A 71,083-nucleotide genomic window follows, 5' to 3' on the forward strand; every position below is an offset into this window, starting at 1 on the left:
TTATTATCTAAAAAGAATATTTTCTTTAAATAAACAAAATTGAGCAAGAGAGAGAGAGAGGGGTTATTTTTTATATTTATATTTTTCTAATTGTTATATGCATATGAAAATTTTGTATTTTTAGAAATATATTAATTTTCGACTTTATTAGACATATTAATGTATAGCTATTACTAAGGAATAAGTATTGCACGTAAAAGATTCTCAAAGAAAAAAAACTATTATTTGTAATAAAGATCCAACCAAATAAGAGAATAGTTATTCTACATGAATAGTCATTGTATTACAATTAGTAAACCTCAAGGACCATACCTCTAAAATACAACATGATAATCGTCATAACATAATAGGAAATCCTTAATTATGATATATGTATAATATGACATTAATCATATTTATTATTACATCAATTTGTAAATTTATTTAAATTTTTAATAATAAAATTTGTCATAATTTTAACATTTTTCAATAGATATTACCGACCTACCAAAACAATAAATTATTAAATGCATTTTGTATCACAAATAGCAATAACATTGATTTTTATTTATTTTTAATGAAAGCAATAGCTTTTTTTTTTTTTTGAGGAAATAGTAATATTTATTAGAACACACAAACACGAAAGTAGTATATAAAGTTTTTTAAACAATTTTATAATATATTACATAATTAGAGTACTACTACAAAAGGGTTTAACCTTTGTAGTAGTAGCTTGAGGTTATAAGCAATAACATTGATTCTACTTACTAAAACATTAAATTATTAAATGCATTCTGTATCACAATTCACAAATAGCAATAACATTAATTTTTATTTATTTTTAATGAAAGCAATAAGCCAATAACATTGATTCTTAGTTTCTTACTACACTGGGACAGGCTTTGATTGATCAAATTCAAATATAGACAAGAATATAAATATGCATTCTTATTACAAACTAATCTGACAAGTGGCAACCATTCGAATTATATTGGTGGACTATCTCCATAGGGCTTACTTGGGGCTATAAAAGCCTAATAATTTTCAATGAACTTGGTGGTGGCCCAAAATTTCTTAATTGAAATCAAAACGTTTTATTTTCTTTAATAAATGTGATCATGATCCAAATCAATACGCTAAGCAAGCTTTTTTTTTTTTTTTTTTTTTTTTTGAGAAATAATTACAACATGCTGCTAACTCCGTAGCTCGAACCCTTTCCCCCCTAAACCCCCAAGCACTTTGTGCATGGGGAGATGCCAATTCAGCTACAAAGCCTTTGGCTACGCTAAGCAAGCTTAGTTGTGGAGTTAGTGTATGTGAGTGAGACGATCGATGTTACAATTATTACCGAATTTACTGTATAAGTTTTTACAAGTTGGTGCATCAACATTAGTTGATATGCTCTTTGTAATAAAATTTGTAAGAATAATTAACATTTTCCTAGATATATTAATTACTTACTATGTCTCTTCTCCAAGAAAAAAAGAAAATGGTAGTGTTAACAGGCATTGTAAAGTGTCTGTTAAAAAACTACTTTATGTCACATTATTATACTTTATATTAGATTTTTGACAAATTTACCAATAAAACTAACTTTTTTAGTTTCACTTGTCACTTTAGTATTTTTATTAATTTATACCAATTTTTTATTAAGTGGACCCCATAATAAACAATCCTTAATGGGCACCTCACGGTGCTCGTTAACATTTCCTTAAAAAGAATGAATAATATTATAGTCACAAATTATTTTACAGCATTTTTATAAAATGTTGATGTGGCCAACCTCTTATTAGTTTTTATTTAAACCCACCATTAATATCACTTTTTCATTTACCAATAATTGGGTCATTCTACTGTACCTTCTCTATTTTTTGGGGAGTACGATACCCATACAAATCTTGACCATCAAATCTAATGGGTTTTAATCTTGACTATTTATTCAATTTTAGTGGGATACCAGTTACTGGTATAGCAAGGTAGCACATAAAACCAAAAACAATAGAACCAAATCCTTCTCTCCCCATGTTTCTCAACCAAAAAAAAATCCTTCCCTCCTTGTTCTCGGATTTTTTTTTCAAAATAATACTGATTTTCAAACAATTTTGTTAGTTAGTACGTTTTTAAAACTATTTAGGAAACTAACATCTCGAGTGCAATAAACTCGATTTCAGTGTTTTAAATCGAGCACAATGAAGTCGATTTCAACGTAGAACTCAAGCCTATTGGACTCAATTTCGTTGTTCAGTTCTCACCCTCAACAAACTCAAGCAAAACTCAACTCTAGCAAAACTCAGGTCCAATCCGATCCGAGCAAAACCCAGGTGAGCTTCGGTGGGGAACGAGAGATATGGAACAAGACAAAGTGAGAGAGAACCACCAATCTGATCCAATCAACTCCAGGAACTCCGATCCGATCCTAGCAACTCCAGCAAAACTTATGCGATTCGATCCGAGCGAAACCCCAGTTGGGTCTTGGGTTTGTTGATTTCATTGTTTCTCTTTGGTTGTTGTGTTTGATCGTTGGAGAAGAAGAGTTTTTGGAGAAGAAGATTGTTTGATTGTTTCTCTTTTCTCTTTGGTTGTTGTGTTTCTCTTTCATTGTTTCTCTTCATTGTTTTCGTTTTTGATTGTTTAAATAGGGATTTTGGATATGAAGGTTTAGTAAAGGGGAAACAAACATGGGGGATTGATGTTAATTAGCTTTCTTTTACTGACCAGTGTTTGGTTGCTGGGAAACCTGCTCAATAGAAAAGAATGTTGGTTTTTTTTTACTTGATTCCGATTGAGAAGATCGCCTCGATTGAGTTAAATAGTTGCATTGAGAGTGAAGTTTAATCTTTTGCGGGATAAAGAAGGAGGGGGTTCAAATCTAAGTTGCTTTTGGAAAATTTATGTTTTTTCTTGGTTAAAAAATTGGGTATTTAAGGGATGAAATGTTTTGAGTTTTTTAATTACCTTGTTTCAGTGTTGTTTTCATCTAGAGTTACTTCATTCAAATCAAAGAAGTTGTCAAGTAGCCACAAGCCAAAAGCTACAACCAGCAACTACATCAAAGTAACAATAGAAAAAAACCTGAACAAACAAGTCAAGTGCAAACCAAAGCCAAAACTCAAAGAACACAACTAGGTGCAAGTTTGCATGGTACAATCTATTTATAAAAAAAAAAAAAAAAAAAAAAAAAAAAAAAAAAAAAAATTACAAACATACTTCACAGCTAACTAGGACTAATCTACCAACAAGTAATAAAGAGCTAGCCAAAATTTTGTGTTTCCAATCAAATCCTTAGACTTGAATACAACATCAGAAATACCCCACCTGATACATATTTTGGTGTTGATACTAGACCTAGGATATGGTCCTCTACTTTCAATCCTTGCCTTCACCTATTTCCTTATAAGACTAGCAATTTGATCCTCTGTTTTAATAGTTCCCAAATTCTTTATAGCATTTCTTTGTACTCATATGTGGTATATACACGCATTAAAACCCAATATGCTGCAGTCATCACTTAGCCTTTTACCTTTTCCAATTTGTTGCAGCACAATTGATAAGATTATGCCAGTCTTCATCAAGCCTACCTTGATAAGACCATTTCCTAATTTTCCTCCAAAGTCTTCTAGAAAAGGGGCAATTAAAGAAAAAGGTGATCTCTACTCCCAGAGCTTCCTTTGCATAACAAACATAAAAGATCATATGTTATTCCCCAACTAGCAATCATATCATTGGTAGAGAGACTATCCCTAATAGCCAGCCAAATGATGAAAGCATGCCTTGGGATGGCTTTGGTGAACCATACAATCTTCCACCAACTAACACTAGGTTTCTTTTTTCTAATTTGATCCCAACCACTTGAGATAGAGAACAATATAGACACTAAACTACTTGGACTTGTGCAATAACTGGTTTTGTTGAAATATCTGTATGAAATATGCCCATGTTATTTTCTTTGAATGGTTATGCAATTAGTTTTGTATGCGGCACTTATTTCAAGATTTGCCTCCTGTATGCCTTTGGTTTCATCTTTTAAAATAAGGAATTATTTCAAGATTTGGCACCTTCCTTGCAGAATTCGTTTTGTACTATTGCTGCACTTATACAGGTATGCCTAATAAATTTATGTTTGTTTCTTTTATCAATTTTAGAAGAGAGAATTATATTAAGATTTGGTTCCATTGTTGTGGAATACTTTATAATTACACATCTAATTATTTTGTAGGAGGACTTGTTGGAACTTTGTCAATACAAGTTGGCAGCAGAGCTAGTGCTTTCAAAGGATAATAAACAACAACATTTTAAATTGTTTAAAGTGCTAAAAAATAGAGCTATCGGATTTTTTAATTACACTATGTAATGATGCAAGAGTTATCAGTAGATTATTGTATTAGTTTCTTATATTAGTTCCCCAAGAATCATGTCAAATCTATAGCATTTTTTGTAAACATTTAAGCACATATTGAAGGTTTATGGGTGGTTTCACCAAAGCTCGTTGAGCTCAAAACTGTGCTAGGTCATGAATCATCTTTTATATCCTTTTGATTTAATTTCTTATGTTTACTTAAGGATTTTTTTGGGCATAGAATGATGAAACATATTTTGACCCATTTGTGCTTTAATTTTATTATAAAAAATAAATAATATAAAGCATTTCTATAATCCTAAGATCACAATGCTAATATGTTGGAACTTATACAAAATCACAGTCATTGGTTTTATTAAAATTGATAAACAATGACAATTTGAGCCATCCATGCCAAAGAGTTACTTGGAAAGGTAGAGAGAGTGAGAGACAAATAGACACTAAGACTCCTCATACAATCCAATATATTTTTATTATCAAAATACGAAATATAGAATTTCAAAACATTTTAAAATATCTCAAATGCAAAGAGGGCAAAAAGGATACGAAGACTTGTTGAGAGAGAGAGAGAGCTTACCAAATAAAATAAAATAAAATAATCAAATCAGCATTTTTTTTTTTCATAAAAAGAAGTTTAGGTTACATGGCAGATTGGCAGTAAATGTGGCATCCTAAGTGTCATAAATTTTTATTTTATTTTGACTATTAGCCACATCAATTTTTAGTCACATTGGATGGTACTAGACAATATTCTCTTGGTACCATTAAATGTGACTAAAAAAATAAATGAACCACCGAATGTGACAAAAGTATGGTCATTTTTTAGGTTTTAAGGGTATTTTAGTCATTTTTTAGGTTCTAAGCACATATCAATAATTTTTTAAAGTTTTGGGGGTATTTTGGTCATTTTTAAGTTTTAGGAGGTATTTTGGTAATTTTATTATATAAGAGTATTTCGGCGATTTTAGAGGTTTTAGAGGTATTTTATATATATATATATATATATATATATATATATATATATATATATATATATTTGATTATTAGATAATTTAGTGGAGTTGGGTTGGGTTGAGTTGGCTACGACCATATGTGATGTTAGTATTATTTAATGTGACGATGGAATTGTCAAATGTGAGAAAAAAAAATAAGGGTACCATCGTATGTGGCGAAAGTACGGTTAGATGTGATGTTGTTACTGCCTAATGTGAACATGGAACTGTCATATATGAGGAAAAAAATAAGGGTACAATCTAGTGTGATAAAAGTTCGGTTAGACATAATGTTAGTATTGCCTAATATGACAATAGAACTGTTAAATGTGCAAAAAAAAAAAATGGAACCACCAAATATGACAAAAGTACAGCCACATGCGATGCTGGTACTGCTCAATATGATGATGGAATTGTCAAGTGTGAGAAAAAATAAGGGAATCACCGAATGTGACAAAAGTACAGTCACATGTGATGTTGGTACTGCACAATGTGAGAATGGTACCATCAAATATCAGAAAAAAAAAAAAAAGGAAATCACCGAATGTAACAAAAATACAATCACATGTGATGTTGGTATTGTATAATGTAAGGATGGTACCATCAAATGTGAGAAAAAAATAAGAGATCCGCCAAATTCACATGTGATGTTGGTACTGCACAATATCAGGATAGTACTATCAAATATGAGAAAAAAAAATAAAGGAACTACCGAATGTAACAAAAGTACAGTCACATTTGATGTTGGTGATGTTGGTATTGCACAATGTGAGGATGGTATCATCAAATGTGAGAAAAAAATAAAGAAACCACCAAATGTGACAAAAATACAGTTACATGTGATGTTGGTACTGCATAATGTGAGGATGGTACCATCAAATGTGGAAAAAAAAAAAAAAAGGAACCACTAAATATGACAAAAGTACAGTCATATGTGAAGTTGGTATCGCACAATGTAAAGATGATACCATCAAATGTGAGAAAAAAATAAAGGAACCATTGAATGTGACAAAAATACAGTCACATCTGATGTTGGTACTGCACAATATAAGAATGGTACTATCAAATGTGAGAAAAAAAAAAAAAAAAAAAAAAAAAAAAAAAAAAAAAAAAAAAAAAAAAAAAAAGGGAACCACCGAATGTGACAAAAGTACAGTCATATGTAATGTTGGTACTGCACAATGTGAAGATGGTACCAAATGTGAAAAAAATAAGGGAACCACCGAATGTGACAAAAGTACAGTCACATGTGATATTGATATTACACAATATGGGAATAATACCATCAAATGTGAGAAAAAATAAGGAAACTACCGAATGTGACAAAAGTACAGTTACATGTTATGCTAGTACTGCACAATGTGAGGATGGTACCATTAAATGTAAGAAAAAATAAGAAAACTACCAAATGTGACAAAAGTACAATCATATGTGATGTTGGTACTGCATAATGTGAGGATGATACCAAATGTGAAAAAAATAAGGGAAATACCAAATGTGACAAAAGTACAGTCACGTGTGATTTTTTTTTTTTTTTTTTTATGGGCACATGTGATGTTGGTATTGCACATTGTGGGAATAATACCATCAAATGTGAGAAAAAAATAAGGGAACTATCGAATGTGACAAAAGTACAGTTACATGTGATGCTGGTACTGCACAATGTGAGGATGGTACCATTAAATGTAAGAAAAAATAAGAAAACCTTCAAATGTGATAAAAGTACAGTTACATGTGATGTTGGTACTGCCCAATGTGAAGATGGTACCATCAAATGTGAGAAAAAAATAAGGGAACCATCGAATGTGACAAACGTACAATCACATATGATGTTGGTACTGCACAATGTGAATATGATACCATCGAATGTGAGAAAAAAAAAAAAAAAAAAGAGAACCACCGAATGTGATAAAAGTACAGTCACATGTGATGTTAGTACTATACAATATGAGGATGATACCATCAAATGTGATGTTTTAGTAACCTGGTATAGCAGATTGTCTATTAGTGGGAACTGTACCCAAAAAAAAAAAAAATACGGAAGAATTACCTCTAATAATCACTTATTACATCAAAAATTTGTAATTTTTTTTTTGTAAAATAGTTTATATCTCTAGCATTATTAAAAAAATTACTTTTATATCACTTACTGAAAATATAAATTATTTTTTCAAATGAAAAAATATAAAAATTATTAAATTCTTTCACACAAATATCAATAACTTTGATCTAATTGGTAAAGTTCTTTGTCCTAACTAAGGAGAGATTATTATAGAAGGGACGTTATTGGTTCCAATCTTATTATTTCTATTATAAAATAAAAATAAGAATAGGTTCTAGCTCAACGAAAGATAGAGAACCAAAGAAAAGGAAAGAATAATTAATAGATCAATTCAAACGTGGCATAGATCAATTCAGCAATTCAAACAAGGAAATAAGTAATAAGTAATAATTGACTATTCAGCAAAAAAATAATAACAATTACCCAAATGAGGAGTTCGAAAGACTCTAGCTCTACGGTAGATAGAGAACCAAAGAAAATGAAAGAATATTAACATATACTGATAAACGTCGCTATTTAGCTCCCCAGGTTCCAAACATTGATCTTGTCAGTGTCACCAAAGCAAATAGCATCCTATTCTATTCCTTGGAAGAAACTAGTGGGTTACAGACATTAACCTTTCTTTCATATTGAGTTGATTTGTCTTCAACCAACTGTGCATTATTTAAAACAATCACTTCAACATCTTTGCTGATTCTGCTAAGCACAATCAGTCTCCACTCCAATGGACTTCACTTTGGATTGATTATGTTAGCAATTCTCTCTAGTCCGAAACATGTATGCTCAAATTTTAAGTAATAGGGTTCTAAAGATACCTATGAGTTTTACAAAGCACCATGCTTTTCTTAGACAAATGCCATTAGGCCTTAGGAGCAAAGGTGGAGGCAATGGAGGAACCTTGCTATTGTAGCTTGAGTTAATTCAAGCCAATGTGGAGATTTATTATGTGACATGTGTGGCGTGGCTTGAATGCCACACGCTTTTTTGTTGGTCAATTTGACCAACTTGATTGAGTTCATCTCTTATAAGGAATTCCAAAATGTTCACCTTTATAAACCCAAGCGTGAGTTCAGTTTCTTTAAACCTAATTGTGCCACAATATAAATTTATAGAGAGGTGCCGCACATTAGTGTCTATTCTTGAGAGAGGGATCTAGGGTATATTTGGAGTTTCGGTTTCTTGAGTGTTCTTGTGCCAATGTCGAATCTTCTTATTTTTATAGTGAAAATTTATCCATGTTGCCGCTAGTGGATGGAGGTTGTTTTCCGAACCACGTAATTTCTAATGTTTTTTGTGTGTGTTTGTTATTTATTTTTTGTCTTTGCTATTATTAATTTGAATCATGTGGGTGTTATTTGCACAATATGAATAAATATTTTTTAAAAATACCTGATAAAAATTCTAATTTTGAATCAATCTCAATGCAATTTTCTTTAATGAGTTTTCAAACACTAATGTCTTCTTTGTCTCACTAATTTGACTATTAGAAATGTAATTAGTGGGGTGGTTTCTATCAATGGTAAGATTAATGGCCTCCTTACCAAGAGTTTGCCATTTGTCAATTGTCTTGTTCGATGTACCGTAAGTAGACTGAACTTGATGGTAAGTTTTGAACTTTTGGTTGTGGATGAATCGAGGTCAATCAACCTTGTACTCAAGGCAACACAATTATTCATATACTCCTCAAATGATTTTGATTTCAGTGACATACTATTATCGTGCCATGGCCAAGTAGGATATGTCAAATCCTTAAGTTTTGAAGTTTTGATTGTGGATGAACCGAGGTCAATCAACCTTGTACTCAAGACAACACAATTATTCATATACTCCTCAAATGATTTTGATTTGAGTGACGTACTATTATCGTGCCATGGCCAAGTAGGATATGTCAAATCCTTAAGTTTTGAACTTTTAGTTGTGGGTGAAGCAAGGTCAATCAAGCTTGTACTCGAGGCAACACAATTATTCATATACTCATCAAATGATTTTGATTTGAGTGACATACTATTATCGTGACGTGGCCAAGTAGTATATGTAAAATCCTTAAATTTTGAACTTTTGGTTGTGGATGAACCGAGGTCAATCAACCTTGTACTCGAGGCAACATAATTATTCATATACTCCTCAAATGATTTTAATTTGAGTGACATACTATTATCGAGCCATAGCTAAGTAGAAAATGTAAATTCCTTAAGTTTTGAACTTATGGTTGTGGATGAAACGAGGTCAATCAACCTTGTACTTGAGGCAACACAATTATTTAGATACTCTTCAAATGATTTTGATTTGAGTGACATACTATTATCGTGCCATGGCCAAGTAGGATATGTAAATTCCTTTAGGTGTTAAGGATGAAAAATGAACTTTGCTTGACGAGAATAATATTTTATCCTTTAAAAATTTTGTATTTAATAAAAGTGAGATTTCGAAATGAAATGTCAAGTGGACACTCAGTGAGTTGAACCTCTCTCTAACTTTTCACAAAAGGCCGGCCCATGTCTGTAGAATTAAGAACAATTTTTGTTTCATATCCGCTGCTTTCTGTCTTATTAGATGTGGAGGCCGAAACTTATAAACCATCATTGAATTAGGCCTACAAGATTTTAAAAGCTCAGACCAAACCAAACATATAACCAACAAGGCTCTTAAAGAGGCCTTTGACGTTTTTCTGCAAGCCCAACAAAACTAAAAAAGTGCAGGACACCGATACTGTAGCTTGATGCTTTTGCAAGAGTAGTAGAAGGAAAAACATGAGAGGAAAGTTAGCTTAGCATTAGCATTAAAGAATGCTAATGCCATATCTAAGGCATTTTTGACATTTCATAACTTAAAAACATTTGCATCAAAAAATGGTATACCTCATTATTGCAAAATTTTTTGCAATAGTGTTACAATACAATTCTAAACTTAGAATTGTACTGTAGCACTATGGTAAAAAAATATATATATATATATATTTTTTTTTATTTCACCCCTTAGCTGAAAAAAAGTGATGATGTGAAAGAAATAATAAAAAAAGATTAAAAAATAATATTTTAATGAAAAAGTAAAATAATAGAGTTTTTGGATGTAGGGTGTATTGTAAAATGGTATGGTATAATTGATAAAGTAGCTTTTTGGGATGGTAAAATAAGATAGAGTAACATTCTTCAATGCTGATGCTAATAGACTTATTGATGTGGCTTGGACTTTTTTTGAAAGCTTTTTTTTTTAATGAATTTCTTGTTCATATAATTTTTTTATAAAATTTTTTTTATTCATTTTTGAGATTTTGTTGCTTTTTTTTTATATTTATTTTATTGAGTTTATTACTAGTAACAAATTATCTAGAGAACCCTTTTGAGACTTGATTAATTTTTTCAATTTTTTTTTTTTTGTTAACAACTTAGAGATATATATATATATATATATATATATATATAACTGCATTCATTAAATTTTTTTTTTTTTTTTAAAAGAGTGGACAATGTGGTCCACTTACACTTTGCTAATTCCCCCCCCCCCCCCTTTTTTTGTCTTTGGTAAACAATATCTTACGTGGTAATTTGTTGTTGTTTCTTATATAGGTTACCACTGACATCACTTTTTTATTTATCAATAATAGATTATCACCTACAATTTTGTTGTGAAAATGTTGTGAATGTAACACTACTTTTAACAATTTCTTTTCAATAATACTATAATATACTAATTTTGCAACATTCCTAATTAAATTAAAAATTATGGTGAGATCAAGTATAAGTTGGCATGTTAATTTAGAAATGTCGTGAAATTATTGTAACAATTTGATGTGTACATTCCATTATTATTATTATTATTATTATTTATCTATTAGCTAATATTAGAGGTCTTATTGCGGAAATGTAAACTCATTATCTTTTCTTTACCACTCATGTCAACTTGTGACAAAAGTTGTGTAAAATATTGTAGTGGTAGCATTCCTCTAAAATTTGGGACCTTAACTAATTGGCCCCAATATTAGTAGGGCTAGTCACTTTTATATAAAACAATTTTTTTTTATAGCTACCCAGCCTACCTTACCCTACCCTCTCCCACCTCCCTAATCATGCAGCAACAAGAAATGGCATTGAGTACTGTAACCTTGCATTCACAAATACATTTGCAAATAGAGATGAGCTAGATAGTGACTACCAAACTCTGCATTCAATTTGTGCCGTGAGAATACGTTTTCCACCACAAATGGCATCCTAAGTCACAATCACAATCGAGCCAAACACAAAAAGTTGAATTAAATTTTGAGTGTGTAATCTATCTTCATTTAGGGTAACTGATTTTCCTTCACTTCTCACCTCCCTTTTCATGTATCTAGTCCATAGATTCCATACCATATGCTATCACTGTGACAAAACCTTTTCGCCTATCCAAGGCTGGGTCAACACATTTTGGGGTTGAAGACGGCAATTTAGAGGCATTTTACGAAAAGTTATTAGTTTATTCCAATATCCAATAGTGATACTTGTTGAATACTTCTTTGCAAAAAACAATAAATTTGATATTTGTTTAAACAACTTTAGTCTCGATTGAATTGGTTTTTTTGTACTAATATTAACCATGTTATTTTTATCTCTCTTTTTTTTTTCTCTCTATTAAAAAAATCATGTTATTGGCATGCTAAATAATTTTCATGCAAAATATGCCCACATTTCTTTGAAAATTTTTATATGTTTAGAGTATTTTAATTATAAAATAGTTTTTTTTTTTTTTAATTTGCAAATTTTATACAATGTTATTTCTATTGAATACCTCAATTCAGTTTCAAACATATTCTTTTCAAATCTAGCTCAAATTCATGGTTTGCAAAAATAAGGCCTAGTCTAGGGCTGACTAAATGCAATTTGGAACCCAATGCAAATATAAAATATATTGTCACTTAATATTTTATAAGAAATGCATGAATTAGGAAAAAAAAAAACATTTTTATATAATTTAATATATCAATCGGATTATTTTCATATATTTATAAAACGTAATGTTAAAACTTTTAATTCTAACAAGGGCAAGAGGATGAATTAAAATTCAAGTTTTTCTCTAGGGAAGAATCAAGCAATATTTTCAAATCACAAAACTTAACGGTATGGCTTGAACTTTTATTTTATGCTTCATAGGGATATTGAAGGAAAAAAGAAAAACCCTTATATTGTAAAGCGATGGATTGTCTACCCACAGCCATCACATTGGAACAACCTTGTGGAACATGCCACCCATGGATGCAGCATGACCCCATCCTTTCAAACGGTTGGCTAAATTGGTATAGGCACAGCTGAGTCATTTGCAACGGGCATTCCAATAAATGGACGTATATTCATTCAAGAATACCAATCTTAATAGTAAGTCTTTTTTTTTTTTTGCTATAAGTAATTTGATAGTTAAAACAGGAATGAAAAATTTAAACCTTAATTATTATGAAAATACTAGGAGATGCCAACCAATTGAATTACAAAAAGTATTTGTTAGGGAATAAATAATAATGGTTATTTAGGGAAAAACAACTTCTTATCGCTTTTAACTCAACATTTTCCATGACAATTGTATAGCAGTTACGAAAAACTTGTTTTAAGGCGATCTATGCGAGAAACTTTTCATCTCAATGAAATGAATGGGAGGAGATTTTGGTTGAAATCAATACTAGAATAATAAACGTCATGTTGCTATTAAATTTCTAGCAAAGCATCACAATCAAAAAGTTGGTATTGGTCCCAGAACAGGTTATTGTGGGACGAAGTTTGTCAACTTTGTTGCATTTGACAACAACTTTTTTATTCGCTGAATTATGCAAAAATTAGCTTGCTTTCTATATTGACACAACAGTGATCTGGCATACACCAACTTGAGGTCCACTTAGGTTAATTATGTTCCTGTTCCAAGCCACACACTTCAACCTAACCAAAGAAACTATATATATTTTTATATATATTACAATGTTCTAGTATTCTATATTGACTTTTTGATCCCTGTGTCTTTGGTGCTGCATAATCAGGATTTATCAGTCTTTTTCTCGGTGGAAAAGCTTTTTGAAGGTCAACCTTTTGAAATGGGCCATGGCTAAAAATTCACATTAGACTGGACAGATAGGATTTGCAAAAGAGTTGAATTTACCATAGAAGACCCATTTGGACATGAAGTACCCCCCACAAGCCCTTAACATATATAACGGCTACTTTTCATTCAAAAAATAAGAAAATTCCAAACTTTTCTCTGCAGTCTCTGTCTCTATGTCTAGTCACATTTTAATATTGAAAATCATTAAAAAATGAATTTAAAAAAGAGAGAGAGAAAGAAAGAAAACCAAAAACCAGCTCAAAAGAAATAGTATTATAAAAGAAGAGGCTAATAAATGAGAGGAAGAAGATGAGGAAGAGAGGCCCTCTTTCTCTCTCTTTTTCTGTGTGTATGTGCAAGAGGAGCATTAATGGTGAAGACAGGACCATTAAATATTTCTGAGGGTAACTTAATTGCTTGCGTTTATCGCTGAAATTGTCTGTTCGTCCTCTTCAGACTGCCTTCATTGATACCCCCATCTGCCCCCTAACTCTTTCTCTTACTTTTTCTCTTCCTTACTTAATCTTCTGCAACCCACTCCCCTAGATCTCATTTATTGCACTCACTCTCTCTCTGGGTCTATTTTGAGCAGTAAAATTGTAAATACATGTCAAAGGTGAAAATTATATTTAATTATATCATCTTTTACAAAATTTCTCCATAGACCCAAGAGACAAAAACTATGGTTCTCAAGGGTCAATAGTAAAAGTTTTAAGAGAACACAACCCATGATGTTAAAACTGGTAGAAAATGCTAAACTTAGGTTGTATAATAAGATTATAATGTTGTTTTTTACCTCATAATAATTGTAGCTTGTTGAACTCAGAACTGAGTTGAGTTGAGGTTGAGGATAACTGTGGCTTGTTGTTGAACTTTGAGCTAGCTGATGAGACCTCTTCTCCAAATGAAGTAGAAGGAGAAGGAATTAAAGTTGATGATGAAGTAGTTTCTTTCATTGTTGGAGAGTTTGAGGGTTGTTGGGGTCTCATTGGTGGTGGTGCTGCACACACTGGGATCACTGATCTGATTTGAACTGCTGGGGCTATCCTGTGAGGATTGAACCCTCCAGTGTACATGGTTCTAGCCATGTGGGCATTTGTAGGTGCCTTGTCTTGAGCTGAACCAAAAGGCCCAGTTCTGATTTGGCTTTGTTCATGTTGAATGGTGCTATCAAGCATTGAAGAGGTCACCTTCCCAGTATTGGACATAGGAAATTGCCTATATATTGAGCTAGCCCCATAGACAAAATTTGAACTTGAATTGCTTGGACCTTCCTTTTCAATAGGCTTCTTGCTTGAATCTGATTTCCCACCAAGCCACTCTTCCTCATCTCTTTTATGCTCTTCCAATGGAGGTGTTATAATTTGTGATCTGCCCCTGACTTGTACTGGAATGGACCTATTTGATGAGTATGGAGAGGGAGTGTCTCTAGGTGAAGTTGGTGGCAAGATCTTTGAAGCTGTTCTAGGAGGGGGAGGAGGCAGAAGAGACACAAAGGAGTTTTTAATTTGTGATGAACCTTCTGAAGCAGAGTCAAGTAACAGATCCAAAAGCCTCCACTGCTGATGCTGTATTTGATGATTACTAGATGTGGATGAAGAACCACAACTAAAGTCTCTATGGGACCTCACCATTCTTCGTTTTGCTTGGTTCTGATCCCTCCTCCTTGCTTGTTTGAAATCATCTTTTGGTCTAAAATTTGAAAGAAACCTTGTCACAACTGCCTGATCCTGTTCTTCACGAGTGACTGCCTCTTTATTTGTCCATGCACCCATGTTTGGCACTGCACAGAAATGTACATTGATTACGCTAAAATACAAATACTAGAAGATGAAAAACAATCTACTAATGGAAATAAATCAAAATATATTTACATTTTTTCAGGGCAGACCAAGCTGCTATTGCAGCATTCTTCTCAGCTTGTTTCTTTGTCTTGGCTGGCTCACCAGTGAAATTCATGCCTGCGAGCTCTACAGTACAAGTGAAAATTGGAACATGGCCAGGACCTGATCTTATTGTGGTATATACAGGGAGGTTCAGTCCAGCTCTATGAGCAGTTTCTTGAAGGAGGTTCTTGTATATTCCAGTTTCATCCTTCATTGTAATCCACAATAGAGGAAATGAGTAAAAATAAATTAAGAGATACATGGGTAATGCTTATATTGCTCCAGACAATCAAGAAAACTCGCCGAATATTGAGAGCATGTTAATATTACCACAGGAACTTACAAGAACTCTTGCAGTGAGAGACCTTGCAGGGCCTCTTGTGGACAGGACACTGAGAGCTACTTCAGCAGCTGCATGCTCTGCCTGTCTTAATGTGGTGCAATAGCTTGGGCTTTCAAAGATCTCACCATTGAAATTCACAGAAGCTTTGAATCTTGGTGCATGATCAGGTCCTTCTCTGAAGCAGGCATAAGAAGGCAGATTGAAACAGCTTCTCTGTGCAAGTTCCTGCAGCTGATTCTTGTACATATCTGCCATGAAAGACATCCACAACAAACCAATCAAATCCTATTCCCGACAACCTAAATGGGAAGTTAAAAACAACAGTATGAACAGTATTTAGAGGGAGAAAAAAATCCATCCCAAATGGCCATAAAAAATACTAAAACAGCTTAGCAACTGATATGCAAATCAGAAAACACCAACCTAAAGAAAGATTGAAGGAAACGAGCTCAACCACTGAAAACTAAGACAAAATCAAAGAACCCACCTACTTCAGCTAATTTATCACTCCTACATTGGCTTTGGGAGTCTCGTCTTTCAGCACAAAGTACCTAATACTTATGTCATCTGTAACTGTGAGGAAGAAAAAGATGGTTACTGAGTGAAGTGAAAAAATGTCAAAACTGGAGCTCTGAGCCAAAAAAGCTTTGTCACTCTTTTTTGTTCATGAGTTTTTACCCATCAGGAAAAGGGAGATCCCATTAAATTCAATCAAATTTTATTTTATTTTTTCCCGTATAGCACAGTTTTCTAGCAATGAAGAGCCAAAAACCAGCTCTTCTCATTTAGAAGGGGTAGTTATGACATTTTTGGATTCTTCTAGCATCATTGCATTAATAACAACAATGTTTGCCTTTGGCTTTGAGTTTTATTTTACAAATTGCCATGTATCATCATCATCGTCACCTTGACCTTAGCACTGGCAGACTAGGCATTGTGTTGACTGGACAGTTACCTCCCTCAGTTTGAAGATATGAAATTATTAACTTATTATAAAATTACTGTGGGGATGGTGACCCCATCCCATGTGGTCAACCTCATCTAAGCTTGATACTACCATGTTGTAATTGAATTGGCTAGGGATTAGACTCAACCAACTTCTACTATTGTGAGCAATACAATCAAGACACGTGTCCATGCTCTATGGGGTTCCATTCATTGATTGCTTGTTTGATTACAAAGCAAGTGTCCAGCACTGTGTTGTCAATAGTACTTTAAATCGTGAGGTGAAATTTGGTTTTGGATACAAATTTCTCCTACCATTGCACTGCGTCTTCTTTGTAAAAGACATGATTATTAATGAGAAGAAATTAATGTATTGACATTTCATCTTTTATGATAGAATTATTTTTTATATTATTTTTCGATTTTGATGTAAAAAAGAATTGAAAAAATAAATTTAGAATAAGAAATTTTTTTATAAAATTCTAGGCAAATTACAAAACTTTTAATAACTCTTGGAAAGCTTGTGATCCAGACAAACATTAAATTGGAAGCTGAGACAGGGCTAGGGGACTCTAGTCTGGTCCGCTAAAAGATAATTAACTCCCATTCATTGCAATGCCATTAATACAAAGGTTAATTTTCTTTATTACTATAGAGTGCCCTGGAGCCCATATCCATGTATATATTAGGTCAGGAGCCAATTCAAGAACATTAGATAATTCGAGAACTGGTAAACACTTTCATAAAGAACTGTGTTAGTAGGTGAAGAAGTGAAGTCCGATCAAAACTGTCCAGGAGGGTGGTCCGAGGAAGAGTGCCTCCTCCACTGAGTAAAGCCAAGGTCAAAGGGTGTGGACTGCCATCAAGAGTAACGTTCTGGATCATTCCATGGATGAGGATAAATATCAAGAAGAAATAAGACAGAGGAAAGCTACGATATATCTAAAGGAAAAGTTGCTACCACCGCATTAAATGTTCTGCAGCTAACTCTCTGACCACATTGATGAGGAAATAATACTTGAATAGTAACTTTTAGCCTTACAGCTGCTACCCAAAGATTTCAGGAAAATGCTGATGAGACAAGGATCAACACCAACAATCTGATCTACACGTGGAAGGTGAAGATGAAAGGAAAAGATAGTATAAAATGGAAGAGAGACCTTAAGAGAAAGGGATCGATAAATTAAAAGAAAAATATTGTAGCAATCAAGAATTGAATTTGTAATCAAACCTGAGAGAAATATATAAGAGCCGATCTCATCGAACTGTGCCGAAGGCGATTTTCTTTAGATTAAACCAGTCTATCTTCATTTTCTTGTCATCTGAATCAACTTTACTTGTTGTCTGATTCATTGAAACTCAGTTTTCCAACCCACTCTCTACAAATTCATTGTATTGGGTTGTTTGGGCCTAAATTCATTTATCCTTTGGGATAGGGATTCAAATTGTATCCTTACAATTACTATTAGGTGAGATTATTATGATTATTACTATTTACTGTGTACAACGCTATTTTATATATATATATATATATATATAGGGGTTGAGTTCAAATTACACTACTCAATACTTTTTAATTGGATGTAAATTTTGACAAATTTACAGTTAGATTACATTATCTTCGTATATTCTCCATGCGTGCAAAATTTCAAGGTGATCAAAGATTAATAATCATGTCATCAATCAATTTTTTAAATTCAAGTTTTTGTAATTTAAAATAAGGCATAAAAAATGAGTTTACGGATTAAATGGTAAATAACATTCAATTGACATGAAAATTGGCATGATTGTTAAGAATATATATAACATGTAATTCAATGGTGGGATTTTCAAAATATGAATTCTATAACAAGTTATTGAGTGGTGTAACATTACTTAAAGTTACTTAGTGTAACTTTAACCCAACCCTTTATATATATATATAGGTCCGGTTAATGTATGTCCTTAGAGTATACATTAATCATCCATTTTTAAAAACATTTTATTGGGAATTGAAAAAGTTATCTAAAAAGTTTGTAACTTTTTTTTTTTTTCATAAAAAGTTTCTTAGGGTTTTACTAATGTGTGTCATTAGGGTATACAATAGTAAACTATTTTATGAAACTTTTTATGAAAAAATGAAAAAGTGATTTACTGTTTTGACAGCTTTTTCAATTTCCTATAAAAACTTTATAAAAATAGATGATTAATGTATGCTCTAAGGGCATACATTAACCGGACTCTTATTTCTCATATTTCCGTCAATGGCTCTATGTAAACCACGTGGCTGATTAGAGGCAAAATTGATAGCTGCGCATACATGAAACTGAAAATTTTGGATCGATATGTCTTGCAATATCATTGGGTATTGTATGGGGTGCAATACCTTATAGATGGCGAAGATGAAAAGTTAAAAACTTAACCATTTTTTTTTTTAATCTTAACTGTCCAATTAGAGAATTTAAAAAGTGTACGTGGTAGCTTAGTTTGGATAGGCACAGGTCTTTAGATTGGTAAAACTAACCATACATTTGATGCCATCAAAACATATCAATGGCGAGTTAATTAGTAGATGTTACGTAAGGTAGAAAGTAAGGCACATTAGTTTACGTGGAAAACCCCTTTGCCTAAGTATATGAAGTAGAAAGAAACTCTAATTCAAGTCACTGTATTAACTGAGAAGAGCATTGAAAATTTATTTAAGTGTGATGCTTTCTAACTCTAAACGTGTTGTGCAGGGATGCTAGCCCTTGGACTTAGGGCAAGGGAAAAGCTGACTCTTTGACAGGCGTGAAGCTTTCATTGGTCATGGTTACATTACAATGTTTGCTGCACCATTTTTGACCTTACCACCATGCCATCTTTGCTGGGCAATGGTGCATGCAGTGGTGCATTCTTGACACTTTAGAGGATTAGTGGAACTTCATATATAAATGCCAAGGCTTCCATCTCCCTTCATCCTTGCCTTCTTGTTTGCATCATGCTACTTTTACACATCTACCGGTTGAGAAACTTTAAAGAAGATATTAGGGCTTGATTTTGATAACTCAGGGATGGCTTAGTGGTTTCTAAGGCTTTATGATATCCATGAGATTATGAGTTCGAAATCTCTCGCCAACATCTTGGGGCCACCTCCATGGAATTCCTCCCTATGTAGAACGAGGGGACTACATACACTCGAGGAAATAATCAAAAACAATGTTTGAGATAATGATTATAATTAGGGTATCTTTTTGTAGATGGGTTTCATTATGATTTAATTCTTTAAAGACAAATGGTCAATTCTAATTGACCAAAATCAAAAGTTCTACTAGAACTTGTAATTATTGACAATTTCTTTAATTTTATTTATTTTACTAGTCGTAAACCCAAGCATCACGTGGAAATATATAATTATTTTAAGATATGGTATAATGTATAAGTTATTCTCAAAATTTTATTGTAGATAATTTGTTCTTCCTAAAAATTAAACAATTTATAAAAAGTAGTTTTCACCTCTCTATTTTTACAAATATATAATTTTATCATTTTTGGTGTTTTTGATTGATATATATATAAATATATATATATATATTTATATTTATATATATTTGAAGTGGTCCATATTTTAATAAGTATTCTTATTATGCATTATATTTTCCTAACTTCTTTTGGTACAACTAAAATTCTTATGTTTCAAATTTCTCATTCTCTTAAAGAGATTATCATATAATTACAATTAGTATTACTCAAATAATTGATAATACTTTCAACCCAAACCTGTATTTTCCTATTCTTAAGTAAGTACACTGAAGTGGACCAAAATGGACCAAACTGGACTTAATGGGCTGAAATGGATCAAAGTGAACCGAGTAGACCAAAGGGGACCAAATTGGAACAGATGGACCTAATTGGACCCAAACGGATCAGAAGTCTTGTGACTCAACTAGTTAACACCTCATGATATTTACAACAGAGACATTCGATTCAGATCCCCTCCAATTATCAAATTATAAAATAAAATAAAATAAACAAAATACCATTCCATGTAAAAGTTAAGCCTCACTAGAGGATGTTTGTTTTCAGCTATTAGAATTTGTATATTGCTCTTTTGGATTGTGATCGGGGGCAAATAATGCCTCTCACGGTTTATGTAAATGGGTTAAGGTGTTGTGATCCAAACTCTTTTTTTTGGTTCCTTGGTCCCCCACCCCCACCCAAGTTGTTGACGATATTTTGAGGAAATTTTTTTTTTTTACCAAAACTTCAAATTAAAAACCGCACAACAGTTCAACGCATTAGTAGTAAAGATTGTTAACTTTTTTGGCTTAATCTAAAGATTACATTAATTGATATAAGATTTCTTTAGCTTTTTCTTCTTTCTCCCCCAACCCCCAAAATTGACCAAGAGTCGCTTTTTTAACAAGCTCTGTTGGGACTAGTGGTGGTTGGGTTCGGTTGGGTGAACAATTAAACAAATAACCTCAATTCACTTATAGAAGTTGACAAATTTTTGTTTCAAAATTGACTTAGTCAAGTTTAAACCAGTTCTCAATCCCATTATCATGCCCAGGTCAGGCAAAGAGCTTAATAATAAGCTACGCCTGCCCTAGCCACTAACTGTCCAAACCCTATCAAGTGCAGCCCAGCCTAATTTTACAAAGTATAGCAATTAAAATTATTGCCCCACTAGAAAGAGATGGGAGTTAGCCAGATAATTGACACTAATTCCACAATTGCAATACAACTAGACGCTAAATAATTCCACAAATGTGGTACCAAAACCATGACTCAAGAAAAGCTCACTCTTATAACAACACACCACAACAGCCAAATCAACACTTACAACCCAGCAAAAGTCCCCCCCACCCTCCCTATTGCAAATAATATTAAGTGGAAGTTGAGTGACGAACCGTGAAACTTCAATGAATCCACTCTACACCAACCAAATCAAATCCCATCTCATTTCCTAAGTCCAGTAATCCATCATACATTGGCTATGAATTTCGGTTCTCGGTTGTCAAGGTGCTGCTGCTACTCCCACCAACACGGTTTGGTTCCCCCACTCTTGCTGCCAAAGCAAGTACTTCAGGTGACATTTCCCAGCTACCACTTTTCCTTCCCCAACTGGATCTCCTGGGATGTATTCCGGCACGCTCCCCTGGGGCATCTACTGTAGTCCTTATATCTGGAGCAATTTCACCTAATTCACCATCCTTTATATTCATGCGATCATTACTGTTAAGTTGCGCTTCACAATTATCTGCCCCAGCAGCCATGTCTTCCCATACTGTTTTCCTGCCCATTTCTATGTCCTCCACAGCTTTCCCCATATTTGGACTCATAAAACCCCCACCCGCTGGCCTTGCAGGTAACCCAGCTTCCCTTGGCACCTTTGCCCTGAAATTGTTCTTGGACTCAGGAATGCTGGTGCAAAATATTTCCTTGAAGTTGTCCACCACTCCTTTGTTAAAGGGATTAGCTCGTCGATCATATCGATATCTGAAATTTTCATATGTTGTCTGCAAAAGCAGATATGAAAACTTGTCCGTTACTAACAGAGGAATTAATTTAGGGCAGATGCATAGAATTCCACACTATAGGGTTGGGACATGAAGAAGATGGATATCGTACCTGATTTGTACTGATGAGATATAAATGGAAGGCAGTAAGGCCACCAACAAACCACATAGATATGAAAGTGTAAACTATTAGCACAATGGAGGCTGGTGTTTTGATCATTGCTTTCCAAATTGATGTCTGCTCTCCTTCCATGATCCTTCTGATGTAGACCCAGCAGAATGCAAAGACATATATACAAAGAAGGGTCGTCGAGAAGACAAACATGAAAAAGAATCGATAATTTCGCTGCAACCAGAATTTAGATTTTTCAGATATACTATTTACACCCAAAGCTTTGAGCATCATCAATTCAACTCATAACCAGAAATATGAGTCATTCAATATAACAATTTTAATTCAAATTTGAACTAAACTCATTTTATCAATTTTCAGTCATGCTTATCTTCAGTCAGGCTGATAATCATGAGCTCCAGCCTCCAGCCCTTCCGAGCTACCCCATGGAGGTGGTCTCTAAAATGATTTAAATTCCAGTGTTTTCTCCAGAAAGTCCCTAGGCTAAGCCAAAAAGTTTAGAGGTGTGCTCAAGATCATTAGATTTGAGTCCATCTAATATTTTCCCTTATAGAAAAGCTCATGTTTCTCTTAAACTAATGAAACAGTCTACCCATGAACAATGATGCAGCATTGCAGAACCTCAACCAACGCCCCCCCCCCCCCCCCCCCCCCCCCCCCCCACAAAAAAAAAAAAAAACGTATAAAATAAAAAGGAAAAGAAAACAATATGACATAGTAAACATAAAACAGGTTTTGGTACTGGCAAACATGCACCAAAAAAAAAAAAAAGGTTGTGACTTACCCGCCCAATACACTGCCCAACCCAGGGGCAGTGGTGGTCAAATCGCTCCACACAGTTATTGCAAATTGAACAATGTGAGCAGCGAGCAGGTCTGTAAAGCATGCAAGTATCACAGTATTTAATCTTTATAATGATCCCATTGACCTCTACTTCCTTGATGCGAGGCAAACGTAACTGTGGAGTTTGACTAGCCCCAACTTCTACATTCCCATCAAAGCCTTCTGGTTCGGGAGGGTGTGCATTGCGTGGAATTATACCAGGATCTCTTCCAGAGGTTAGCAGAAGAAGAACTAAAATCTGTAAAAGTAAAATAAAGTAAAAATGTTAAACCACTTAGATTTCATTTACAGAAGGTCATTTTGACTACTTCTGACACAGAACAAGCCAAAAAAAATGCAACAACAAAAATTTTAAAACAGAAAATAAAGATTGAAGGAACCTAGGAGACAACACATAGGCTTTCTTGGAGTCAGCACCAAGTGAAAGAATACAAGGAGTCAGCACCTATAAAAATTGCAACTGACTCCAAAATTAAATAAAACCAAACTAAATTAAAGTTTCTTTGCACTTCCCGCATCAGCTTCAAAAATTGCAATTGCATATTGAAAATATTGTCCAAGCTTGTTAGACAGAAAAAACTAGCCCATGCAAGACCTAACCAAAAGATGAATGAAACATTTAGGCACTTCCGCTTTTGCGACCACATAACCCTGTCTCTGGCCATTTTCAGTCTAGAAAATTTGGCCAATCAGTGGCTCCTGGTACATTTATTTGTCTTTGTATCTGTCAACCTATTTCTGTAATTGATTCCTCCTAGTACGTTATGTATCTATATCACTATAAGTTTACTACTTGTCATTATCCACACACACACAAACAAGTACATCAGTGGCCGTGAAGCTCATGCACTAAAGAAAAAATATCAAATGCAGAAACACAAGGGGTTCTACTACTTGCAAAGATTCTGAAACATTAATTCCGATAACTCTCCTGCATCACTAAACAAGCTTCTCTCAAGCCTCCATAACTAGAGGTAGCATATTTTTCTCTCACCTAGGATCTACATAGTTTGACTCAACAATTGCTCTGCATATTCTTTTTCAGGTAAGTCAGCATGCCAAATAGTTTTGATTTCAAAATACATCCATCATAAAGTTTTTGCAATGATTTTGTGTATAGGTAATCCAAACAATAAAAAAAAGAAATTGATGGCTATTGGAGCATCATTTGATAAGGCAAAATAAGTCAAACCATATAATCACCCCTCCCCCCTTCCCTCTCTCTCTCTCTCTCTCTCTCTCTCTCTCTCTCCTCTCTTGGGCCAGATGTGAGGCCTTAAAGATGCAAACGGTTCTTGGTTGGTAGGTTTTTCCTGCCATATAGGGCAATGTACCAAGTATTAACACTGCAGCTGAACTCCATAGACACCAAGAAGGCTTGTACTTGATCAATGGAGGGGCTCGCAGAAATTATAATCAACTAAACTCTGTATTCTATCTCATTCAAGATTTCTGCATGAGAAAAAACCACAAAACTCTGTTGTTCAACATGCAATGATGAAACACATTTCTATGCAAACTTCCTAGAAAAAGTTGGAGATTATAATGATTTAATCCATTTTGTATCTTGTAAAAATCATGGCGGTTTTAGACCTTTCATGTATCCTGACTACTAAAGGCTGCTAAACCACATGCTGTAGCTACATTAACTGATATCTTAATTCCAAAAGGAGATTCTAAACAAACTTGAAATTTATCTTTTTTCAGTACAAAGAATTCCAAAGCAAACTGGTCCTTATTAAATGTCATAACATCAACAGCATTGGAAAACAATAAAAAATGCAAAATAAAGTAATAAATACTATATGTGTGCAGTAAAAGAGAACTCACATAAATAGTGAACACAACAGAAACAACCATTATTGATACTCCCCAGTGATTAGAATAGACATCCATCAGTTTTCTGGCAACAAAGACACAGAAAACTGCAACAGGAGCAACGATAAGAAATATGGTCAATCCCAGTGATCTTACATCTGGTCCAAATATGAACCTTCCCTGAAGAAAAAATATCTGCAAAAGAGCAATGACAACAATTAACACCTTAGCAGAACCATAGAACTATTCTTCATATGATCTTCAAAAAGCAATTACAAACCTCAAACACAATAAGAAACAAAGGCTTTATTAACTGTTTATGAACAACTTGGACTCAACTTGAGGAAAAAAAAATTGTTTATGTTTGTCTATTTAGCAAATGAGCCAAGCTCAAGCCTAAATTTAGGATCGACTTTTAAATAAGCCAAACTCAAACATAATATTGTGTTCACAAGCAAGCTCATGAGTGTGAGGTTTGATTTAAGTATAAATTATATATGTTTTATATGCATACATGTAGAAAAACGTACTTACATAGACTTGGGATTGGATTGCATAAGTTTGTAAATGTTTTTATGAATGATTGTGTAAGTTTGTAAATAATTTATGATAATATAAATAGTCCATTTTGTAGTAAAAACTATGTATAATTGTTAACAATACAATGTTGGAAAATCTAATTTTTACAAGTTCATAAACGAAAAGCATTCTATCTTAATTAACTCAACTAGTACAATTTCTCAAAGAATAAGCTAATCAAGTAGCCTGTGAACAAGGTTGAGCTTGTTCAACAAGAAAATGAACCGAGCTTGTAATCTAACTTGGCTCATGCTCGAAATAAAATTAAATGAACAATCTTGAACTACTTATAATACTCCGATTCTTTTACATCCCTAACTCTATATGTAACTAATATATATAATAATAATAATAATAAAGGCACTCAACAAACATAATTGAAATGAATGGGCTAGCTAATCGAAATTAATTGAAAGAAAGCAATTGAAATGGTCAGTAGAAAACATCATCGTTGTTTGCTAAATAAGAGGGTACCAAATTACTCTCACTGTCTTTAATTAGGCACCAAAAAAAAAAGAGAGTTAATAAAAAGTTAGAGAAATTTGTTTAATCCAAAAATAACCTAAATATATACGTTCCTAGTAAAACATTCTCGGAGCATTATTCTCTGTTCAGATTCTAATCTATTAAAAGGCAAAGCAATATTGTACGAAAAATTAGAAATAAAGACGAGAAAAATAGAAAGTGAAAAAAAGAGAGAAAGAGAAAAAAAAAAGGGGAAAAAGAAAAGTGGATATACATTGCTGCCTTTCCAGGCTTGGTAGACCCGTAAATCGTTGGATCCGGACCCGGGATCCGATCGCTGAGGTGGCGGAACCACGTACATAGTGTGTGACTGTTGAGTCTCTTTCTGAGCTTAATTTAGAGATAAAAGGATAAAAGGATCCTCTATATTTATTGAAAGGAGGGTAAAAAGAGCTTAATCTAGTTGCTCGGTTTTGGTTTTTAGGGTTTGGGAATCGGGGGGGATGGACACGTCAGATTCCGGCGAGCTCATCGATTAAGTTCTGAGCTCAGAGAGAGAGAGAGAGAGGGTTTGGTATTGGTTTGGCAAAAGCAAAAAGAGACTGTGAGAGAGAGAGAGATGACTGTGAGAGTTGTGTGCGTGATGGAGGGGAGGCCTTTACAGCATTTGTGGGTGTGACGTGGCGAGGTTTGATTGGGCGGTGAATGTGAGTTGGACCTGTGTGGGGGGTGGTTGTAGGACTTGCCGCTTTTCTTTTTTAATTTCCTTTTTGGGGGTTTCCTTATTCAAACACAGAGAGAGAGAGAGAGAGAGAGGATGCGTATGCGATGTTTTTATCATAAAAGAAGAAGGGAAGGAGAAAGGAGATCGGTCATCGTTTCGCTACTTCGCTCGCTGTCCCAAATGGACCCTTTCTTTTTTTCAATCCTCCAAGCTACATCAATACGAATACGATACCTCTCATTCTTTATTATTATTATTTTTTTCTTACTATTGTTGGGATACCAACATTTTCATAATCATCTTTACAAGTAGTAAGTGATTCTAATTTTATATAAAATAAAATAAAAATAATGGATATAACTTGGTGCCAATTTGGAATAAAGTTTAATATCCTGTCAACTTTACTCTACTCTTTTTTTACTCTCCCTCGATTCAAACTGGTAATAAAGACAAAATTTGATTACAAACTTTGTTGTAACTAATGGTTATAATTCCCACTAAAAAAATTAATATAATTATATATTTTAAAAATCTATCTGTTGGATTATATATTCTTTACGTTCTTTAATATATATGTCAAATTTTGTGTCAATCGGATATTATTTACTATTTGATTCTTACACTTATTTTTTATCTATAATTTTAGATTACAAAAACTTGAAATTTAAACATTTGATTGATGACATAGTCATAGCTATTGATCTTTGATTTTTTTGGAAATTTTGCAGGCATGAAGTATATAAAAAGAAGATGTTATCCAATGGTGAATTTGTCAAAATTCACATCCAATAAAAAGATATTGAGTAAAGTTATAGTTTTAAGCTACAACTAAGTTTGAAGTCAGATTTTGTACTAAAAGTAATTTAAGTGTCAATATTAACTTAGCATGTACTTAAAAAAAAAAAAAAACAAAACAAAACAAAACAAAAACAAAAACAAACAAACAAACAAAACTAGAATCACCTTACCAATTGTAAAAATGAATATGAAAATTTTGGTGTATCCCAAGATTCCAACAATATTAAAAAAAAAAAAATGTTTTTCTCTTCAAATTCCTTATATATCTTTTTATTAGATGTAAATTTTGAAAATATAATTGTTGGATTGCATGTTCTTATCATATCATTTATGCTTGCAAAATTTCAAAGAGATCAAAAATCAATTAATAACTATGTTATCAATGACATGTTTAAATTTCAAGAATTCTATTGAAATTCAAACACATGCTAAAAAAAAAACCATATGGTTTCATTTACCAATAAAAGAGAAATTATGTTATTTATCTTTTTAAAAGATAATTAAATTCAAAATAGTTATGTGCTTGGTTTCATTGTTAAAAAAAAAAAAAAAAGAACACATGGTTTCATTCACCAACAAAACAAAATAGAGTTACTTTTTTTCATAACAATTAAATTCAAAATAGTTATGTGCTTAGTTTCATTGTTTATCAAAAAAGAACACATGGTTCCATTCACCAACAAAACAAAATAGAGTTACTTTTTTCATAACAATTAAATTCAAAGTAGTCTTTCTCAAAAAAAAAAAAAAAAATCAAAGCAGCCATGTGTTCAGATTTAATTGGAGAATCAAATGTATTGCATCTAAAGAATTTGTACCTAATTTTACTCTATTGTCATTTTATCACATTATTGATACTACTTTTATTTGCATCAACCCTATATGTTTTTTTTTTTTTTTTTTTTTTTTTTTTTTTTTTGAGGAAGCATCAACCCTATATGTTAGTTATATAATTGTGGGGGAAAAAACTATGATAATATAAAATTCTGTGTGTTCGGTATGGAAGACTTTGGTATAAGAATTGTTAATTCCATAGAATACATGAAAATTTAGATATTCGTTTGAGAAAATTTTAAAAAATTACAATTCCTTTGAACATCACAATTCACATGAAACGCAAGAATTATAAGGTCATAACTCTTATCTTTTAGGTAGGAAATATATATTCTAGTATTTCTTAATTGCATATGTGAAAATTAGTAATGTGATATCTGAATCCAACTTTTCATTTTTTTTTTTTAATGTTTTAAAATTAACTAGATAGAATAAACTTTATAACAAAAATAGTTATAATTTTCATATTTAAATTCTTGAAAGTTTAAACTCACAAAATTTTATCATTTTCACATTTAAAATTCTCAAATGAATAAGTCTACCGATGACGACAATGCTCATGCAATGAAATTAGGTGTGAAATAGTATTAAACAATAACTAGCCAAACAAGTGGGATTGTAAACGTTCCTTTCTAAACAAATTTTTTAATGGATTGCTCATAAACACTTTAATTCTATACATTTTTAATTTGTTGACATTGACGCGAAGGCGAAGTCATCAACTAACAGAGTTGATAGTCCTCTCAAAACCAATGTTATAAGTGTTATTCATGGATACAACTGTCTAATACCTGCCCCTTCCCTCTCCAAATTAATTCAGAGGGTAGAAGAATTAGGGGAATAAGAGAGAGGAATGGGCATACATATTTATTGGAAGGTTGGGAGGTTAATAAGAGAGTCGAGATGATAAAAATTTCTCATCTCGCTTGATGTGTCTTGTCTTGTAAAGATTTTTCCCACCCCAAAGAAGTGATGGAGCCAAAGATGGGTTTTGTTTGCCCCACCCTCACCTTGTCTCAAATACATATATATAATTGATTCTCAAAAAAAAAAAAAAATACATATATATAATTGATTTCTTTATATAAATATCCTATTATAATTGATTTTTTTTATACATTTTCCAGTACTATGAATTAAAACACTTTCTTTCTCTCTCTTTTAACGCTCATAATTGTCGTTACCCTTTCTCTTTCGTCTTCATTTTATTTAAGTTGAAGCCACTTTATTAAGGGTGGTTAAAATACCTCCAACTTGCCCTGTCCCCAACCTATCCCACGACTAGCCCCATGATGTGTTTCCTTCTCCGAAGAGGAGATGGGGTAGGAATAGAGTATCCCTAATCCAATCCCTATAAGATATGGTTTTGAGTTTGTTTTTAAAGATAATTATGTAAAACTATACATGTATTCATCTTAATTCTACTAATGTCAATTCAATGCAAATACACTGACGGGGAATGCCTTGTCCACCTTCTTTCATCCTCAATTACCTCATCCAAAGTAGTAATGGATGAGATAGGAAGGACAAGTCACCATAACTTGGAAAGGTGCGATCCTTAGGACATGACATGAGCGTAACATTTACACATCATTATTCATTAATCCACCATTCCTAAACGTGGGCATAAGTCTTGATAAATTTTCTTGTAATTATACTCATGACGCCTTCCATGCCCCAACTAAAGGGAATGACTGTAATCATGGGAGTGGCCAAAAAGTCTATGGAAATGTGAATTACTTCACCTAAACACAATACAATTTTTTTTTTAGTTTTTTTTAAAGATATATATATATATATATTTTTTTTTTGCATCTTTTGAAATATAAATTTGATAGTTACAAATAGACGAGGAGAGATTTAAATCTTAGACATCTCCGTTGGAAGTATCATAAAGTGTCAATTGAGTTTTTTTTTTTTTTAATCTCTTGCCTTTTTCTCCCTCCTATCCCATGACTAGTGGTTCTCACATGCATTTAGTTGGTTAGATGTAATTAAGTGAAACTAGCATGTAACTCATGCAAACGCATGAGTGCATTTAAAAAAATAGCATGTAACACATGCATAAATATGGATACATTTAAAATTAAACACAATTTTTATCATAAAATATAATTAATTAGTCAAAAAAAAATTTTAAGTAGATGTAATTAGTTAGATTTTAAAATTCTTACCTAAATTTAATACTACTTATGATCATTTTTTTTTCTAATTTTTAATAAGATAAAATGTATAGTGATCTTTGTTGTGCAGTGATTTTTATTGAGTATATGTTATTAGTTTTTTTTTTTTTTATTTTATAGTCCATTAATATTAGATTCTTAGTATTTTGTACTTATTAACTCACTCGACACAAAGATTAAAAAACTTAACTAAACACATAGCGCAAACTTAAGTGAATAATTATGATGTGGTTCTCACATAAATTTAGACACATGGCGCAAAATTTGATTACATAAAAGTATAAATAATTAGTCAAATTATTTTTTTTTAAAAGTAAACTTAATTAGTCACACATTAAAATTCTTACGTAAATTTAATACTACTTATGATAATTTTTTTTTATAATTTTTAATAAGATAGAAGGTGATCTTTGTTATGTTGTGATTTTTATTGAGTATATGTGATTGGTTTTTTTTTTTTTAATTTTATAGTTTATTAATATTATATTCTTAGTATTTTGCACTCATTAACTCACTTGACACAAAGATTAAAAAATTTAAGTGGATATTTATGATGTAGTTCCCACATAAATTTAGACACGTGACGCAAAATTAGATTCTAATTTCAAACTCTAATTAACAAGGGAGTATCCTCATGTCACTATACTCCTTATGTATTAAATCACTATTTCATATATTTAGGGAGGAAATCATTATTTACTTTGAAGAATAATGTTAGAGATATAAACTATTTTATAAAAAAATTTACAAACTGTTGATATAGTGAGTGATTATTGGTAAATGAAAAAGTGATATTAATGATGGACCTAAATAAAATCACACTATAATCAATAAAAATGTAAAGATATAATGATCTTAAATGCCATAAACTTTCTATAAGAATATTGGTTTGCTGTCTAAAAATAGATGAGTGCAATATAGAAAATTGAACTTCCACTTTTGGAAAGTTTCGTTTACTTTAGGACAGCTTAAAAAGAAACGAAAATAAAATTACCTATTAAAAAACCATCTAAAAAAGAAAATAGTACTATCACTTATGGTGGACATAGGTTTTATTGTAAAGATATGAGTAAACGACCAAATCAGAATCCTCATACTCATATATATCTCCACCATATGATGTTATCCAGTCCCACGGATCCTTGCAAGAAAATTGGATCCTAACCTCAAGCAATTTATTTTTTAACTATCTATTTGATTATGTTCTTCCCTTTTCTTGCAAAGGGGATAATGTTTTGGATCACAAAATTTGTTTTGCAAATCATAAATCTACTTTTTGTTGGCTCACAATTAGAGGTTAGACAATTCCGGAATGCATGTGATATTTAGTCTTTAAAACTATTCCGATCCTAATTAACTTGGTAAACTCAAAATTTGAATTTGGATTGCTAACACAAAGCTCAGCAGCTTTGACATACCACAACCCAATGTCACGGGCGAGTTTTATAAGGGCAGGGTTAACCTGCTGATGCACATGGATTAAGCTAAAGAGGAGTGAGGAAAGCAGGTCCCTTTAGGATATGAAAGCATTTTGACTAACAATTTAAGTTAGTTAATAGGAAATTATATCTTAGCCAATTTGTGTCATAAAAAAATAAAAATCTAATCCAATTAGAAGATTAAAAGCAGTGCAGTTTTTAAAAAGCCAATTGTTTTACTTGATCTATGTGGGAATTCTTTGTTGAATATAGGATTCTTTGCAGTGCAGAACGCAAGGCAGCATAAGATAAAAATAAGAAGACTAAGACTTGGCCTTCAGATTTATCCATAGGCACAACATTTATTAGAGATCAAATCAACCATTATTTGATAAGATGATGAAAGACATATATTGTAGTTACCAAAAGCTAAAGGGGAAATAAAGAAAGAGATATATTGCTAAACCGGAATCAGTTTCACTTTCAACAATGACTCTATAATGAACCTATACCATGCTAGAGCTCTCAGACTTTCTCTCATCCTTGACTATCCCCTTCAAACTAAAGCTATGGTCTCAATCTCCTATTTTCTCCACTTACATTTTATATTCTAGTTTTTTTTTTTTTTTTTTTTTTTTATGGCATAATTTCTCTACTCACTAAATTTTTTAAACAATGAAAACAACAAGGAAGGAATTATGCTTAACTACGTATATAAGCCATCATGAGATTCAGGACTACTATTTGCACTTTTTCGTCGTTTTTCTCTCCAGGTCTCTCCCCACATCCTGGCCTCTGCAACAGCTTGCTCGCGGTCTACACCTATGTTCAACAACTTTGTTCCAATTGGAGAGCCTATGGTTGACGTGTTTGTTCCACTTGAAGAGTAATCTTCAATGCCCTTAGTTTCAGCCGTGTTAGCCTTATTTGGGTTATACTTGCGGGAAGCTAGGTAATTCAAAGCAGTCACCACATCCTGCATGCAAGGCCGATTATTGGCCTTTTCTTGGAGACACAAGATTGCCACATCTACGGTCTTCTTAAAGACAGATTCTGGGAACTGACCTCTCAGCAGTGGATCGGCTAACTGTGTAATTCTCGTGCGGTCTTTCAACATAGGACGTGCCTAAAAACATGAGGAATATGAATAAACTCTGATAATTCATGAGTTGAAAAAAAAATAATAATAAAAATAAAAAATCTTGTGTATTTTGTAGAGAGCTGCATAAACTTAATTTGACCATGTACAGAAACTTTTATGGTAAGCTTTAGCCATAGGAAACATCCAAAATGAGTACTATCAAAATCAGTATATATGCAACTAACAATGATATGAAATCTTCGCCTATAGCCTCTAATTGTCAAAATACATAACCCAGTGGCATAGACCAATTACACTCACTCAATAGATGAACTTAGACATCAAGCAGACCCAAAAAGATGACCAAAACCCTCAACATAGACGTGAGAATGAATGCAATGTTATCAACATCCAACATGCAGACCTCCAAATGACTAACCATATTCACTTGACATAATCAACTGGAATTAGTTACTGCTATGGGAAATCACTTGAGAAGACCCTACAGAGATGGTTACTTCCTCTGGCATGTACATATATGCTAACTTTACTGACAAATGAGCTAAACAAAAAGTGCAATTGATATTTCCCTTTGAGAATCTATAAAAATGTAATCCTTTTAGCAAAGTGATAGAAATGTAGATTGACATTAATTGAATTACCCACTCAACAAGCTGTTTATCACGACCATAGTTGTCATCTAGTGCTTTCCGTCCAGTTAGCAGCTCCAACAAAACTACCCCAAAACTGTAGATGTCAGATTTTGATGTCAATTTTCCAGTTGTAGCATATTCAGGTGCACAGTAACCTTGAGTGCCCATGACCCTGGTGGAGACGTGCGACTTATCACCACTTGGACCAAATTTTGCTAGCCCAAAATCAGAAAGTTTTGGATGAAACCCCTCACCCAATAATATGTTAGCTGACTTTAAGTCCCTGAATATAACAGGAGGTTCTGCTTGATGGTGCAGAAACTCCAATCCTTTGGCTGCACCAGCAGCTATCATCATCCTAGTGTTCCAGTCTAAAGGCTCCTTATCTGGTCGAAGATCTGCAGAGAAATCATGGGATCATCATTCAAACAATGGGCAATTAAGAAGATAATGGATAACATATGTTCAACAGAACAGTAAGTAATGTTAATTAACAACCTGTCATGTAAAAACTGTACTAGATAGTCTACTTTAGTTCAAATAAGTTGGAAAATGTCTTTATAATTGCTTTAACGAGTAGATATCCATCCAAGAAATGGTTAAACAGGTTTTCTTTGTTCTTTTTTTCCTACTCAGAAAAATGTAACAAGGCAAAAGTGATACACAGGTTATATTGTGTTTCAGACTATTGCATTGTAAATGTAGCCTAAGATGTATCTCAATCTCAACTCTTAACTTGAGTGAACACCCTTGTTCTTGAATCATAAGAATGTCCAAGGATTAAATTTCCAACTGAATTTAAATTTCGATTTGATCAAGCATCTATGCTGAATGCAAAAGCATAGCACTGAGTAATTACAGAAAAAGAAAAAGTAGAAACATTAATACCACACAACATCATTGCTAATCCATTTTTCATTTCTAGAGAGGAACTCCATCCTAACCCTGGACCTTGTCCCCCCCACTGAAAAAAGGAAGCAAAAATGAAAAATGTCTATTTTGAATTTTGTGATTCAGATGAGAAATTCTAGTTGTTCCTTTTTTAAAAGTTAAACCAAGCATAAAATTTTAATTTTTCCTGAATTCCTTCAAATTTTTATTTAACCTTGTGAAGTTTAGTATAATCTTAGTAATCTGAGCTTTTTATGGGGGGTGAATACAAATGATCTGGTTTTGTACATATGAGGAACTAATCTTCTGTAATAAAATCAGAACTAAAGTCATCTAATAAAGTACCATGGAGGTGATCTTCCAAGGATCCTAAGGACATATATTCATATACAAGAAGACGCTGATTCCCTTCAGCACAGTAACCAAACAATGTGACAAGGTTAGGGTGACGCAGAAGAGTAAGCATGAGAACTTCCACCAGAAATTCCGGGTCCCCTTGGAGACCTGAATGGTTAAGTTTCTTAACAGCTACAACCTGCTAACAATAATAGATTTTTCAATGTTAAATAAATAAATAAACCATTAAAATTCTTGTGAAAATGCAAGCCAAAAGTAGAACAAAAATAAAAATGAAAGAAAAGTATATGGCCACTATTGTAGGAGAATGAAGTCCAGAAAAATAAGCTTTTCATCCATCAAATGATTTACCTGACCAGTTCTTTCTAACTTTCCCTTGTACACAAGCCCAAATCCACCCTCCCCAATAAAGCTTTCTTCCCTAAAGTTATTTGTTGCAGTTGCAAGCTCTCGATAGGTGTATGTTGGAGGCTTATCAGGATTTTTTGACTCATCCTTTGGGGGATTTGATCCCAGTCTTAATTCTACATTGAATTTTGAAGCAAGTGCTGTAAGTTCTATAATTTCCATAAGCATAAAGTATATCTAAGGAACAGGGAAGAATTATATCATGTCAATCAGAGTCAACATATAGTTCAGAAGAAAAAGAAAAAACGTGAATGGTGATTGGCTAGCCAAGCAGACAAAAGACCCTGCATCTTATTGTCCAAAACAACTATTTTTATCAGCTGTAGCAAAGGAAAGAAACTTCCAAGTTCAGTAAATTGCTGCAAAGCTCTCTAACAAATATATCATGATTCTAAAAAGGTTAAGATAAAATTACAATCATAAGATAGTCCTTTTTTCCCTGATGTACATGATGGTCCTGTTTTTTTAAAATTACATCTATGAATAGTGTTGTTGTTATGTTGTTAACTGGTTTTGTAAACAAGTTTGATAACGCATTTGTATTTTTGGTTGAAACCTATTACATGAATGGCCTTCATCAAAATTCATTTACCAATGGATTCAAAATAGCATTGGCCTCAGGTGACCTAATTGGAGTCACAACACGTTACCATTTCTTTTTGGATAAGTACAAAACATTACCACTAATTAAGAAAGGAGCCCAAGACAGTGATTATATCCTTCAATGGGAAGGTACAATGATACATTTAAATGTTTCATGTGTAAATGTGAGTAATAGAGAACTGACTCTAAGTCTTTTACCACCAGTATTGAGATTATAGCAGCATTGTTGTTGAATTTAGATAAAATATATAGTGCATGTGCTTGGACCAAAGTTTTCCTATTAGTCTAGAGTAAAAGCTTCATGCAGCAGTCACCTTCACTCAACAATAAAGAAACATCTGAGATGCCAGCAGCAATAAAGAAATTAGTGCATATTGAACTCAATGGAGGTGTTCAATCAACTTACTACAATTGAGAGAATCATGTCAAATAATTTGTCGGGGTTTTTGTTACGTGAACATATATGCAGTATAGAGTTAAGGAAAGGAAAATAAAAGAGAGAGAAGTGTGAAGAAATTTATATATTGATCACTATTTGAAACACAACCTGCTCCCTTCTGTCCCTATGTTGTAATAAGGTGGCGCAGTTCACTTGAATTGCTTTCTTGTTGACAAGAAAACCAAATATATTCTCAAATAATATATGAGCAACATAAAAACCACAAATTGTCCATTGAAAAAGTAAGAAATACAAAAAGTAAAAACACAAGGTTTTGCAATGTTGTCATTGTGCAAATCATGCATTCCAACCAAAAGATAAGCTCACAATGCCGGTTTCAGACCTCAGAATCCTAATAGTCTTTGGATTAGACAAGTTTCCACGTTTCTCTACACAATTAGGCTAATAGTGATCAATCCTGACAGAAATTAGTAAAGAATAGTGGCTATTCCAACTGTTTGTTGAATTTTTATTGGAAATACAGTATTCCCAGTGCGCAAGCAATGACAAAGACTATGTGGCCGCTTCAGCAAGTCAGTGATAAAGTGAATTGCATCTTCAAACATAATATTAAGAAGGATTGCATCTTCCTATTTGCAAAGTCAATTTCAATAGCTGATACGGCTGGCTCTATTTAAGATCAAGTAATATTTGTTTTGTATCTCAAGACTGAATTTTTTTGAGATTATTTTAATGCATTCTCAAGAGCACTGCTCATCCATGCTTGAGCCAAACACGCTGATCTGAATAACCAGCGCCGATCTATAGTATAAAGTTGCTATTTATCTCTCTTTTTCTTTTCTTTTTTTAATACTACTTAATCCCTTAACAACTGAAGTAAAAGTGTCATGATCCTCAAGGGATTATGATATGGACCATCAAAACATGACAAATATGATATTTTCTCAAAAACCAAAGAACAGCCAGAAGTCTTATAACTCAATTAATTGACACTTCCTAGTGTTTCCTATAAAGACATTCAAGGTTTAAATCTCTCATCCCCCAACTATTGAATTATTATTATAAATAAATAAATAAAATTTAAAAAAAAAATTATATTTCAACAAGAATCCCATTTAGGGGTCATTGAATATGCTTAGTACCACCACTTGAATTTTACTACAAAATCTAAGTTCACAGATCCATTGGAGTTATATTCTCCACACTTGGCCTAATACATTAGAATCTAAGTAATGTCACACCACTTGGATTTTACTACAAAATCTAAGATCACAGACCCATTGGAGTTATATTCTCCACACTTGGCCTAATACATTAGAATCTAAGTAATGTCAACATAACATCATCCTCAGTTACAGGCAGCGCGCCGAACAAGTCTAAATGCAGTAAAATTCAGACATGGTAATTAAATCTCCAAAAAGCCATAAAAATCAAAAGCAAAATTCAGACATGGTAATGGAGAAGCGAAAAATTCGGACGTGGGAAATCTTCAAAAAAAAAAACCATAAAAATCAAAAACCAATTGTCTAAGAACCATATCATTACATATCAATGAAACCCATCAAAAAGTTGTATCAATATGCATATATATTAATCATACAAACCAACCTGAAGATAATGCATCATGAACATTTTTTATTGCAGGCTTGCGGTTATCCTTAACCTCATCCTCAAGCTTCAGCTTTATATCCTTCCATTTCTTCCGAAACCCAAAACAACGGCTCATTCTTTCTTGCTTCCTATCAAAACCAAATTCTATTTCATAAAACAAAAAAACCTGAGAATATTATTCAGGTGCCAATGAAAAAAAAAACAATCACCTTGGCTACGTTGAGATTAAAAAACAAAAAACAAAAACAGAACGATGAAATGAGTTTGTTGTACCTGTTGTGTTGGGACAACGTGTGTGCACACTTGATCTTAGCCAAAAGGCCGAGAAAGGTATACGTGTGTGCACGTACACCAGTTACAATGTAGGAAGGGAAATCAATCAGGAAATGTTGGGTTCCAAGTCTCAAACGCACGTCTTCCTAGAAATGAACGTTGAGAACACGATGGTTAATAGAATCTCAACGTTGTACATGTCTTGTGTATATCTGAGTTTATGATGTGATCAGACAATTACGTAGCACTCATTTCCTTGGTCAACTTGTTTTTTTTTTTGTTTTTTCTTTTTAATTAATATAAAAGAAATTAAAAATTGTTGTTCTTATCCTTCTAAATTTTTGGATATATACATAGTATATAATATACTCATGAATGTAAATATGTGCATAAATGGTAATGTAATCTTGTGCTTTCAAGATTGGTCCATATATGACTGTCAGCACTGATTTAAGTAATATTGGGATGATTTCTTTCCTTCTAAGATTACAATGTATTAAGAACTAGCTATGTATTTTACATTTATACTAACCCCAAAAAAAAAAAAAGCTATATATATTCAGCCAAAAAGAAACTAGTAGTATTTATGTACATATTTCATTTCTAAATTTCTCCCCCCAAAAAAAATTTATTTCTATTTTTTCACCATGTGCGTGCATCATAACAATTGGGATATTGGAAATTTGGGAGGATCATTAATTCCTAATCCCTATCGATTAGGTAGTAAGGATGTTAGTTTTTCTTTTTTGAGGAATGGATATTTATAGTTTTTTTAAGGTTGTGTTTGGTTGGGATGGAAAAGTGAGGAGATAGAAGATATTTAATTTTTTATCTTATGTGTGCTTGATTGGAGGAGTGGAAAAGTAAAGAGATAAAAAAAACTCTTTTGTTTAGTTAAAAAAAATAGAAAAATGTAATTTGTATAAATTTACTGATGTCCCTATTACATAAAAAAAAATAGATTAAAAGAAAAAAAAATCATGTCAATATAAAATAAATAAATAAATAAATCTAAATGTTTCGGTCCATTTGGTTGGAGTGGTGTAAAAGTGAAATGATAGAAAATGTAGAAATGATAGAAAAGTGGGAGGATAGAAAATATTTAATTTTCTCTCATATGTATTTGGTTGGGAGGATGGAAAAGTGAAGAGATGAAAAATTTATTTGTTTGGTTAAGAAGAAAAATAAGAGGATGGAAAATAAAATTGGTATAAATTTACTCCTATTCCCCTACTACATAATATAATAAATAAATTTCTTTGTAATTGTGAGGACACGATTCGTAACGACCCGTAACAGTGTTGGGTTCGCACGTAAAAAGGTCCAAACAATATCATTTATAGAGCGTGGGTTTGAAAGGCTAGGCCTTGGTCACAAGACAGTGAGTTTTTCGTGGTGGGCATACGTAAGTAAAATCGTGTTCGCCCTAAGAGTCTTTCTCCTGGAGGCGGGCTGGGAGGCTCTGGTTTTTTGCCATTTTTCCCAGCTTCTTTCTCTGGATTGCTTACTTTTCCTTTTATACTAGCCTATATCCCTTATCCAACGTCCACGTGTGGGTTCGACTTTCCATGACTGATACTTGTCCCATCAGCCCATACCCAGAGTGGTTAGGGGTGGTTGTAAAAGCTGGAGGGTATGGTTCTGTCAGGTGCAGAGTATTGAATGGCAGTAAGGGCAGCTTTCCCTGGTCGGTATACTTTCCAGCGTATCCTTCTCTATTGACCTAGATATTTTAGATTTTTTCCAAACTGCTCCTATACCGTTTTTGCCCTTCCTTTTAGTGAGACCTCGGACATGCCGAGAACTGAATTGTCCTCAGCTGTGTCCCAAGACTATTTTGTACTTGTATTACCGAGCCTGGGTTATAACCTTCCTCAGCTCGGGCCTTGGGCCCCAATGAATAAATGGGCCAGGGCCACAAATTATTGGGCCCCACAGTAATCATTAAGTGTCCGTTTGGTAAATATTATTTTTGCCAACTTATTTTACTATTCAACTTATTTTTGCCACTATTTATGAGTCTCACTATACTATTTCAGGTAACTTTTACCTTTATCTACTACAATACTTTCAAAAAAAGTTTTCAGTTTTCAGTTCCAAGTTCCATTATATATATATATATATATATATATATATATATATTAATTAGAGGTGAAAGCCACCATTTAATTCAAAAAAAAAAAAAAAAAACCCCAGTTTGATTCAACAAACAAACAAAAGAAAAGAAAATAGAAAAGCACAATAGTAGCAAACAAACCGAAACAGATGAAAAAAAAAAAAAACCGACAAAGACACGTAGGGAGCTTACAAGGACTTTTTTGTCTAGAATTTTTGGTCTTGTTTTCCCTTCAGATTTCTCCTTAATTTGGGGTGAAAACAATTTGATGGGTCTAGGGAAAAAAAATCAGGCCCCACCACTTTTTTTTTTTTTCTCTCTCCCAACCACATACTTACTAAAAATGCTTTTTCTCCACTTTTATCTCCTCAATTTTCCATTCTCTTTAAAATCCCTCCAAACAAACATACCCTTAAAATTGAAAAAAAAAAAAAATAAATAAAAAATAGAGAAGCTAATGGTGGGAGGAGATAGGGGTAGATAGGTAATTTCCCATCAAGTTCAAGCCCCTTCCTTCTTTTCCTACATTATCTCTCCAAATTAAGAAGATTCCAAAATCAACCCAGATGGTGGGGCCAAAGAAAAGGGTAATTATTGGATACTCCCATAGTACTATAAATGTATACTCCCCCTCTCACATAATTGTGAGTCTCATTAATTAAATTCATAGTGAAACTTACAATTCGTGTGAGATGGAGAAATACGCATTTATTGTATTCCCGGAGTATTCAATAATTTTCCCAAAGAAAAAACTCCTATGGCCCACCATTTTCTCCCAAATTTTTTCCCCCAACCAAGCACCCTCCACTCCCATTTGGTATTTAGAGTTAAAAAAATTTCTAAAATAATTCACTATCTTTTTAGATAAAGCAACCCAATATTAAACAGCATCTCATTGAATTAGATTTGATCTTCTTTTAAAAAAATTAGAACTAAATTAAGTAAGTTCTTTTATATAGTTTATAAATTCTCTAATTTAAATTTTTATTTATTAATACTTTTAAGAATCTATTTATTAATTCTAATTAATTAAACACATATCATAAAATAATGGTTTCAAAAATTGTTTATACTAAAAATCAATTGATGTCTTAACTTGAAAATAAAAAGTAATCATTATGAGCACAATGAGCGGATGTCATAGTTCTAGTTTTTGTCAATTTTTTTTCTAGTGACAAGTTTGATCTCTAAAACTAAAAGTGTCAAGTCATAATCTTACATCCTTACTTTTCTTTTCTTTTCTTTTTTCCAAAATTGGTGTTATTGATAAAATAGGTGCATTTATCATCATTCCTTAAGGGGTTAATTGCACAAATCCACTCTAAATTGGAAAATTATTAGATACTCCCGAAATACCATAAATGCGTACTCACTCCTCTCACATGAATGGTGAGTCTCATTAATTAAATTAATGGTGAGACCTACCATTCATGTGAAAGGAGGGAGTACACATTTATGGTACTCCGGGAGTACACAATTGAAAGCTTGAAAATGTGTTAAAACATAAGAGCTGTTTAGACCCCCAAATTAAAAATTACGGCTCGATTGATTTTTCTCTAACTTATACTAAGTGCGGAATAGAGTAAATACAAGCAGATAAACAAATAAACTACTCTAAGCCAATATCAATATAACACAGCAATAATATGAAAGCTAAAAGAGTATGGAAGAAAAATGCAAACACAAGATAACACGTCGATGTGTTATCGAAGAGGAAATCGAAGTACTCGGCATAAAACCTCTCTGCCACCCTCCAAGCGGTAATCGATCCACTAGACAATCAGTTGAGATACATGGGTTAGCAAGAGACCCTCCAAGCTTAATCTACTCGATGCACCTAAACCCTCCAAACTCCTACTCCAACAAGGCGTCTCGGAATCGTGTCTTGTCTAGCTCTCCGGATCCCGCAATACGCCCAATTGCATCCACCAAAGCATGGCTTCTTCTAATGCTTCTCAGCAGCACCAAAACCTCACTAAACACTCTGAAAGTGTGTGGTAAGTGTTTGAACTATCAACCTCTTAAATGTATGGAAATGGAGAGGTAGGAGTTAAGGAAAATCCACAAGTAATTGTATAGAGAATTGTGAGTATAACAATCACTAACTCTCAATGTTTATGGTTAGGGTTTTCTCTCAGAAGCACTCCTCAACATATGTGGGTAATAGGGGTATATATAGTGTAGGTACAGATAGTGTGTATCAGAAATGACAATCTGGCAAAACAAAATGTTTCGCGGGTATCTCGCACGAAGGCCTTACCCGCGAGACAATCACGAAAACCAGCTGTCTCCATCATGTCCTGACTCTTTGCATTCCAGTCATATACAGGGCACATGCATCACTTCACGGGAAGCTTACTCACGAGCTACCTGCAAAAACAGCTTCAGTCTTCAATTAGCCTTGAGTCTTCACACTCTCTTTCTCTCACACACAACCTTTACAAATAAAAACCCACATGAAATACAGGCTACATAAGATTGAACATAATTACAATAAAATTTTGCACGGAATAAAAGCCAACAAAAACATAGTTGTAAATTACAACTTTACAACAATAATTTTCCCTCTAAATTATGTGGTCTTTATACTTTTCTCTCCCAAACTATTAAAACTTGTAATTGAAACCCAAATTTTAACAAAGCTTGCAAATTGCGGTCAATTCTTCATTTTTTAAGACGCTTTTGCTCCGCATAGGCATGTAGTGGGTTTCCTCCAAAATAAGAGTTGTTATCGCATCATAGAGGTAAAAAAAATTGAGGTTATAATTGTGGTTTTATGTTAGTGTGGTTGACTAGTTGCTGCTAGTGGAAAGAAAACAAAAACGGAAATGGTTAAGGTTCAATGATGTGTTGGCAATTGGCAAATCCTACTCTCTCTCTCTCTCTCTCTCTCTCTCTCTCTCTCTCTCTCATATTTCCCTATTTTTTTCATACTTCTTGAAAATTATTCTCTCCTAAATATTTTAGACTTTCAACCTTATAAATGCTCAAATAAAGTGCAATTTATTATCTTTAATTGAGTGTCGAAAAATTATAGAATTACAATCAATTCTTCAATAATTTTCACATATGATGTGACTAATTGTGAATGATGGAAAAAAAATAGTATATTTATATAAATGTAATAGGCAATCAGTTATAATCTGCCACATAAGATAGTTGTGGAATTGATTGTAGTCCTAGAATAACTAATAGAGTAACTCCATTGTGGACATTCATAATTACAGACAGTTAATTTTTTTTATTTTTGGGGGGGGGGGGGGGAGGGGGGGGAGGGAGGGAGGGAGGGGAGAGGGGGGAGGATATTGTGCATTGCATTGACATAGTGGGTTTTTTTAAAATAAGAGCTAACATTGCATCGTAGAGGTCAGAAAGCTGAGGTAACAATGTTAGTTTTCTATTAGTGTGGTTAGCTGGTTGCCACTAGTGGAGAGAAAAAAAGAAAGAAAAATGTGAAGGTTTATAGATGTGTTGGCAATTGAAAAATCCCTAGTATCAAAACATGTCAAAATCGATTGTATTATTAGAATTGTTGAGTTGAGTCAAGGTTAGAAGTTGCTCAAAGACAAAAAGGTTTTGATTTGCACAAATATTATGATTTGATGAACTTTTGCCCATATCTTTTTCACCATAATTAATTCCTAAGTGAAATTGTTTCACTAGAAATAAGACATCTAAGGCTTCGATACTAACAAAAATTTGAGCCAATTTGGATTTGAAATGAGTGAGATATAGTCATTTGAAGTTAGAAATTGTGTTATCTCTAAGAGTTTCACTTGAGTAGGGAAAAAAATTGCTCAAGTGAAATTGTCAGGATTTGCAATCTGAATTTTGCTAAAAGAAAGGTTTATGTTAGGTTTTAATCCACTTTGTACACCTATATAAACCATTTATTGCACGAAATTTAAAGGTAAGAAAGGATGTTGTACCAAAGCTAAAACCTTCGAATGTTGAAGCCTTGTTCTTAAGCCTAAGCAGAATCATTCAAGTTTCTATAGCTAAAACAAGAAAACTATTGTGTGTACCTATACACCTTAAGTTTTAAACTGTTCTTGAAACCACAAAGTTTGATTCCGGAAAGTTCGCTACTACTGGAAATCTTTGGGAAGTTCTTGAGAGTGCCAAAGGTTTTGGCTCATGGAGAATATTTTCATTTGTAGATAATATCAGTATAAAAGGATTCTAGAGGTTTTAGGACTAATGCAGTCAAAAGTCAAGTGAGACATATGCAAAGATTACATAGAGTCTAGGATTACAAAGGTTTTGAGTATAAACTATTGTAAATGTTCCTTTATAATGGACTTTCTAACGATAATCATTAGGTCATGCTCAAGGCGGTTATGAGCTTAATGTTTTGTTGGAGGAATTGGCTTGGGAAGTATGGTTTGGATATTTGGAACTCAAATTCTGGGTGCTTGATGTGAGTTGTTTGGAAAGGAACAAAATCATCGTTTGTTTGAGAACACCGAGTACTCCTTGGGTCAATTAAAATGACACTCTTTTTGATCAGTCAAGGTGTTAGGATTTCACCGATTGTTCATCCACTATTGAATTCCTAGCTTCTCTTAGACCTCCCATTTGATTTCTTTGTATTTTTTATTCCTTTGTATTCATCATCGTGAACTCAAAGATTCTTTTTGCCATTATTAAAAAAAAAATTTAAATAAATAAAAAAAGATTTTCTAATGAGACTAGATCCTTGAAGTGGCTTTTTCATTGAAGATGTTCAGCATTAATTTTCCACACCGTTACCAAATCTTAATGTTATTGTTTTTTGCTTTAGATTTGGTATCGTAACTGTGATTGATATAAATTTTTTGTGATACCTACGAGGAATTTACAACATAAATTTTTAGTGTTCCATATCGTTACCAAATCTTAGTGCAGAGTTCTAATTATGAAAACACACGCAATGCAACTCACACAAGTCTCGTGGGTCTACTTGTTTTGTGGTGGTTGTGATAAGTTGAGAGAAACAAATTAGCTCCCCAAAAATCTAGCTATTGAGCTACATCAGTTTTCACAACAATAGAAATGGATTTGGAAAGAAGTTGAACTAAAATTCTCTCATCATTATGGTTACGTTGATAAGAAGAATAAAAAATGCAACTCCAACTATTACAAAATGAATGGTACAGTTTTCACAACAGTTTTTCTTGACTTACAGAATGACTGAAGATAATCTTCATCAACAGTTCCAAAGCCAGACAATTGGATACCATAGGCAGCCAACCTACGGATATCCCGTGGAATCGGGGACTGCCAAAGTCCTTCCCACCATGCTGGAGGCAGAAGCGGTGTAAAAGCACATTGACTGGGCTGGTGACGACAACTCAATGGACCAGCAAATCTGTTCCAGACATGTCCCCATCCAACCTGAAGCCTTAAACCTTCTTCTAACAAATTACCTTGGAAGCTACTTAAGAATGAAAAACTTGGTCCCGTAGAATTCTCCTCTGAAAGATTATGACGACCAATTTAACTACTAGACCAGAAAGTTTACATCCGATCACATATGAATAACACAAATACAGATCAAGGAATGAAAGACTTACCAAGACTGTATGCTGCAGCCAGCCCAGCTATTAACTGAGCATAGGTAGTCCCAACACGCCTGTGAGCCCCAGAGACAACAGCATACTTAGCACGTGATGCAAGAAAGAAGTCCACAAATGCGACCCATCTAGGTGCGGGGCCCCAATCCTTCACCCTAAAATCTAAATTATGCAATCCATTTTCGCCACTAGATATATTCCCTTTGAAAAGTTTAAAATCAAAATGAAGTACCTGGGAAAAGAATTGATGAATTAAAATCAAATGTGCATATCAGACATTTGCATGGTGTAACTGATATGGGGTTTAGAGGTCAACTGAAACTAGGTACAAGAATATATATAATAAACTGCAACTTGGATCTAGGAGAGATGGAGAAAGTGAGAAGTAATGAATTTTGGTGACAATTTGACTAGGTATTCAAGTTATGATGGTTACAAATATAACCAGAATAAAGGGCATCATTTATTGAAAAGAAGTTTTAACTTTGACTGGATTGACCTGTATGGATGGCATATACATATCGAGAATGATGTGTTGGCTTTATGATTTGGTACACGGCCTAAATTACCTCTGCAAATTCACTTAAATCTGGTTTGATACTTTTTACAAGAGAGGGGCTATCCGACACTAATACCACCTTTGGTCTTGACATGAGGTTTCGTATGCGTATGGCTTTTCTGACGCAATTCAATGCAGCTCGTACAGCTCTTACAGATCTGAAATATAGAATACAAGAACCCGAATCAATATCAGTTAAATTCATACCCCTGGAGCATATTGAACATTCCACAGCATTTTAAGTATGTTCATTCATCATGTAAAAGCATCTGTAAGTGTGAGCTTTATTAAAGCATTGTACGTAATCAATATCAGTTATAAAGTCATACCCTTGGAGCACATTGAACATTCCACAGCATTTTAAGCATGTTCATTCATCATGTAAAAATTGTGTGCTTTCTTAAAGCATTGTACATATTGTTGTTCCTAACAAGTATGAAGGGACAAACAAAAAAATTTAATAAATTAGTACCTTTCTTTTCCCAAATATTTAACACAATTTCTGGTTGATTTCCAGACTAAAAGAACACATTTACAAAAAGATCCCTTGGAAGAATCCAGGAGCATTCCATGTGCAAAAATTATAAACTACAAGTTGTTCATAATAATTACACGAACAAATAACTAGTGCAATTATCAAGCAAACCTGGTCACCATTTTTCTGGAACTATTCCTTTCCATAAGGGTTCTCATTCTTCTGCTAGGATCTATTTTGTATACGGTGATATCAAGTGCATTACAGTAAAATCATTAGTTCATAATGAGGAAACCCTATTTCATAGACCTCAGTTATTAATCACACACACCCACACGTATACATATGTAAGATGTGAAACTAAGACTTATTCTAAGCCCAACCTGCCACACTTTACTACCAGAGCCACAGATCAGGGAAAAAAAATTATGAGTAGCTGCTCCCAGTCAAGGAATTGACTGTAAGTTGCAATACCTATTCATAAGCATCCGCATGTGCAATGAGATATCAGGATCCACCCCACCCCCAATAACCCAATTTACTGCTTCCTCTACATCTTTTGTAGGAGATATGAGGACTTTCATCAGCTCCCCAAACACGTTAGCCCGAGATTGGAGAGACTCTGGCTGTCCAAATAAATTAGAAGCAGCATTCCTCATCTCAGGGTGTATGTTCTTCAAGAAAAATTGAGCTGCCGTTGCATCTGTGGTACCTTGCAACCTGCAGCACTGAGGTTAAAGTCAAGTGATGATTGCTGATCATGAGTGACTGATTATTAGCAAAAGTTCACTTTACCAAATGATTGGGTGCTTCCATTTCTGCCAATCGCTACAGAGGACATTTGTTTCAGATGGCTTCTCAAAATCATCAGTCCTCATAATCAGATGCCTTTTATATTTTTTCTCACAGCCATTGTGTCTCCACAGATGCTTGACTTCTTTCAAGGTAAAAGTGTGGTTCGAGTAAGAAATGTAATCACCAAAAGGATATTTCTTCCTAAAGACAGAAGCAAAGAAAAATTCAGATCAATGAAATGCATTAACAATACAGCAATTGCATATAATATATATCTCTGTGTCAGTCCTGGACTCTAATATGCTGTTCTAATTAAGTGCTCCCCCCCCCCCCCCCCCCACAAAAAAAAACACACACACACAAACCCACCAACTCCCAAAAAAAAAAAAAAAAATGAAGAGCAAACCCCAGAAATTGGACAACATATATGTAAAATGCTTCCAAGGAAGATTGCATTCTAAGACATTTCACCTTCTGTGGATTACACTATCCCAGTAAACTGATTAAAACATTCAAAGTTAACCGGACCATGAAGCCAAATACTGTATAATGCAATGATAAAAGCATAAACCACAGCATCAGCCTTTCAGAAAATTCAGGTTGTTAAGGGAAGAATAATAAAAACAACATAATGATACAGAACAGAAAGGCTTGAGGAAAGACCAATATGCCTGGTTTGCCCGATGATCAAAGACCGGTTCAACATTATACTTAGTGCTGCACCAGTTAGGACCTTGTACATTTCATTTCCAAAACCTGCCTCAGATGATTTCCCCATCACAAAACCATGTCTGCAGAACTGCTCCGGAGGAAGACTTCGCACTCTTGAAGCACCTGAGATAAAGTTAACCATGTGACCTTCTAAGTCTCACAAGTTGTTAAGAAGTATAATTCACTGTCCTGTCCATGTCAGTGATGGCCAAATCAAGACATTAATTGCCAGAGATTGGTTAATAAATCAAGAGATTGATTGCTAAAGAAAATTGTAGGATTGAAGCAATCAATATGCAATTCATATTCAAAATTATCATTGACTTTTGAGTGTAATCTCCATTATAATTATGGACTCATTTGGGCTCTTTTCCAGTGTATGTAGGCCACAAGGCTGAAATTCATATCCTCTCATGTCTTCTCTCTCTCTCTCTCTCTCTCTCTCTCTCTCTCCCTCTCTCTCTCTCCATCACAAATTTCTACACAAGTGGTTTTCCAGGAAGCACAAGTTTCTCATAATGAAATGACATGCTTCACATACCATTACAAAGGCACATAATGATGATGTCAATGACCAATAAAAAGAAATATATAGAAAATCATTGGATCAATATTTATAGATATTAAATGAATGCAAAGGAAGCTTCTATACAACTTAAGAAAATTCAAAGGAACAAAAAGTAGTTAAGAATGCCTGAAGCATAAATCTATTGAAACGGTTGGAGACAGTTTCTTCTGTGGCACAAGATATACAATTTGTTAAGGTGCAAATCCAATTTCTTCTGGCAGCAGCATTGAAACTAATGTGCATCCAGGTGTTATTTGATTTTCATTCAAAACTTTTCCTTCCATACTCCTAATAAGATCATTACATGGTCCCAATAGTAAGAGACTCAAAATATAAATTTTATAGGAAAAATGGCATCTAAAAGGGATATTCTTATTGTAAACTGGATTACAATACATCGTATACCAAAAAAAAAAAAAAAACCATGAGCATGAGGATAGCTATAGGTATGCTCAGAAATTTTGAAACTAAAGGTACAATGCCTACTAGCTCTGAATTTTTTAATTAAATTTATGTTGTGATTGTAACTAACATTCCTCATGAAAATTATGGAAGCAATCCAATTTACTCACTTCTATTATATAACCCTTTATGCCACACCGCGAAACCCTTCTCTATCCCACTTAGCATCATAACATTTTACTTATACCAAACTGTACTTAAGCTTGGGAGGAACTCACACTAGATAAGCAACTACTTAATCATTCCCAAATGCTTCCAAGTTCACCAACCTTATACAAAAGCCTACTCTAATCACAAAAGAAAACTAGAACATTACCCTTATTGAAGTGCAATAACAAAACTAAGGTATTGAAATGTATATAAGACCACTCACCACCAGCATATAATAACATATCATATGTAATACAATAGAAGTAATTCACCCCACCTGCCAGAACCCTCCATGAAAGTAAGTGTATTACTTGCTTTAAACAGTGCACCTAATTTGATTAAAACCTTAAAAGTAATCAGCTACAGGTTAAAAGCAATTATTTTTTTCTTTTGATTCTCAAACTTGGGTCTGAAACCAAACACAAATCCAGCTCAACATAAAGAAATGAAGATACCCCCAAAAAAAAAAAAAAAAAAAAAATTGTACCATTTAGAGCAAAGTGGTTCTGAATAATTCTTCTGACTCGGAGGCTTTCATTCCAGAACCCTCCATGAAATGCCTCTCCCATCTCCTCCACCGTGGCGCATGATCTCTCAGTCTCCGACTTTCCTCCTATCTTCCCCACAACCTCATCCTCCGCATCGCCACCGCTCACGGGACCCGAGCTCTCTTCTTGAACTTCGAGCTTCACTGGAAAATCAACATCGGTTGGATTTGGAGGAGAATCAACGGTTCTCAGAGAAAGCATCAGCAGCCCCATACCAATGCAAAACGCACACACAATCAAACATGACCTTCTCCTCACTCTTCTCCTTCTCAATCCCATTTTTTCAGTGTGAGTGGGTCGGTGGTGGAAGCTATTGGATTTGGATCTGATTTTTATAAGACAATTTTATTCTTTTATTATTTAAAAAAAAAAATTAAAAAGGAAAAGCGTTTTCGATTTTTTGCCGACAACAGTTGGGCCGGATCCCGGCTCATTAACCTCAAACCCGAGCCCATAATGGAGAGTGGTGGGTGCGCGTTACCCACTGCCACCTCGACAAAAGACCAGTCAACGTTTCCAAACAAACACTAACTAATTTTCTCTCTCTCTTATCTTTTTTTTTTTTTAATTTCTAACCTTCATTTGTGTCCGTACATTCGCTCCTCGATCTCCGCCATTGTTACTACGACCATTTCAAATTCTTTAAGGACTGAAAGAAGAAATAATGGTATTCGGATAATTCTGCTTTGTTTTCGCATATTTTCTATTCTTTCACTTTGTTTTTCGTTCCTAAAACCAAAGAAAATTCACAGTTTCAATACCATGGAGAACAACAACCACCTTCCTGAAGACCATACCGGCATTTCGCCGGTGCCGGAAGCCAAAGACGACGCAGAGCCAAAACTTGATTCCGAGGCAAAGGAGATCAAGAATGAAGAGTCACAGACTGAAGAATCTGTTCCTCATTTTGACCTCGAGAAAGCTTCCGAGGATATCGACAAGTTTCTGTCGTCTCTGACGAGCGACGACGTTTCGGTGGAGGTTCCTGAGTTGGTGGAGAAATACTTGGATCTCGTGGAGCAGAAACTTTCCGGCGAAGGAAGAGCCAAGTGGTGCCAGGTTCCCGATGAGGACTCGGCTTTTCTCGAGTCTCTGGATCGGGTTTCCAAGCTGACGAAATCGCTTCAGGAACTGAAACCGGAGGAGGAGAAATCGGAGTCTCGTGGCTCTCTGATCAATCGCATCGGAGGGATTCAACAGCGAGCGATGTCGTATTTGGAAGAGGAGTTTCGGTTTCTTCTCGAGGAATCGAAAACCGCAGAGTCCGAATCCGAATCAGCCGAACCGGAGGCTTTCCCCGGCTACTCCGACGACGTCGTTTCCGGCCTGAGCAAAATAGCGAAGCAAATGATCTCAGGCGGCTACGAGTCCGAGTGCTGCCAAATCTACATAATGTCGAGAAGGAACGCGTTCGAAGAGAGCATCCAGAGGCTAGGGTTCGAGAAATACAGCATCGACGAGGTTCAGAGGATGAACTGGGAATCGCTGGAGCGAGAGATCGCCACGTGGATCAAAGCCTTCAAGCAGTGCGCCACCGTGTACTTTCCCGGCGAGAAAACCCTAGCCGATCGAGTCTTCTCCGCCGAGTTTCCTTCCATCTCCGCCAGCCTCTTCAGCAACCTCACCCGCGGGATTCTCATCCAGCTTCTCAATTTCGTCGAGGGCATCGCCATGACAAAACGCTCCGCCGAGAAACTGTTCAAGTTCCTCGACATCTACGAGACCTTGCGCGACACGGTTCCGGCCATGGACGGTTTGTTTGAGGACGAGTGCGAGAATGAGCTCAAAACAGAGACCAACACCGCTCGGAGCCGCCTCGGCGAGGCGGCGATATTCATATTCTGTGATCTCGAGAACTCAATCAAGGCCGATACCGCGAAAACTCCGGTTCCTGGCGGTGCAGTTCATCCATTGACTCGCTACACGATGAATTACCTAAAGTACGCGTGCGAGTACAAGGAAACGTTGGAGCAAGTATTCAATGAACATTCTAAGATCGAACAAATCGACTCGACAAATCGTCCTCCTTTCGAAGAATGCAGCGATACACAACAACAACAACAACAACATGGTTTCATGAACAGTATGGACAATGAGAATGAAAACCAAACACCCTTTGCTGTGCAATTGATGACTGTGATGGATTTGTTGGACACCAATCTAGAAGGGAAGGCCAAGCTGTACAAAGACGTTGCATTGAGCAATATCTTCATGATGAACAATGGACGCTATATCTTGCAGAAGATCAAAGGGTCAGCAGAGATCTACTCGGTGATGGGCGACACGTGGTGCCGAAAGCGGTCGTCGGATCTAAGGCAGTACCACAAGAATTACCAGAGAGAGACGTGGAATAAGCTACTGGGTTGTCTAAACCACGAGGGTTTGAACCCTGTCCACGGGAAAGTGGCGAAGCCGGTTCTCAAAGAGAGGTTCAAGAGTTTCAACCAGATGTTCGACGAGATACACAGGACGCAGAGCTCGTGGGTGGTGAGTGACGAGCAGCTTCAGTCGGAGCTTCGGGTTTCGATATCGGCGGTGGTGATACCGGCGTACAGGTCGTTCTTAGGGAGGTTCTCGCAGTTCTTGGACTCAGGGAGACAAACAGAGAAGTACATAAAATTCCAGCCTGAAGATTTAGAGAACTACATTGATGAGCTATTTGATGGAAACCCCATGTCCACGGCTAGAAGGAAACCATAAATAATTGCATGCATGCATGCGTGAATTAAACCCCGTTTTGAACGTGAAAGGAAATTAAGAAAAGTACTTGGGAAATATTTTGGCTGATCATTTTGAGCCAGGTTTTATGCATGGTGGTACTTTGTTTCAAGTGATCAGACGGCTAAAGCACTCTTCATGAGAGACAAATTACATGGGTAACTCGGTTTGGCCGCTTTTTGAGTTTTTTTAATTCATGTAATTTTGTTTCTCTTCTTGCTTTTTTTTTTTTTTTTTTTTTTTTTTTAGTGCTATGGTATACTCTGCAAATTTCATGGACAAATTGATTATGATTGTAATATTCTTATTATATTTTCTCACAACCACTGCTTAGTGTATGTGTATTGTTGGATATATTTCAATAATTTACTTTTGTGATAAAGTAAAAGGAACAATACACATATTTAAGAATAAGTAATAACACAAATAGATGTGATAGCAAAAGTAATAAATAAATATTAAATATATATAAATAGAAATCTGCAAATAATTAAAAACTCAGAGACCAGATGTAGGAAAGGATGAACAATGCGTGAAAGGTTGAACAATTGAGATCAAATCTTGTGTTTTATACAATCTCCTTAAAGTAGATTTCGCACCTCACACAATCACTGTGGTGTTTTGAGACTCGTGGACGTCTGTCTCTTAGGATAAAATGATCTACGGCATGAAAACAAAGCACACAAGGTCGTGCTCTGCGAACTACTCAATGCCTCTTTCTTTCTCTTTGACACAAAAATGAATGAAAAAAATATATATATATATTCTCACTTTAAGAGTTTTTTCTGAAAAGTTGTTTTTTTTATGAATGAAGGACTATGAAACTTATACGTTACTGAATACGCATTTTGTTTCAATGACAACTGCTGTGCACAGGCTGACTCACTCAATAACTGACTCAATAATAAAATATTGGGTAAATTTCACAAACCTACCCTGAAGTTTGTCATAATATCCAACTAGGTCCAACACAATTTAAAACCTACCAATTTCATCCTAAAAGACCATTTTGTCCCTAATTTTTATTATCTCTTCTTTCTCTTTCCTGTCTCGTTACTCTCCCTCTCTGTCAACACTCTTCTCTGAGTTCTCTTTCTTAGAACTCTCTCTCTAATCGGTGAAACCAATCAGACTTGGTCTCATTCTCTTGGACCTTCGAGAAAATGAGACTCTCCTTGTAGTGAAAATCAACGGCGGAGATTATCTCGGCCAGAAACGGACGGTTATGATGATGATGCTTCGGCGGAGAGCGGTGGTGGAGGAGTAGGAATGAGTCAGAGAAAAAAGAACAGTACCCACCAGGGAACGAGGAGATGACTAGGCGGACACATGGGTCGTCGATGGAAGGCCACGTGGAGGAGCAGATTTCCCGCCAGAGCTGTTCTTCGGTGGAGAGAGCGTGCAAGTGAGAGGAGGCGCAGGAGGTAGAGGCGAGGGTGGCGCCGTCGAGCCTAGTGAGGATGTGGGTCTTGATGACGTCCTGGTGGACGTCTGAGATTGCAGTGCCATCGCCGTGATTGTGATCATGATCATGATCGACGGTCGTTATTGTGGTTGTGGTTGTGCCAGATTCCATGAAGGTCAATCGGGAAAAAGGCCTTTTAGAGCTAAATTCAAAGTTATGAGGATTTTTGTTAGGTTTTTCTGGAGATTTTAATGGGGTTTACAAGCGGATTAATGGGTTTTGAAAGAGTGATTTTTATGTGCTTTTTTGTAGCATTTTCAGGGGACTTTTAGTGGGATTTTGGTATTGTTCTTTTGGATTTAGAGATTTGGGTTGGGTATTTTCGGTCAGAGAGAGGTTTGAGAGTGAAAGAGACGAGAGAGAATAGAGAGTTTGTATGTTTAGGGGCAGAGTTGTCTTTTTAGGACCAAATTGGTGGGTTTTAAAATGTTCTGGACCTAATTGGTATTATCACAAACCTCAGGGTAGGTTTGTGGAATTTACCCTAAAATATTATTATTAATTGGAAAAGTGGGCTTAGTCCACACATTGCCTAAAGCCCAACCTAATATCCAACCCAAAGCTCATATTTTCTATTATTTCCAATGTGAGACTCAATGATTTTCACCACTTATAATAACATCTTCAAGTGAACATAGAAAACATCAATTTCTTATTCACTCCATACTATTTTTTCAACAATGAATAGAAATTGATTAAAATGCAATGCAAATGATGATGCAGACATAAAGGAGAGTAGAAGAAAAGTTACTGTATCGGGAGAAGTAGCTTGTGGCTTTGAACTTTCCTTTGTGAAAGACTATCGGATATACTAGCTAACCAATGAACATGATGTCTTAAACTGTTCAGCCGTTTATGTATACCAAGACAATAGAATTCACACAGCTCCTTTTTGGACATTTTTCGATTCTTATAATTGTATTCATTTCAGCCCTGAACATATCCTGGTAAATTCATGAAGTGCTCTAGAGAATTCAGTCTTAAAAACTCTCATGGAAGCGGCCCACTTCACACTCATATAGGTGATTCTTATTAAAAGTATCCTGCTACACCCCACTCGGAATTCCAAGATATAAGAATCATTAAAAACAAAGCTTACCCTAAACATCGCTTACAGACATCACTATTTCATCATAGGAATGGGAGGAAAATGCTATCTCCATAGTGATAAAATAATAGTCTCCATAATTCGATTGTCCCTTTGAACCTAGATCTTGGGATCTCCAGTCAGCTAGGTTGGGTTGCCATCCTGGAGACTTTTAGTTAATAGGCTTTAACCTCATTCCCCTCGATGAGCAGTTTACTAGCTCTCCACACAATTAATTTATTACGGATCCGTTTTATAATCTGGAAGTACTTCCATTAGAGAGCAACTGCCTCATGGTAATATGTCTCTGATGAATATGTCAAGACCTACCATTACTATTAGTCCGTTTGGATACAGCTGAAAACTGAAAACTGAAACTGAAAACTGAAAAACACTATAGCAAAATAATTTTTAAATGTGTGAATAGTACCGTGGGACCCATTTTTAATGAAAAAATTGCTAAAAAATGTAATTTGTGGATCCATGAACAGTGCACACCATGCACTGTTCACAGGAAAAAGTCAAATATTGCGGCTACTGTTCATAAACAGTAGCCGCAACAGTGACTGAACAGTAAAAAAATTGGCCAGAAATGCGTGAAAAAAAAGAAAAAAAAAAAAAAAAGAGCTGAAAACTCAAAACGTGCGTTTGGGAAACGCAAACGCACTTCCCAAACGCACACTACGTATACTACCAAAACACTTAATTGGTAATTACACATTTAAAAATAGGTAGCATATTTCTCATGTCATTGTTTTGTATCTCAATCAAAACCTCTTTAAATAAGCCACCTCCTTTTTAAGAAAACACCCCCACGTTTAAAGAATTATAAAAAAAAAATTATTTGACTTTTCTGTAATTCATTGTGGCTTACAAATTTTCTTTCATTTCTTCTTTGTTTCGTCCAAATGTATTGCACCATTCGCACCACACGTCACCGTTTTGCAGAACCATTTCAATTCCACTCAATGTTATCAATGATCATAATCACATATGTTCATTAAACGCATAATATAACATTGGGTCAACAAATAGTTATTGCAAAGAGACAATTTTACAAAACAGTGATATGGTTTGGAAGTCCACATGCTTATAAAGGGGGACCATGTCTCATTGCACAAATCTTTCATTTGTGGATGTGGTTGATCAAATTATGCAAAGAAAAAATGACCCAAAGATTGCAATATTTTTCACAACCAGTTAGATGATTTGGAATAAGCAGAATGAAGCTCACTACGGTACTCCACGTCCTGACCCCTCTTTTCTAGCCAGGTCTGCTGCAGCCCATGCTATAGAATATTTGGAAGCTAATTATGGAAGCTTGTATTGAGTTTGTAAGATAGACTTGTTTTTCTTTGGCTCTCCTTGATGTAACCTTGCATATAGCTGTTGTTTTTAATAGGTGTAGGGAAAGCTCTGTAGCTAGTACAGTTTTCTTTGGCTCTCCTTGATGCTGCCTTGTTCTTTATTTATTCTTTCTTTGAAAAAAATCTACCGTTTATTCTCAAAAAAATCAACACTTGCAAAAAATCCAAATTTACTCTATATTAATTTTGAATAGCCCATTGCTCATATAACCCTTTCCCACGTACATGCCATTCTTTGTGAGCACAAACTTGTTAGATTTAATGACCAATTTGAAACCATTCTTACTCAACAGTGAGCAAGAAACAAGATTCTTACGAATATCTGGCACATGCAGCACATCATTCAAAGTAAGTTTCTTGCCTAAAATCATCTTCAATATTACCTTTCCTTTTCCTACAACCTTAGAGGTTGAGGAATTCCTATGAATATTTCTTCTCCATTGTCCACAGGATGGTATGAAGAAAACAGATTCTGATCTATACATACATGGTGAGTAGACCCAGTGTCCATCCACCATTCCTTGGTATCTCCTCCTACTAAGTTCACTTCAGAAATCACTGCAGAAAGGGCTATATCATCCACATCTTTAGAAAGATTTTCCACTTCAGTAATGTTGGCTTGAGAGCCTTTATTGGTCCCTTGATCTTGACGCTTATGCCAATCCTTAGCATGATGCCCCATCTTGCCACACACAAAGCATTTTCCGTTGAACTTTGTAAAGTTACCCCCACTAGTTCCTTGCTTTGAGCTTTCACCAAAGTACTTCCTCTTATTCTTATTACACTGCACAATGTTTGCTTTAGATTCCATGTAGTGATTCCCTACGACTCTTTCTGAAGAACGATTATCTTCCTCAATTCTCAATCTTTCAATCAAGTCTTCTAGCCGCATCTCCTTGCGCTTATGCTTCAGGTAATTTTTGAAATCTTTCCAAGATGGAGGCAATTTCTCAATGATAGTAGCCACTTGAAATGATTCACTTATAGACATACCCTCAGCATATATTTCATGTAAGATTACCTGTAGCTCTTGCACTTGACTAAGCACAATTTTGGAATCCACCATTTTGTAATTTAGAAGTTTGCCCACAATGAACTTTTTAGTTCCAGCATCTTCTGTCTTGTATTTCTTATCCAAGGAATCTCACAACTCTTTTGCTATCTTGATTGAACTATACACACTATACAGTGTGTTGTCCAATCCATTCCGAATATAGTTTTTGCAGAGGAAGTCAGCATGTTTCCATGCTTCCACAGCAGCAACCACTTGCCTATTTGTCTCATTTTCCTTGAGTTTTGGAGCATTCTCATACAAGAATTTTGCCAAATTCAGGGTCGTGAGATGCAACAGCATTTTTTGTTGCCATCTCTTAAACTTAGTACCATTAAATTTCTCTAGCTATTCTCCATGATTAACAGGAACAGTAATAGGGACAACAACAGGCACAATTTCATTCGACATTTCTGTCAAAACAAAACTCCATCGGATTGAATTCTCAAAATCCAATCGAAGCATTGTTTTTATATTACACAACAATCTAGAAAAAATTGACACGACACTACATTCTTTTTTTTGGTTAAACACAGCACTGCATTTAAGTTAGGGGTGTCCATGCAAACCGAAGACCCGTCGGAACCGACCAACCCGATCGGAACCAACCCATCACGATCGGGCTGACACCTCCGACGAGTCGATGACGGGTCTCAAACCGTCAGAACCGACTCCGGCAAGTCGAGTGGCGGGTTAAGTCCTCAAAAACCCGAGCCACCCGACCTGCCCGACAAAAACTCAAAGAATGACGAAAATCACGTAGATCCGGTGACGATCTGGCGCTTCTCGACGACGATCTGGCCACGTTTAGGCGTCCTTCACTCAGATCAGCTCAAATCCAGCCAAGATCTAGTCTTTTCCTTACTCAGATATGCTTAATTCCGGCAAATCCAACCCAGATCTACTCAAGCCTGACTTCGACTCGGCTAAATCTTGGCCAAATTTTCATAGATTCAAAGGAATCTCGCCCAACTCTCGTTAGATCCGGCCATATCTGACAAGATCCGACCAGATCTCGGCCAAAAACAAGTGAATTGGAAAACCTGAAACAGACCGATTCTCACCCGAAAACCGATACAACCCGACTCGCTTGATCTGAAACTTCAAGCAGGTCGGTTGCGGGTCGAAATCTCCTCCACCCGATAATATCGGGTCGAGTCCGAGTTGGGCACAAACTCAACCCGGGTCCGACCCGTGAACACTCCTGATTCAAGTATTACTTTAAGGCATAATAGAACATAAATTATAAGAAACTAACTAGTTACTGTGCAAAAGTATTCTACACAGTACCAAAGAGACACCATCTAGGTGCGGTTTGGACAGATGTCAAAAGAAAAGCAATATGCACTAAAACCAAATCAGAGTCTGACAATCACTTTGTAGAATAAACAATACAAAGCCAACACAGAAAAAGAGATTATAGAGTCACGTGAATAACTATACGGTCATAAGCATATATAATGTTGTATCCCACCGTCCGGTTAACGTGTGCAAGTCACACGTTAAACTTTTTATTTTTGAAAATAATATTTTTTAAAAAAATTAAAGAAGTAAAAAAAATTTTTTCAAAAATAAAAATTAACATGAACCCTAAAAACACATTAGTAAAATCCTATTTAAAATAACAAATTGCAGGCATAATTCGTACAAAGAGTGAACAAATGAAAACAAACCTCAGGCAAACAATGATTCATATAAGACAAATTAGCCTATTATAATATAATTTAGGCAAGAAGGCAAATGAAAGGCATTTGCTAGGCACACGGTTATGCCAATGATGGTGATGGCCCCCTTGCATGGAAACTTGAAATTAGCTGGGCAGGGATTTTTTTTTATCTTGCCAACAATCCTTTGATGTGGCCGGATCTAGCAAGCTAAAATTACTACGATGTCCTCACAATTTTTTAACTAGACAAAAATTTACCTTTTGCAATTTCCCTCCGATTCTTATTTCATCCATCTCCCACCAATACTTTACCAATACTTTTTCTTCTCCCTCACTTTATCAATATCATAGAAAAACACTTTTTCTTCTCCCTCACTTTACCAATATCATAGAAAAAACTAAAAGATGAGTTCAATATTCAGCAGAGTTTAATATTCAGCAAAAAGACAAGAAAGAAAGATGAGTTCAATGAAAGATTAAAAAATGTTTACAAGAATATAGTGTTCAAGAAATTTTAAATAAGATACATATATTTCTTTTGTTCTTAATTTATTTTTCAAATATATTGAAATATGATGTTAATATTTATTTATCATTTTTTAAAATTATTGAAGAATCAATGGATGAGAATTTTGTTGCAAGTGAGATTCATCAATTAGTTTTAATGAGTTGTTTTGACTTAAATGAATTACCTCAAGAAGGTATACTATTTTATTTTATTTTATTTATAGTTTATATTTCATTTATAATTGAATATGATGTTGATTTTTTTTTTTTTTTTTTTTATCCTTGTTACAACATTGAACAAATGAATGATATTGTAATTGCAAGTGAGATTTATCAAAGTGTTTCAAGGAATTGTATTGACTTAAATGAGCTACCAAATGATAGAGAAAGTAATGACATTTGTGGGGAGGAAATAGTGATTTGGAATGAATATCCAATAGAAGAAATAGGAGTTATTGAAGAAAATGAAGATATTAATTCAATAGAAAATGAGTTTGAACCTTTTGTTGGTCAATGTTTTCTTAGTGAAGAAGAGAGTTTCATTTTCTATAAAAATTATGCAAATCAATATGGTTTTACAATTCGAAAAGGTCGTTTTGTCACAAAAAATGGAGAAAATGTAAGACATGATTTCTTTTGTCACCGAGAAGGTGGACAACAATTAAAAAGAGTAGATTCATCTAAGGAGCAATGACATTTGTTGAGGTCTAAAAAATCATAGTACCCAAGCCCAAAGAAATAAACGCAAGGGGGCCACGAAAAAGAGAAGAAATGGTAAGCCCAAGAGGCTTGAAGCCCAAAAAAGCATCAAGAAGGAAAAAGGGAAGCCCAGAAGCTTATGAGAAAAGAAGAAAGAAAAGGAAAAGAAGCCCATGTCAGAGGATTGAAGAAGAAAAGCTGAGCTAGGATCCTCAGAGACCACCAAAAGGCTCGAATCCTCCTAGGCGTGTAAGCACAGTCAACAAAAGATTAAGACAGTTCGAAAGAAAAAGACGAAAACAAACACAAGAAACAGAGGAGAAGCCACGTCCTTCTCAAGCGCCAAACGACCCAGCAAGAAAAAAGGAAATAATCAGCGACCTCTCATGATGCAAGTGGAAAGCGCCTCGGGGAACCAGAATGAAGAAGTATAAAAAAGGGAATAGCAGCGGAAGACTTTCAAACCAGCAGAATGGGATTCCGCTCGTCTGAGAAAAAAAATAAAGAAGAACTGCCAAAAGTTGGATCGAGAAAGGCATGACCTCAACATATTCCGAAATAGGTAGTCAGCCATAGACTTTCAAAGAAACAAAACTAAAAGAAAGGAAAGGATGAAGAACAAGGAAGCGGAACCTGCTGAGCGATGGGCACAATACATGCTCTGGTGACCAGAGGACAAAACAGGAGAACCAATGGCTCCCTTGGGACTCCAAAATATCACTATAAAAAGGAGGGGAATGATTGCGAAGAAATGAAGAGAATTTGAAAACGGGAGAATCATTGATAAAATTCTGTCAAGGAGAGAAAACTCAGAGAAAATTAGTAAAATTACTTCCCGGTATCCTAGAAAAAGCCACTATAGCACATACTCGGATTCAAAAAGAATCAAACTTTACAAGTCTTAAAGGTGAGAATAACCATTTAAGACTGTAATTTTTGAGCTTGTTTGAACCTTGTATCACGTCTTAGTGAGTGAACTGTAATCATAATAAAGAAAATTCAATGAAATACTTTCCACTGATTTAAGGATCCCTAACCGTTACTTTGTGCTTTTATTATTTTGTTCTCTGCATTTGCTTTGCTGTTTTGATTTGTTGTTCAATACAAATATCCTTGTTTGTCAGCTTGTATGTATTGTAGGAAGCATGCCCTGTGCACCACTTGATTCTTAAACAGCCCTTTACCTGCGGTGAATCAAAGCCTAGTCCACCAAACTACAACTATTCGGCCCGATATCCTTGGGCCTGAGTGTTACGGAAAAAGTACTCTCACATTTTGGCGACTCCGCTGGGGACTGGGTAAAGAAGAGGGAAGAAGCAATCCCTTCGCAGAGCATGCCTCCAAGACAAAGGAATAGCAAAGGAACTAATGTGCCGCCTATGGCCTCCGAGCCTGTGGGAGAAAACGAGGTAGCTTCCAGACAGAGAGGCGAGGTACCCCTGGTAGAGCAGGAGGTTGTGTTAGGACAAAGGCACACAAGGCAAGAACCAGACCCTATGGCTCGGATGACAGCAATGTTGAAGGATCTAGAGCAAGAAGTTCGCCTTCTCAAAGAAGGCAGGACACAGGAAATCAGGGACAATGTCCCCCCTGCTGGTAACCAAGATAGAACGCAACCAGAAGGAGGGTCAGTAGTGGGAGGAAGAACCAACCCCCAATACTTAACACTGGCAGATGTCAGTGCCCTCCTAGAGTAAGAACGGGAAAAACTCTCGAGAATCCCTAAGCAATTCTCTCAGTATCTCTCGTTTCCTTCAAAACTTCTTGGCAAGCCATACCCCAAGGGGTATGAACCCCCAAAGCTTGATCCTTTCGATGGAAGAAATGGAAGTGTTGTGGAACATGTGAGTAGGTTCATTCACACTATGGGCCCCTATGCAGGAGACAGAGAACTATGTCTAAAGGAATTTGCTAAATCCTTAGTGGATAGAGCATACACTTGGTACACCACACTGAGACCCGGGTCCATCAAAACCTGGGATGAAATGATGGTTCTGTGCCAAGTATTACCCCGATGAGGACAGGATCACTTTCCAGAACCTTCAGATGGTAAGACAGAGACCTGGAGAGGATCCCGTCTAGTTCATTAAAAGATTTGAAGATGTGTCCCTAGATTGCTATGGGGACCACGAAGAAAAGGAGCTCATAGAAACATGCATATCCAACATGCTTTTTGATTACAGGCTCAACCTCGAAAATCTATGTATCATGCAGTTTGTTGACTTGTTACAGAGAACTAGAAGGACAGCACAAAATATGAGGACAAAAGGATGCCAGTATCCCAAGCCATGACAGCATCAATGGGAGAGAAAAGGAAGAGGCCTAGCAGAAAGGTGTTCGAGGAACCACCGGTGATCCCATGTACAGTTGAGGAGTTAAACCATGTCCTGAACAAATGGATCGGAGATGGAGTTGTTAGGCCATTTACTGTGTCCAGGCCACCAACTGAAGAAGAAAGGAAGAACCCTTTGTTTTGCAGGATCCATAATTATGTCAAGCATTCCACCAAGGATTGTTGGACCCTTCGTAAACTCTTTCACAAAAAGTTAAGAGAAGGAACCCTGGAACTCACTCAGAAGGAGCCAGAAGTGTAAAGGAACCCCTTGCCTAACCATAAAGGGAAAGGGATGGTAACAGTAGTAATCCACGGGAATCCGGCAGAAGCAGGAGAATCCGAAGGATCCTTCCACCCAAGCACAGTCGGGACCCTCCAGAAGAATCCCAAGTTCAGGTCGCTATTCAACCAACTAGGATTTGGACCAGAAGCAAGAAGGGTGGCCACAGAATCTCTCATGAGTATAGCAGCAGATTCGGGAATGGAATGCTTCACAGTAGAGTCACATGCTAGTCAAGTTTTCCTGGAGACAACTAATGCAATAACCTTCACTGACGAGGACATGGAGGTTGAGCATCTGGACCACCGTAGGCCCCTTTATTTGATGGCCACTATAAATGGTGTCCAAATCAGAAGAGCACTCGTGGACACAGGGGCATCACTCAATCTCATAGCCTTGAGTACCCTGGAAGCTGTGGGCCTAGTTGACAAAAGAATCCTGGGGGCTCCCATGGAGATAACAGGATTTGGGTGGTCAGTGGAATCAACAGAAGGGTACGTACAGCTAGCCTTAAGGGTAGGGCCGATAGTGGCCATGACAAGGTTTCATGCGATTAATGCAGAAGTGTCTTACCATGTATTGTTGGGACGCCCATGGCTCTATAAATATCGCCTTATTCCAACTACGTACCATCAATGCATTAAAGGGAGACTGAATGAGAGGCCCGTGAGAATCCCTGCCAACCGTAACCCTTTCAGTCAGGGAGAAGTGAACTTTGCAGAAACGATATTTCACGATGAGTTAGAGCCAGATGATGAAAGTCCCACCCCGGTACTCCAGGGGCACTCGTGACCTGAGAAACCTTCTGGAAAGAAAAAGGCAAAAAAGGGAGTTCAGCTCTCTAGGATCCCACGAATGTGTGGTGGTGCGAGAACCCGGAGAGAGGTTGATTTATCGTTTGTGAAGATGCGCGGGACCTGAATGCATTACGCAGAAAGGTCCCGGACCACCAAGTTTCATGATGGCCCAAGAAGAAATCCTAGAAGAACCAGTCAAGGAAGCCCAAATTCAACCTAAGGAAGAATTAAAGGAAATAAATTTAGGAATCGAGCCGGGATCCCAGAAGCCTGTCTTTATTAGCAGTCAACTAATGGCACAAAAAAGGGAACAATTGGTAGCCTTACTCCAAAAATACAGAGATGTGTTCGCATGGACCTATGATGAAATGCCCGATTTAGACCCGAGATTGGTAGTTCATTCTCTTAATGTGGACCCAGGAATAAGGCTAGCAGTTCAGCCGGCTAGGGTCTTTCACACCAAGGTAGAAGTTTAGATAATTCAAGAAGTCAAAAAGCTGCTAACAGCTGGCTTTATCAAACCCATCTAACACCCCAAATGGCTTTCCAACATTGTACCTATGAAGAAGAAAAATGGTCAGATCCGTTGCTGTGTGGACTTTTGCAACCTGAACAAGGCGTGTCCAAAAGATGAGTTCCCTTTGCCCAATATCGACCTCCTTGTAGATTCAGCTGCGGGAAGCTCTATGTTCTCGTTTATGGATGGGTACAGTGGGTACAACCAAATGCACATGACTGCCAAAGATGCAGAGAAAACGGCATTCAGAATTCGAATTGGGAACTTTTATTACACCGTAATGCCCTTTAGTCTCAAAAATGCGGGGGCTACATACTAGCGAACCATGACAGCTATCTTTCATGACATGATACATGAGGAGATGGAAGATTATGTAGATGACATTGTGGTCAAATCAAAAACTAGATCAGGACACCTCCAAGTACTTGAGCAAGTTTTTGAAAGATGCAAGAAGTACAAACTATGCATGAACCCCATGAAATGTGCCTTCGGGGTGTCTGCTGGAAAGTTCCTTAGGTTTCTGGTACATCACAAAAGCATAAGTGTAGATCTAGCCAAGGCCACAGCCATTGCCACAATGAAAAGACCGACTACTATGAGGGAGCTCAAAAACTTCCTGAGAAGGGTCTCCTATATTAGGAGATTTGTGCCTGGTTTAGCTTTAGTTACGACAGGTTTATCCAAACTGTTAAAAAAGGGAACTGAGTTTACCTGGAGAACGGAACAACAGGAGGCTTTCCAAAGAATTCAGTACATCATGAATCATTTGCCCACCCTCCAGGCACCAGTGCGTGGGCGACCTCTGTTATTGTACTTAGCATCAAACTCTCAGGCAATAGGAGCTTTGCTAGCACAGGAAAATGACTAGGGGAATGAGCAACCTGTTTATTACGTAAGTAGGACACTCAAGGATACCGAGACCAGGTACCCCAGAATAGACAAAGCCTGCCTAGTAATCATCTACGCGTCCTAGAAGTTGAAAATGTATTTCTCAGCTCACCAAATCCTTTTGGTGATTAAGTCCCACCCCATAAAGGCACTCCTACACCAGCCCCTTCTCATGGGAAGGATAGCACAATGACTAGTCTTGCTCTCTCAATATGACATAGGCATCAAAACCCCAAAGACTGTCAAAAGTTAAGTCATAGTAGATATGCTGGCTCAGTTCCCAGGAAAGGAAGAAAGCCCACTGAGTGAAGAAATCCCTGGTGAGGTGGCAATAATGGAGATCTCAGGAAAGAAATGGACAATGAGATTCAACGGGTCAGCTACAACAACTTCAAATGGAGTGGGAGTCGTACTAAGCTGTGAGAATGGGGACATCATACCCTTATCTTTCAAGCTTGGTTTCTCATGCTTTAATAACGCAGTTGAATATGAGGCGTACTTGACCGGGCTGACTATAGTACTCAGCATAGGAGTAAAACATATGAGAGTGTTGGGAGACTCCAATCTTGTAGTTTCCTAGGTGAAAGGTGACTTTGTGTTACGAGAACAAAGTTTAGCAGCCTACAGGACTTGGGCACAAAGGCTGGAGCTGGAATTCCAAACCTTTAGCATAGAGTACACTCAAAGAAGTTAAAACAGGTTTGCTGATGCGCTCGCCACTCTAGGATCCCAAATACCATTCAAAGGAAGGGACACACTGGTAAGGATAGGAAAGCAAGAACATTCTATTGTAAGGATCCTCTAAGGGATGTACCCCGAAAAGTCCAAACAGTGGGATTGGAGAAGCGAAGTCAAAGAAAAAATGAAAAAGGCAGAACTCGGAGGGAACATCAAAGAACTGAAAGATTACACTTAGATAGAAGGGGAATTGTATAGAAGGTTGCCAGGGAAAATCTTGTCCAGGTGTATCAACGAAAAGGAAGGAAAGTTGAAACTAGAAGAATTACATACCCAAGCCTGTGGAATTGCAGAAAAGATCAGCCTATATAGAAGAATGCAACGCATGGAATACTACTGGCCGAATATGAACAAAGAGGCAGCAACTATATAGGAAAAATGTCAGGAGTGTTGGCTTGCGATAGATAAGGAAGAAAGCTATGCTATGTTTGTTGTAGAAGATTGGCGAGTTCCCTTCATAGAATACTTGGCTCAAGGGATCCTGCGAACTGACAGGACACTAGCCCACCAGCTTAAGAAACTTGCAGACAGGTATTTCTTGTAGAACGAGATCTTATTCAAAAGGGGATACAGTGGAGATCCCCTAAGATGCCTGAGACCAAAGGAAGCTAGAGAAGTAGTCAGGGAAGTCCATTCCGGTGATTGTGGGAGTCACCCGAGAAAAAGAAGGCTCCATAAGCAGTTGTTACTGTTGGGATATTACTGGACAACAATGAAAAGGGACTCTGAGAAGCTAGTCAAAACCTACCACGCCTGTCAAGTACTTGGAGATGTGATCCACATTGGCCCAAATGTTTTGCAGGATATGACAACACCATGGCCTTTTCACACTTGGGGGCTCGATCTCATAGGGCCTATAAACCCTCCATCCAATGGTTACATATGGATCTTAGCAACCATAGAGTACTTTACAAAATGGGTAGAGGCCATCCCTTTGAAAAAAGCCACTGGGGCAGTCGTAGCAAACTTTATTCGAGACCACATCATTACAAGGTTCGGGATCCCCAGGAGATTGATCAGTGACAACGGGACCCCATTCATAAACAAAGACATGAAGGGGTTAACTGAGGCATATCACATCAAACATGGAAGGTCTACCCCATACTACCCACAAGGAAACGGTCAAGCTGAGGCCACCAATAGGGTGATGTTGAAGATTCTTAAAAAGATGAAACATGAGTATGGAGGGAAATGGAGTGACCATTTGGCAGATGTACTCTGGGCATGTAGGATCTTTGTAAAAATAGCCACGAGATTTTCGCCATTTTCCCTAGTCTATGGAACATAAGCTATCAGCCCTATGGAATTAGTTATTCCCACACCAAGAGTGGTCCTTGAAGAAAGCCAAGAAGAAAACAAGGACGCAAACAATGAAAGGAGATTGGCAAATCTGGAAGGGGTAGAAGAAGAAAGAGAACTAGCCAAGAAGAGAAGCTAGAGGTACCAGTAAAGAATGACTAGAGCATATGCACTAGCAGTACGCCCAAGAACTTTCATGAAGGGCAGTTGGTACTAAGGATGGCGGAACACGTAAGGAGGAACCTACCGGGGCCCTCCAAATTCACCCCAAAATGGGAAGGACCCTACATCATCAAGACAGCCCATGAAAGTGGGTATTACTACCTTACAAAAGAAGATGTGACAGTCCTGACAAAACCCATAAATGGGAAATGGCTGAAACAATACTATGCATGAGGAAGAAGGGATCTCAGCATGCCAGGATCCTTTTGCCAGCCTCACAACTTGCTAAGTGTTTTTCTTTTATCGTTTTTCTTCGCTTTTGTTATGAATTCTTTGTCTAAATGATTTTGTTCAGGAACCTATGATAGGTTGACACTCTGTGGTCCGTACTATCTATAATGATTTTCCCTATGTTGCTTAATGAAGTTCTTTTTTCTTCAATCTTTGAGTTTTAAATATTGTAAAGTCTAGATTTGAATAGAATTGGGAGAGGATACCTGGGTCAAGACAAAAAAAAAAAAAAAAAAGAAGGTATATATAATACCTTTTACATATGACCCAGGACCCACTTCACAGATGATTCCAAATACCCCACAGATAGTTTCAAGCGCATGGTCTAGGATCACAGGCAAAAGTAAAGTGCCCAGGATACCTAGCCCAGCACTTGGCAAAAGGGAGACCTGTCAAGTTCATGAACTGGGACCATATCAAAAAAATATATATACAAAAATAAAGGGGGGAAAGGATACCTAGTGTACCTAGTTCAGTACTTGCAGAACAAAGTAACCACCGAGTACCTGGCCCAGAACCTGCAGTGAAGCTTGTAGGAACCATGGCCCAGGACTCAGGAAAGAAAGGAGAAAAGCAATGTATCAAAGAGAAAAGAAAATCCACATGCTATTGAAAGAAATTAGAAACAGTCTTGAAACGCAAACACAGAGCTATGCAAAAAAACAGATGAAGAGTAGTGCTAAAAAAAAAATATATAGAAACTTATACAACCCCAAATTGTTTGTACGGATCTAAAAAGGGAGAGGAAAAAACTAAGAAATAAGGCCGGCCAACAGGGAGCCATCTGGAGGAATAACAAGCACAGCTGAAGAAGAAAGAATTCTCTGCCTTTTGACCTTCAAATTTTGCAAAGCTTTGTGAGCACGAGCCAAAATTTCCTCAACAACAGCAATCTCAGCATCTATGCTCCTGGAGACTTGCTTCTGAAACAACACGCGGACCAATAGGCACAAATGATCCAGCAAAAAGGATAGATTGAACTTGGCCTCTAGAAGGTCCTGGACCATCCCTCTCCACTCCAAAAGCTTTTCTTTAGATAAAGAGTTCACAAATAATCTCTCAAAGAAACCAGCATAGCACACAGCAATTCCATTAAGATATTACCCAGAAAAACACCCCCCCTAAAACCGCTGGTGAAGTCCCCATGACTTTTGAGCAAACTCTCTGTTGAGGTCTAAAAAAAAGGGGTCATAGTGAAATAAGCCCAAAAAAGAACAAGTCCAGCCCAAAAGGAAAATTCAAGCTGAGCCCAAAGAAATAGATACGGGAGACCCATGAGGGAATAAAAGAAAGGCCCAGAGAATCCTGAAGCCCAGAAAAAAGAAGCATCCAAAAAAAAAGAGGACCACAGCAAAGTATAAGTAGCAAGGATCCTCAGGAACCATCAATAAGCACGGATCCCTTCAGGCACAAAGAAAAAGGAAGAATGGGACAGATCGATAGAAAGAAGACAGAAGAAGAAAACAAGAAATAAAAGCAAAACGCGAGCGACCTCTCATGGCACAGACAGAAAAGGTCTCGGGGAACCAAGACAGGGAAGAAGAATGATAACAAACGACTTTCAAAAATGGCAGAACAAGATTCCGCCCAAATAGAAAAGAAAAGGAAAAGTGGAAGACGCCAGAAATGGGGATGCCGAGAAGGGCATACCTCAACACGTCCCAAAGAAGATGGCCAATCGGAAGCTTTCAAAAGAATCAGAACTGAGAGAAGGAAAGAATGAGAAGAAACGGAAAAGGGACTTACCGAGACGATGGGGACAGGACATGCTCTATTTGCAAAAGAGCAAAACAGGGGAACCAATGGTTCCCCGGGAAGCCCAGAAAACTCCATTATAAAAGGAGGGGATGGGTTGTGAAGAAGGAGGCAGCGAAAAAGTGAGAAACATAAGAAAGAAGAAATTCTCTAGAAAAACTATTAGAAAAATCGAGAGTGAAGAGAAAATATTAAGGGAAAAACAAATATTGCTTCCCGGTATCCTGTAAAAGCCACTATTGCACATACTCGGATTCAACGAGAATCAAACTTTGCAAGTTTTGAAAGCTGAAATAGTCATTCAAGACTGCAATTTTTGAGCTTGATTGAATCTTGTATCACGTCCTAGTGAGCTTTCTGTAATCAAACAGATAATGTATTAATGAAACATTGCTTCATATTTCCCAAGATCCCCACAGCACTAATTTTTATCGCTTTGCTAATCCTGTCTCTTTCCTTCTGAATTTACCTTGTTAATTTTTGGCACTCTTCGATATCCTTGTTTGTCATTTTCTTTATATTGTCAAGAGTATTCTCTGCATTTCACTTGATTCTTAAACAGCTCGTTAGCTGCGGTGAGTCAAGGCCCGGTCCACCAAATCCTCCTTTTCATTTAGGCTCGGGATCCTTGGGCCTGAGTATCACGAAAAGGGCACTCTCACATTTTGGAGACTCCGCTGGGGACTGGGTAAAGAAGAAGGAAGAAGCAACCCCTTCGCAGAGAATGCCTTCAAGACAAAGAAACAGCAAAGGAACTAATGTGCCACCTACGGCCTCTGAGCCCGTAGGAGAAAACGAGGTAGCTTCCAAGCAAGGAGGTGGGATACCCTTGGTAGAACAGGAGGTTGTGTCAGAACAAAGACACGCAAGGCAGGAACCAGACCTCATGGCCAGGATGACAGCAATGTTTAAGGATCTGGAGCAAGAAGTTCGTCTTCTCAAAGAGGGCAGGACACAGGAAATCAGAGACAATGTTCCCCTTACTGGCCACCAAGATGGGACGCAGCCAGAAGGAGGGTCAGCAGTGGGAGGAAGAGCCAACCCTCAGTACTTGACACTGGCAAATGTCAATGCCCTCCTGGAGCAAGAAAGGGAAAAACTCTCAGAGATCCCCAAGCAATTCTCTCGAGATCCCCCGTTCCCTCCAGAACTTCTTGGCAAACCATACCCTAAGGGGTACGAACCCCCAAAGTTCCATCCTTTCGATGGGAGGAACGGAAGTGCCGTGGAACATGTGAGTAGGTTTGTCCACACTATGGGCCCCTATGCAGGAGACAGAGAATTATGTCTGAGGGAATTCGCCAAATCCTTAGTGGATAGGGCATACACTTGGTACACCACGCTGA

General features: G+C 35.8%; 6 protein-coding genes and 1 long non-coding RNA gene across 12 annotated transcripts; 2 read left to right on the forward strand and 5 right to left on the reverse strand.

The window, feature by feature from the left end:
* The first annotated feature begins 2,201 nt into the window (after nt 1-2,201).
* LOC126714552 (uncharacterized) lies at nt 2,202-4,477 on the forward strand. Its single transcript, XR_007651625.1, has 2 exons — nt 2,202-4,078; nt 4,196-4,477. It is a non-coding gene; the product is annotated as an uncharacterized LOC126714552 (long non-coding RNA).
* A 9,577-nt stretch (nt 4,478-14,054) lies between these two features.
* Nucleotides 14,055-16,557, reverse strand: LOC126714553 (double-stranded RNA-binding protein 5). Of its 3 annotated transcripts, none has more exons than XM_050414747.1 (4): nt 16,167-16,557; nt 15,680-15,927; nt 15,325-15,544; nt 14,055-15,233 (listed from the first exon to the last, which is right to left on the reverse strand). In XM_050414747.1, exons 2-4 carry the CDS (start codon nt 15,923-15,925, stop codon nt 14,248-14,250), a joined length of 1,452 nt encoding a protein of 483 aa, XP_050270704.1. In that variant the 5' UTR covers nt 15,926-15,927; nt 16,167-16,557; the 3' UTR covers nt 14,055-14,247. The 3 variants fall into 3 exon arrangements, with proteins under 3 accessions (XP_050270704.1, XP_050270703.1, XP_050270702.1); XM_050414746.1 differs by having other exon boundaries at nt 16,103-16,556; XM_050414745.1 differs by lacking the exon at nt 16,167-16,557 and having other exon boundaries at nt 15,680-15,934.
* A 4,731-nt stretch (nt 16,558-21,288) lies between these two features.
* On the reverse strand, nt 21,289-26,760 carry LOC126714554 (probable protein S-acyltransferase 7). Its single transcript, XM_050414748.1, has 5 exons — nt 26,217-26,760; nt 24,911-25,093; nt 23,022-23,318; nt 22,217-22,450; nt 21,289-22,104 (listed from the first exon to the last, which is right to left on the reverse strand). Exons 1-5 carry the CDS (start codon nt 26,301-26,303, stop codon nt 21,580-21,582), a joined length of 1,326 nt encoding a protein of 441 aa, XP_050270705.1. The 5' UTR covers nt 26,304-26,760; the 3' UTR covers nt 21,289-21,579.
* Nucleotides 26,761-32,329: 5,569 nt separating this feature from the next.
* Nucleotides 32,330-38,383, reverse strand: LOC126714555 (serine/threonine-protein kinase PBL27-like). Of its 4 annotated transcripts, none has more exons than XM_050414749.1 (6): nt 38,177-38,380; nt 37,901-38,031; nt 35,233-35,405; nt 34,870-35,059; nt 33,643-34,031; nt 32,330-33,025 (listed from the first exon to the last, which is right to left on the reverse strand). In XM_050414749.1, the coding sequence occupies exons 2-6, from the start codon at nt 38,016-38,018 to the stop codon at nt 32,606-32,608; spliced, it is 1,290 nt and encodes a 429-aa protein (XP_050270706.1). In that variant the 5' UTR covers nt 38,019-38,031; nt 38,177-38,380; the 3' UTR covers nt 32,330-32,605. The 4 variants fall into 4 exon arrangements, with proteins under 4 accessions (XP_050270706.1, XP_050270707.1, XP_050270708.1 ...); XM_050414750.1 differs by having other exon boundaries at nt 37,901-38,047; XM_050414751.1 differs by lacking the exon at nt 38,177-38,380 and adding an exon at nt 38,113-38,173.
* A 6,960-nt stretch (nt 38,384-45,343) lies between these two features.
* On the reverse strand, nt 45,344-50,441 carry LOC126714556 (uncharacterized). Its single transcript, XM_050414753.1, has 7 exons — nt 50,055-50,441; nt 48,348-48,510; nt 47,677-47,877; nt 47,356-47,601; nt 46,486-46,564; nt 45,848-46,079; nt 45,344-45,748 (listed from the first exon to the last, which is right to left on the reverse strand). The coding sequence occupies exons 1-7, from the start codon at nt 50,392-50,394 to the stop codon at nt 45,411-45,413; spliced, it is 1,599 nt and encodes a 532-aa protein (XP_050270710.1). The 5' UTR covers nt 50,395-50,441; the 3' UTR covers nt 45,344-45,410.
* A 270-nt stretch (nt 50,442-50,711) lies between these two features.
* Nucleotides 50,712-53,061, forward strand: LOC126714557 (exocyst complex component EXO70B1). The gene has a single exon (XM_050414754.1). The coding sequence runs from the start codon at nt 50,878-50,880 to the stop codon at nt 52,813-52,815; it is 1,938 nt and encodes a 645-aa protein (XP_050270711.1). The 5' UTR covers nt 50,712-50,877; the 3' UTR covers nt 52,816-53,061.
* Nucleotides 53,062-53,929: 868 nt separating this feature from the next.
* Nucleotides 53,930-54,409, reverse strand: LOC126702078 (F-box protein At2g27310-like). The gene has a single exon (XM_050400696.1). The coding sequence runs from the start codon at nt 54,407-54,409 to the stop codon at nt 53,930-53,932; it is 480 nt and encodes a 159-aa protein (XP_050256653.1).
* Nucleotides 54,410-71,083: the final 16,674 nt, after the last annotated feature.

The sequence above is a fragment of the Quercus robur genome, chromosome 2 (genome assembly GCF_932294415.1).
Source record: "Quercus robur chromosome 2, dhQueRobu3.1, whole genome shotgun sequence".
Taxonomy (NCBI): Eukaryota; Viridiplantae; Streptophyta; class Magnoliopsida; order Fagales; family Fagaceae; genus Quercus; species Quercus robur.

What these genes read in the sequence shown, in the direction of transcription:
- LOC126714553 (XM_050414745.1), bottom strand. Translation starts at nt 15,934, where the DNA reads ATGGCAGATATGTACAAGAATCAGCTGCAGGAACTTGCACAGAGAAGC. An exon ending in CTCTCACTGCAAGAGTTCTT is followed by an intron (nt 15,545 to 15,679) that starts GTAAGTTCCTGT and finishes ATTACAATGAAG; the next exon opens with GATGAAACTGGAATATACAA. An exon ending in TTGGTCTGCCCTGAAAAAAT is followed by an intron (nt 15,234 to 15,324) that starts GTAAATATATTT and finishes ATTTCTGTGCAG; the next exon opens with TGCCAAACATGGGTGCATGG.
- LOC126714554 (XM_050414748.1), bottom strand. Translation starts at nt 26,303, where the DNA reads ATGTACGTGGTTCCGCCACCTCAGCGATCGGATCCCGGGTCCGGATCC. An exon ending in CTGTTGTGTTCACTATTTAT is followed by an intron (nt 23,319 to 24,910) that starts GTGAGTTCTCTT and finishes TTACTTTTACAG; the next exon opens with ATTTTAGTTCTTCTTCTGCT. An exon ending in TTGGGCAGTGTATTGGGCGG is followed by an intron (nt 22,451 to 23,021) that starts GTAAGTCACAAC and finishes TTCTGGTTGCAG; the next exon opens with CGAAATTATCGATTCTTTTT.
- LOC126714555 (XM_050414749.1), bottom strand. Translation starts at nt 38,018, where the DNA reads ATGAGCCGTTGTTTTGGGTTTCGGAAGAAATGGAAGGATATAAAGCTG. An exon ending in TCATGATGCATTATCTTCAG is followed by an intron (nt 35,406 to 37,900) that starts GTTGGTTTGTAT and finishes AATTCAATGTAG; the next exon opens with AATTAAGACTGGGATCAAAT. An exon ending in ATAAACAGCTTGTTGAGTGG is followed by an intron (nt 33,026 to 33,642) that starts GTAATTCAATTA and finishes TCATGTTTTTAG; the next exon opens with GCACGTCCTATGTTGAAAGA.
- LOC126714556 (XM_050414753.1), bottom strand. Translation starts at nt 50,394, where the DNA reads ATGGGATTGAGAAGGAGAAGAGTGAGGAGAAGGTCATGTTTGATTGTG. An exon ending in GAACCACTTTGCTCTAAATG is followed by an intron (nt 48,511 to 50,054) that starts GTACAATTTTTT and finishes ACTTTATCTCAG; the next exon opens with GTGCTTCAAGAGTGCGAAGT. An exon ending in GGCTGCAGCATACAGTCTTG is followed by an intron (nt 45,749 to 45,847) that starts GTAAGTCTTTCA and finishes ATAATCTTTCAG; the next exon opens with AGGAGAATTCTACGGGACCA.
- LOC126714557 (XM_050414754.1), top strand. Translation starts at nt 50,878, where the DNA reads ATGGAGAACAACAACCACCTTCCTGAAGACCATACCGGCATTTCGCCG.
- LOC126702078 (XM_050400696.1), bottom strand. Translation starts at nt 54,409, where the DNA reads ATGGAATCTGGCACAACCACAACCACAATAACGACCGTCGATCATGAT.